The sequence below is a fragment of the Ammodytes marinus genome (genome assembly GCF_949987685.1).
Source record: "Ammodytes marinus genome assembly, chromosome: 14".
In the NCBI taxonomy this organism is placed as follows: Eukaryota; Metazoa; Chordata; class Actinopteri; order Uranoscopiformes; family Ammodytidae; genus Ammodytes; species Ammodytes marinus.
In genome coordinates, this window is record NC_137218.1 from 22,737,655 (window position 1) to 22,808,972 (window position 71,318).

General features: G+C 38.9%; 5 protein-coding genes across 12 annotated transcripts; 4 read left to right on the forward strand and 1 right to left on the reverse strand.

The window, feature by feature from the left end:
- The first annotated feature begins 675 nt into the window (after window positions 1-675).
- dmpk (DM1 protein kinase) lies at window positions 676-15,727 on the forward strand. Its single transcript, XM_080040548.1, has 15 exons — window positions 676-989; window positions 5,711-5,802; window positions 6,365-6,448; window positions 7,409-7,504; window positions 7,629-7,777; window positions 8,406-8,499; window positions 8,682-8,879; window positions 9,121-9,369; window positions 9,532-9,611; window positions 9,701-9,797; window positions 11,300-11,457; window positions 11,731-11,828; window positions 13,140-13,201; window positions 13,494-13,568; window positions 13,953-15,727. The coding sequence occupies exons 1-15, from the start codon at window positions 824-826 to the stop codon at window positions 14,052-14,054; spliced, it is 1,800 nt and encodes a 599-aa protein (XP_079896674.1). The 5' UTR covers window positions 676-823; the 3' UTR covers window positions 14,055-15,727.
- Window positions 15,728-16,245: 518 nt separating this feature from the next.
- On the reverse strand, window positions 16,246-18,327 carry LOC307260972 (transcription factor Ovo-like 2; the record flags this gene model as incomplete). Its single annotated transcript, XM_080041386.1, has 4 exons — window positions 16,246-16,571; window positions 17,203-17,392; window positions 17,826-18,058; window positions 18,228-18,327. 4 exons carry the CDS (start codon window positions 18,325-18,327, stop codon window positions 16,246-16,248), a joined length of 849 nt encoding a protein of 282 aa, XP_079897512.1.
- A 5,972-nt stretch (window positions 18,328-24,299) lies between these two features.
- Window positions 24,300-30,684, forward strand: LOC307261083 (uncharacterized protein). The gene is made up of 13 exons (XM_080041524.1): window positions 24,300-24,508; window positions 25,831-26,002; window positions 26,736-26,916; window positions 27,143-27,191; window positions 27,504-27,834; window positions 27,939-28,045; window positions 28,159-28,192; window positions 28,332-28,368; window positions 28,673-28,715; window positions 28,867-28,941; window positions 29,470-29,524; window positions 29,956-30,013; window positions 30,131-30,684. The coding sequence occupies exons 1-13, from the start codon at window positions 24,504-24,506 to the stop codon at window positions 30,178-30,180; spliced, it is 1,197 nt and encodes a 398-aa protein (XP_079897650.1). The 5' UTR covers window positions 24,300-24,503; the 3' UTR covers window positions 30,181-30,684.
- A 946-nt stretch (window positions 30,685-31,630) lies between these two features.
- On the forward strand, window positions 31,631-41,944 carry LOC307261111 (RAC-beta serine/threonine-protein kinase-like). 6 transcript variants are annotated; one of them, XM_080041567.1, is made up of 14 exons: window positions 31,631-31,741; window positions 33,019-33,178; window positions 33,388-33,516; window positions 34,099-34,210; window positions 34,417-34,567; window positions 35,232-35,363; window positions 35,765-35,830; window positions 36,367-36,435; window positions 36,575-36,697; window positions 37,385-37,513; window positions 37,888-38,102; window positions 38,197-38,284; window positions 39,079-39,181; window positions 39,582-41,944. In XM_080041567.1, the coding sequence occupies exons 2-14, from the start codon at window positions 33,133-33,135 to the stop codon at window positions 39,659-39,661; spliced, it is 1,443 nt and encodes a 480-aa protein (XP_079897693.1). In that variant the 5' UTR covers window positions 31,631-31,741; window positions 33,019-33,132; the 3' UTR covers window positions 39,662-41,944. The 6 variants fall into 6 exon arrangements, with proteins under 6 accessions (XP_079897693.1, XP_079897690.1, XP_079897688.1 ...); XM_080041564.1 differs by having other exon boundaries at window positions 31,662-31,762; window positions 33,016-33,178; XM_080041562.1 differs by having other exon boundaries at window positions 31,663-31,741; window positions 33,016-33,178.
- A 2,838-nt stretch (window positions 41,945-44,782) lies between these two features.
- Window positions 44,783-51,183, forward strand: LOC307260423 (uncharacterized protein). Of its 3 annotated transcripts, none has more exons than XM_080040660.1 (5): window positions 44,783-44,844; window positions 45,046-45,153; window positions 47,195-47,403; window positions 48,136-48,317; window positions 49,106-51,183. In XM_080040660.1, the coding sequence occupies exons 3-5, from the start codon at window positions 47,202-47,204 to the stop codon at window positions 50,435-50,437; spliced, it is 1,716 nt and encodes a 571-aa protein (XP_079896786.1). In that variant the 5' UTR covers window positions 44,783-44,844; window positions 45,046-45,153; window positions 47,195-47,201; the 3' UTR covers window positions 50,438-51,183. The 3 variants fall into 3 exon arrangements, with proteins under 3 accessions (XP_079896786.1, XP_079896787.1, XP_079896785.1); XM_080040661.1 differs by having other exon boundaries at window positions 47,201-47,403; XM_080040659.1 differs by having other exon boundaries at window positions 44,829-44,854.
- The last annotated feature ends 20,135 nt before the right edge of the window (window positions 51,184-71,318 follow it).

Here is a 71,318-nt window from a genome sequence, read left to right on the forward strand (position 1 = left end):
AGAGATAGAAAGTTAACGGACAGTGAACCGAAAAAAATCCTTGGGTGGTTGAATTGATAGTTACAGGAACAGCTTTAGTGCTGAATCAGGGCAGTGGTTCCTGTCAGAGAGGGGAAGGAAATGGGAGGAAACGCAAAACAAGGACAGGTAATAAAAAATAATGAAGTGACTGATAGAAAAGGAAATAGAGGAATAATTTCAGCACATACTTCTGTTAGGGTTTGACTGTTGTTGTTAGAAAATGAGTTGGAGGAGGGAGTGTGAAGAGAGACAGGGGGGGGGACAGGGAGACTCCAACACCAAAAAAGGGCCTGGAGTCAGAGCTGTACAAATTGCAGGCTTGACAGATGCTGCATGTGCACACTCACTGGGGAGAGAAGAATAAGCAAACAGAGAGAGAGAGAGAGAGGGAGGGACAGAGACAGAGAGAGTGAGAAGTGACAGTAACTTAATTACAGGGAAAAAGAGGGAAGAGGAAGAGTTAAAAGAGGATGTTTGCGTAGAAAAAAGACGCTCCTGTACTGTGATCAAGCAGGGGAGGCAGAACATATAAAAGGCAGGTCAGGAGGGGGCAGGGGGGTGGAGTTAGGTGGTGATCCAAAGAGTGTGTGTGTAAGTGTGTGTGTGTGCCGGTGAGGAGGTTCAGTTGAGTCCAAGAAGGGTGGTAAAAGTTAATGTATTTGGGATTTCTTCTCAAGAGACCAATTAGAAGCAATTGTAACCTCAGAGGGAGAAGATCTAGCTTGTCAAACTGTATAATCCAACACACAATGGAGACCAGGGTTTCAGTGCAACTTTAAACCTGAACGGAACACTCACAACCATGTCGACGGGCCCTGGCCTTGGTGCACCAGACCTGGCTGAGGGCCCCCAGACCACAGGACCTGTTGGGCTCCAGACCTTGTTGGATCTACTGGTGGGTGTCTACCAGGAGTTCCACTCCTCGATCTTCGCAAGGGAGAAGTTTGTCTCTGGTTTCCTGCAATGGGGTGAGTGTCTTCCTCATTTTTCTGCTAGGTGTGTGTGTGTGTGTGTGTGTGTGTGTGTGTGTGTGTGTGTGTGTGTGTGTGTGTGTTTTCTTTTATATAGCAAGTCTTTCTACTTCTGCCTGACACTTTAAGCCCCAGAGAAAGTCCTGACAATCACACCTTTTTTAACATTTTATTCATGTGTTAACATGCTGGCCTAAATTACTCTCTGTACTCTGACTGTACAAGATGCTTGGCAACCACTTTGTTTGGCTCCGACTAATATCAACTGATCCATTCCAAGCGTCCAGACACAGAGGCAAACACTGTTCAAGAGATGCATTCCTGTGCCGTAAATAAAAACAAGTTCACGATGACAAGTTGTCCGCTACTGGCAATATTGTGTGTCTTAGCAACTACTTTGTTTAGGCTGTTCAAGAACCGAACTCCTGAGCAGGGAAGCAGTCAGGCTGTGCAGTTGAATAGGACCACTATCCTTCAAATTGCACTCACATTAGATGATTCAACTGCTCACCATTTACATCCAGTGACAACATGTCTTTTTAATGAGCTGATGCCCCTATTAGCTTCCATTTTTTCCATTTTTGATCCGACAAGGCTATGGGTGAGGTTTTGTTAAGTTTGGGCGGATAAAACAAAAATAAAAAAATACACTGAGTTCCAAATAACAAACTTTATTTTATACTACATTCTGCAGCTGTCCATAACAAGCATGCATGCATACAATTCGAACATACTATTTTGACGTTATATTGCACCTTGAACTTTAATCTTTTGATGTACTGTAGATCCGTCTCATATCTTGTTATTCTCTCTCCACGGCTCAGTTGATGTGATGTAACTTCCACTGCACAGAGAATTGTGGTTCAGAATAGCCGTAAAAGACTTCTGTTTTACATACAGTAATATACAACTGGATTGTGTTGGTACATCCTAAATGTTTTAAGCATGGACTTACTGTATGGGTATTGGAACGCAGGGACTGTCTTAGTAAGATCAAGGTTTGGGTATGAATAACTTCTTGGTTAAGTTTGAATAAAGATCATAGTCATGGTTTAAAAAACAAAGTCGGATGTTGGTATGAAAACGAGGAACACACAGCCCTGAGAGTCTGTGTATTCATCACCCTCACTAACCAATCTTACATATTCAAACAAATGTTGTTATGAGGATTTGTCCTGTTTTGTGATAACTGTGATCCCTATCTTTCCCTGAGCTTATCCAAGAGTATTTGTTTTATTTATTTTCATTTAAAAGCATGTTTATATCAAGGAGCAAAAGTAGATGGACACAAAGGAAGGGCTCTTTCCTAATCAGTTGACATTCTACATTCTCTAGCAAGAAAGCATTTTCAAAAATAAACCTTCTCAATGACGATGATGAGTGGGGCAAAAGTGATCATTGAGAGGGAATTATTTTTGGATAACTCTATACTTTGATTTTGCATTCAGGAAAACGCTAGTAGACCTTAAACTGAAGGAGGTGTTGCTATCATGGCCTCAGGACATGCTGTTCCTCTCACTGCCACTTTCCAAGCTGGCACCCTTCACACACCTGTTCTGCACATGTTAATTGATAGGTATATCTCAACCTTCCCTCAACCCAAATGTTTGTCCAGGTTTATGTACTTGGGCTTGTGGGTTCACCAGAAGGGTTCTTGGTTTGATCAGAAGGGAAGGCCACAATACTCTTATTTTACTGCTAATACAAACTCAAGTTGCTTATAGCTTCAGATGTCATCGGAGGTTCATCCGTACGATTAGATATGACCTATAATACATTATTACACACAACCAAATGGTTACTGTTTATAAACAAATATGAATGTAACATACCTAACCAGTGAAATATACAAACTATATATCAAATTGCATTGACCTGATTAATCTATATTAATTTAAACCCCCACTGGATTCCATTTAAAGGCCGACAGGCAAGGTGAACATTCTCCGGGGATTTAAAATGCCACGAAAGTACAGGCCAACACTGCTCTAAAATGAGCCTTACAGTTGTGAGTACAGTATGTGAAGTGAATTTCAAAGCTCTGCTGACAAACTTATCCCAGTAACCTTTGTGTTATGATCAGAATAGATTGTACTTAATTGTGGAGATGACTCCAAGGTCATGAAAGACAACACTGCTCTGCTGACTTTCATCTCTCATGAACCCCCAGAGACGTTTTCAACTGGTAGCGCATGTCACTAAGACCACCATGACATAGCAAAATACAGGATTTTTTGGTTATTACAGATGAATTCTTCTTATTTTGCTTAACTTTTTTCTCAGTTGTAGATATTATTACACTCACATTTACAGTACATACTGAATAGCTCATAAATGCATTGCAACATGACTAGCTGCATGCCACGGCTCTGAGTACATCTGTTGACATGTCATCACTTCGTAACTTTAATCCCATCTGTCCTCACTCCTCACTCCTTCCTCTTTTTTAAACTTGTATTATTGACAGAATCTGTCCATGCATGTACAACAGTGTGTTAGGGCCACAGCGGAAAAAATAAATAAAAAAAGGGCCAGGTTAAAAAAAATATTTTTCAGTCTAGGAACCCATCTGTTCATTTTTAAAAGGCTTGACCAACTTCGTAATGTATCCAAGTAATCTGTGATCAAGATACCAATCTCCTGACACATTATTTTCCACGTCACCCACACCAATGCTTGATGAAGTGATAACTTTGTGCATCAGGAACGTCCAGTAATCCAATGTCAAAGTACAATTTAATTAGGTCATCCATGGCAGGCATACTCCAAGTCTGGACTTTGATCAAATCAACAGATAGTTCCTCTACTAAAAAACACTATTTTACGAGTTGTATTCAGAAAATATCGAACTTCAACGAATGAGGAACTTGTCCTTGAATTTGAATGGGTTTTCTCTTATAAAAGAAAACCTCTGTCACCCGGCTTCTTTTTTTCTTCTTCACAGTGGCCCTTACACACCGTCATATGCATGTGACTGTGTATCTATTGTATCGTCTAGTAGCCGGGGGACAGGACAACTATCATGTGTCCCGACCCCATCACACATGATAGCAAAACCAATAACGGGTTTGTGTATATTCTTTGTTCAAGACTTCAAGTACTTGCTGCAGCTTAAACTAGATACACTACGTCGGCTAAAGCATGATGGCAATCAATAGGCTATTGGAACTGATAAAACGAAGGAGGTTAATAGGTTTAGTTAAATCTGTAAATGCCCAACAAGCACTAACTATGTCAAACTCAAACATATACAACATGGCTAACTAATGAGCTAATAAACAACAGCCTTAGTATTATGCTACAGTTTGCATGTCTCACGTGTTGGTGGAGAAATTCTGCGGTAGTGCTGTGATTCTAGCCTCCAGTCAGACCGGGCCCCCCCCCCCACTTTGATTGGTTCATGTACAGTCATTGACATCAACATGGATCGGCGAACAAGCTTGTGAGATCTGGCTGGTCTTATGATGCTAGATTGAAGACTACATGAACCAATCAGAAGCTGCTTTCCACTATAAGGGACGAATGTTAGGTCAGAATGCGGGTCCTGACTGTCCAAGTAATTTTTTGACCGGGCCCCTCCCCACCGAGATTGTATTGGATTTGAACGTGTGTAAGGGTGTGGACCTTCTTGCTACAAACCTGAACCAACTTTGTAACAGTGCAATATAGTGACAATAGGATTTTATAATCAATATGTTTCATCAAGTCAAACTAGTATGGCACATACCACGATGTCCATGAAGGACAACACATGACAACATTACAGAACACTAAACAACATTCCCAAAGCCCAAGGGCCTCTGGTATCAAACAACATACTCCCCCAAACTCTCTACTTCACAGCTCTGTTTTCACATAGCTTTCCCTCTAACTCCTCTGTGTCTGGATTGCTTGGTCACCCAGTAATGGGCCCAGAGCCAGAGTCAACGTTTATACTAACTCATTGATTCATTATTTCATCCTGTTGGCAAAGAAATACAATTTTAAAGCTATCATATAAGACTAAATTATTTTTACAGTACTGTAATTGTACTTCTGTCAAGTGATCTTCATGACATGTTAAAATGAATACTGTCTTTTCATTGGTCTGTTTTATTTTAAAAGTGTGACGCAGCATGGCTGTCCTGGTCTACTGACCCCCTGGCAGTATATATAAATCTGCATGTTTGTATTGTTGCTTCAGGAAACGTTCAGCTCTGAGGTGACAGCATGCTGTGTGTGTGGCTGTTGCTATTTTCTCTCCTAATCGAAAACAGTTGAGACTGTACACGTGTGTTACTCTCACTTAATAAGGAGGTGGAAAATGAAAATAAAAAAGGACTGGAAAACTTGTCGCGATTCAGAAATGATAGCTTCTATTCTTAGCATAGAGAACCAAGCAAACACAGATAGTTTACCCAGTTGAATAGGAACTCCCTTTATGGCAAAAACAATCTTATATGTAGCTGGCTGCTAGGACACAGGCTCAATGTATACATGTACACAGTTTATAGAAGACTGCTGTTCGTTGAGAGCCGAAGGGAATTGTACAAATCAGAAAAAAAGGAGAGCAGCAGAATTCAAAAAACATTTAATTTAAATAGAATGATGAGTACAAGTACATCCTGACTTATACATTTGTGTATATTTTTCCTCATAATTAATGGTATTCAGTTATTGAAGTCCTGACATTATAAAATCAACTCAACATAACAACATTACTTTGCTCCTTCAACCAGCTGAGCCCCTGGTGAGGCAGGTGAAGAGGGACCGCATCAAAAGAGAAGACTTTCACATCCTGAAGGTGATAGGCCGAGGCACATTCAGTGAGGTGAGCAAGTTAGGGGCAGAGACTGTATTAGATATTAAATATAATAATAATAGTAAAAGTAATTTAAATCTGCATGATCCGACTAAGTATTGATTTGAATAGTTTTTTAGAAGAATTTGAATTATTTACTCAGTTGTTGTGTTGGTAAAAATTTGCAATTGTACCATTGGAGATGCACATAAATTCACCATTCATTATTTTCTTCCCTTATTATAATAATCATCTTTATCCTACATATCACCAGACTCCATTTTACCAGAATTTAGTGGACATTTTAGTTTTCAAGCTTTTTGGAAATAGATGTAGATGTGATTGCCACTTTACACCTGTTGAGTTGAATGCAATCCAATACAATGGCCCTACAATACATATTACCTTATAGAAGTTAGAACTGAGTCATTTATCTTTTGTATATACAGTACTCTCTGATAGGATTGTGAAAACACTACCAACTCATTCTATCAACATTTGGTGACTGAAGATTACTGCGGCTAAAGCATACTGTACATCCAAATTGTGCGTGGATGTTTCATGCGGTTGTTCTGTTTCACCAATGTTGCAGGTTGCAGTTGCGAAGATGCGAAGCACACAACAAGTGTATGCTCTGAAGATTATGAATAAGTGGGACATGCTGAGGCGAGGAGAGGTACACACACAAACATTTATCTGCAGGACATTAACAAGAAATTTATAACAGCCAGTTTTATTCATCTGGGCTGAGATGGAAGAAAACCAGAAGGGAAGTCTGTTGAGACAATTTTGTATGCCCTTGAGAAATGAACAAATAAATAATGCATATAATCTTTTGTTATATTTAATTAATACATTATGAGTACAACCAAAATCTCTCACCATGAATGGCTAAGGAATCTGAAAAAGTCATGGAATGTATGTCAGTCTACAAACCAGTCAGATGACAGTGGTATTTTGTCATCAACCCCCTCTAGTTTGCTTTTACTTTTCCCCTTGAGCATCAGCTGTCCTATCAGTTCATTCCTTCCAGCTTTTATTATCCCTCATGACTTGCAGATTTCCTATTTCCCCCAACAAACAGCTATTTATTACTCCTTCTGCAACACACTTTCTCTGATAGATCCTCAAGCATTACAAATAAATTTTAGAGCTGAATATAAGATGAATATCTAAATACACATTGTTGTGGCCGATTAAGCTCACAGGCCACTGACTTTGCGAGGTCTGTTGCTTCGACGCTTGATCCACTTACTGATGCTACAATATCTTGTAAAAACCCAATTTAATTACGAGGAGATATAGCTATCCAAAAATAGCGAAACAACAGGTGGTTCAAAACATATATCTCCGGTCCATTACTGAGTTAAAAAGAATATAACTGCATCTGTTACCTTACATAATGGTACCTTAAACCCATTGCCATAAAATAAGCATTTTACCAAATAAGTGCCAAAGTGGCTCTTACACACATAGTTACATTGCCATCACAAAGTCAAACTAAGACATAGTCTCTTTGCTTTATGTTGGATGTCCTACAGTTGTTTCTAGCTTTAAAAAGAGTGAAAGTATCTGTCCATCTATCTCTCTGCTTGTGGCTTTTGTCCAGCTCCCTTTTTGTTTGTGTCTCATACAGACAGCGTGTTACCAGGAGGAGAGGGAGGTCTTGGTGAGGGGTGACAGACGCTGGATCACACAGTTGCACTATGCCTTTCAGGATGACAACTATCTGGTACGTATAAAAAACGGACAACTTATGTCCTTCAAATGTTTCGCACAATTATGTCCAGATGGCATACAGTATATCCCATATCTGTATTTAACTTAAATCCCTTAAAGCCATTTGCTCCCCTCAGTACCTGGTGATGGATTACTACGTAGGGGGCGACCTGCTCACTCTGCTCAGTAAGTTTGGAGACCGGATCCCTGAGGACATGGCTCAGTTCTACCTCGCTGAGATGGTCATGGCCATTGACTCTGTCCACAGACTTGGTTATGTTCACAGGTAGATTTTCTTTATTGACTTTAATTTTTTTTTAATGTTTCGGACGGCAGCCATGTACAGTATCCAGATAAATTATAACTTTAAAGCTATAGTGCGTAACTTCTAAGTAATTACAACAACACTGTGGACGCATCTACATGAGGTACAGCCTTCGGTGATCACGCATGGATTGTATTCCTTCTGCTGTACATCCAGGTTTTTTTCTTAGCAGTAGAACAACTGAAACAGCTTAAGCATTTCTTGGGTCCTTCTTGGGATTTTTCTAAACTCATTTGACAGTGAAAGGGGGTGACACCAGTTTGTAAACGCTGCCATACCGAGAAAAACAGAGAGTTTTGTGGGGCTGAAAGGCTTAAACAACTTTGTGTCAACTCTTTTGGCGATGGCTTGAATATAACCGACATTCGTTTTGTATATGAGAAAGTTGCACACTATAGTATTAACTATAAGTATTAAAAACTGTTTTTCACATGGTTCAAATATTTCTTTTTCTGAGCAGCCCCACATAGCTCAGATCCGAAACATGTATGAAATCTCTCTGGGACTATGATAAACATTTGATACAAATATTGCAAACAAGCTTTTGTATTGGATTAAGGAAGTCTTATCTATTCTGTTTCTTACACAGAGACATCAAACCTGACAACATCCTGCTGACAGCAGATGGACACATCAGACTGGGAGACTTTGGTTCCTGTCTGAGGCTCCTACATGATGGAATGGTGAGAGCTTACACTTAATTTACACGGTTCATGGAAGAGATACTCTTCAAGAAGAAATAACTCATAGGCAAATCATAGTTAAAAAAAAAAGATTCAAGTCAGTAACATAAGAGAAATCCAGGTCATGATGTTAAACAGTTTCTTGTTTTTGAAAAGGATTCAGCCTACTGATTTGATTGCAGGTCCAATCGTCTCTAGCAGTCGGGACCCCAGACTATTTGTCCCCAGAGATTTTGAGGGCAGTGGAGGGAGGTGGAGGTTATGGTCCTGAATGTGACTGGTGGGCACTGGGCATCTGTGCCTATGAGATGCTGCTGGGGACCACACCCTTCTACGCAGAGTCTATCTCTGAAACATATTCCAAGATCATCCGCTTTCAGGTACAAAGCATTCAACTTTAGTTTGTTTACTGCAATATGCAAATTCAAAGAGCCACCGAACCACTTTTATCCTACAATTCTGAACCAGACACACGCATATTAGACCTCAACTTTATTCTGTATTTGTGTGGTGGTGGTTTTAGCTGTACGAACACTCAAAGTGGTACAGTTTGCAGCAGTAATAGCATTATTGGTATCATCAATAGTAAGAATTTAAATATTATTTTTTTTGAATCCACAGGAGTATTTTGAATTTCCCCTTTCTGGACCTGAGATTTCAGACAAGGCCCGTTCCTTCATCACTGGGCTCATCTGTGAGAAGGAGGTCCGTCTGGGGCGGAAAGGCTTCAGTGACTTCAGGAGTCACGAGGTCTTTTGTGGACTAGACTGGGCTTCCCTGCATACACACCCTGCCCCCTTCATGCCTGAAGTATCTAATCCAACTGACACGTCCAACTTTGACATAATGGACGACTGTCTCAGTGAAATGGTAGGCTACCGTTTTCCCAGATTTCTTATTCTCATTGTCATGCACTAATGTTGGCACTTGGGTTGAATCTGAAAGAACAATCCATACTAATGCACACTTTGAGCAACTTGATTAATTTACGCAACTTCTAAAAATATTACAATAATCTCTTGTGTTCGGCAGGAGACACTGTCTGATGTAATGGACAGAGCTCCTATAGGAGTACACTTGGCCTTTGTTGGATTCTCATACACCGCTACCAGGTTATCATTAATGTTTTATGTGTATCAAATGACTAAGTTGTCTTAATATGGAGGCTAGGGGTATGTTCTAATTGGTCTCTGTTTTATAGTCAGACGGGTGCCATCGACCACAGTGGAGACATCATGATGCAGATGGACCACTCAAGACTCAGGGAGTGTGAGAGTCTTTTCCCACTAGAGAAACTGGTGAGACATAAGCACTCTTTAGACTTGGGTTGGGAAGATACAAGTTTCTCACGATAGGATACCGTGTCCTTATTTGGCCCTCAATAACGATAATATCACGATAAACGGTATTTGCGATGATCGATATTTTGCAAAACTGTTTCTTCTGCGATACATCACGATATCTGTGAAACTGAAAAATAAATAATACTCATGAAAAGCCAAAATGAAATAATAAAGTATTTATTCAGAGAACCGACATTAAAAAGCTTATCAGATTTGTGCATCTTTGCCGGATAATCGCACATAATACAATGTCAACCAATTGCATCATGCACCTTCAAATAATGACTTTCGTTAATGGCAAAAGGAGAAATCTGTTTTACAGAACACCTGCATGTTGTCAGAAAATATCGATATGTGGCGCTAGTGTATAAATAAGGTGTCCCAGGAGAAATTACGACAATATTTCGCGATATCGCTTTTCTACTTAACACTAGAACCGCCACGGGGTCAATTTGACCCGTGGCGGTTTTTCAACTGCCCATAACTATACTTTTACGAAATATTGAAGCCCCCAACTCTTTGACTTTTCCTAAAATTGTGTTGTGATGCTCTCCCTATGGTTAAATAAAGTCACAATTAAACTGGATTAAAAAAACAGGCATTTATACCTAGAACCGCCACACTGGGTCAATTTGACCCGCACAGGAAAATGAAATATTTTCGAGCAGGTTGCTAGGCAACGACATTGTTTGGGGTCCGCGATCTGACAACTGTAGCCTACGTACAATCATTCATAAACACTTACAATAAATTAGAGATGAAGATAAATACCTAACAACATTATAGTTACTAAGTGAAATGAGTGATACGAGTCTGATAGCGAGAGATCAGAACTGAGCGCTGTCTTCTATGCACCGCTGCTCGCAGCTCAACTGACAGACAGCTGAGTTCTGTCTGTGAGCCGGAGAGAGAGCGTCGGAGGGATCCTCCGCCTCAAAACATGTCAACGTGGGGAAAAATTAATGAATAATCAATTAGAGCTTACCTAAAAATAAGTTTGCCATGTTACTGTTTATTGTATTTATGATTTTAGCTCATTTGGACGCTGTTTTGACCTTCTGTTTTCATTACTATACTTGCGATATTATATCTACTTTCAGTTTCATTACTGAGTCGCCACGAAACGTGATTTGTGTTCTTAAAGATACTTAGATTATAAAACAAGAGGTCCAAAACACAGATGATTATTAAACAAACTAATTTATGACTTTATACCACACTAGAAATGCATGGGTCAATTTGACCCGCCTGGCGGTTCTAGGTATAAATAGAATGCTGGCGGTTCTAGTGTTAAGACTGTCAGATCTTTAACATTTTAATTTGTCAGGTGGTATGACTTTATTCATAACTTCCTATGCAGCAAACAGACAGTTATTAATTTTCAAGTAATTATTTAAAAACATCTTGTGTGTTTTCCTCGTTATGCTGGGCCTGATTTACCTATGGATTGAATTTAGAGCAAGCTGTGGCAGCTCCCAGACACTCTACCAGACAACCTGCCTGCACTGCTGGAGCTTCCCTTCACTCTGGAGCATGGTCCTAGTGGATCCACCCACACAGTCACAGAGGAGGAGGAGACTGAACAAATGTCAGGACTTGATGAAGCTTTGCAGAGGTATAAATAATCACTAAAACAATTTTAAACCATACATTCCTATATATTCATATATTATGGTAATTCTTTCAACTGGGATACTCTTTACATTGGGTGGATCTTTCTACATGAGAAATGATGTATTTGACACATTAACCGAAACTGCTTCATATAGTATTTTGGAATGGACATGCCCTTCAAATAAAGTAAAGCATCCTTTGCAGTGATATTACGTCGTTAAATAAAAATAAGAACATGTTTTGAGAACTCAGTCTCTTGTTCTTTATCCACCAGACGGTTACAAGAAGCAGAGCGGAGATATAGTGATCTGGAGAAAGAAATGGAACGATTGAAGGAGGAAATGCAAGACTGGAGAGCGCCCAAGGAAACAGGCAAGGGATCAACACCCTTGCTTCTTCATCACACCTTCATCTTCATCATCTGTCTATACAGTCTTCTGTACCCCTCTGTTTCACTTTAATTATATGCAGTTATGTCATGCACCATAAGAAACAATATCATTTTGAGAGTAAATATCTCATTCATTATATGTTAGTTGTAAGGACCTACTGGTTAAAGTACATTATAATATATGATTTAATACAATAAGAGGAAGAAGAGGGTTTGAACTTACTTTCGGCTCTAGATATAAGAAAAAGAATGAGAAATGACAAAGTTTAACTGAAATTACAATAAAAACGGGGCACCACCCTTTAGGGAACATTGAAAACCAGTTAACCAATTTAGTAAACTAAAATATAACCAACCATTAATCTGGAACTCTGTTTAATAATTAAATTAATAACTATAACCACATTACAATATAAAGAGCTGGTGAAGGGCTAAGGAGTTCTACATAGAAGACGTTGAAAATGCTCGCTCTCATACAAAATTAAAAAAAGACTTCAGGTCCGAAAATATATAAATTTTCAGACATTTAAATCCACAGGAGAACATTAAAAGCCAAGGCCATATGGAGGAAGAGATGTGGATTTTGTTTTCTTATTTTCTATTTTAATCCAGTGTGTTAAAGAAAATATCTATTTCGGGTGTTTTCAGAATGCCAGGTATTTGATCAGCATTACCGTATCACACAGACATCCACACACACCGAGTTCTACTTTACAGCTCCGAGTCTCTAAAGAACAACATAAATGTCGGGTGGAATGAATTCCAGACAATGTGAGCCACTCAGGATAAACAAAGTGCTGCACAGTCCCAGCAGTATCTGCTTATATTGGAGGCCTTAGTCAGAACACGGTGGTAAATACCCACCCTAAGAATAGCCCTGGTATGTAGGACCTTGGATACCGCTTTCCATAAATCAATACAGAGTCATGAGCTAAAAGAGGCCGTATTGAGGGTCTTCCTGCTTTTGGACTGATGACAGAAGGTGTTGGCCACGACTCTTGTTGCTGCAACAGCATGTGGGCAAAAAAAACAAATACCTCAATTCATGTTTAATGATAAAAAAACAATCCATGTCCTGTTTCACTGCCACCTCTTTCTCCATCACCTCTTTTCTCTCATCTTTCACACTCACTTCATCCCTTTCATCACGCAAATATGTACTGTTTTTTGTTCTGTTTCTTTGTGTTGTTACAAATCTGGCTGGCCGGCAGTGCACCCCAAAGGCTGAATGCCTGTAACAGCGCCGCCACACATCATGGGCTCTGATGTTCCTCTCTCTCCTCCAATCACAGAGCTGACTATCTGCCCAGCATCTCTTGCTCTGCCTGCCCACTGTGTGGACACATCAGGGGATGTAAGCCTATCTTTTATCCTCTTTGGCATTCTCTGTCCCTGCCTGACATGGAAAACAGAAAAACACTTTTATAACAGCATGAAACGTGGTTGATAACGTAATTCATTTGTAGTTATTTTTTTTGTGTCCAAGTAACTAAGAGCAGGCTTGCTAAAGGAGAAAAACAGAGATTTTTTTTTCAGTATGACATGAATGTGCCCAGCCGACCGAGCTCTTATTCAATAGGTCAAACTCTATTTATGTTTCTACAAAGCGGCTGTCTGTTCACTGCTCTGACCTGCATGTGTTACAGTGGGAGAGAGCGGCCCCAGCCTGCCACTACCCGCTGGTGATTCCTCTGCACCGCCACCTGCTCCTGTTCAACAGGGTACGGACAAAAACAGTCATCTCTCATTTAGGATTCATCCATTGTGGGGCTTTGAATGCAATACTGACAGTTTTATACCATTACACAATTTTTTCAAAAAAACATTGAATATCTCCTCACGATCCACTACCTGTGTGCATTGAATCCAGTGTTAATCCACAGCCTAGGCTCTGTAAACGGACATGTTGCTAGCTACGATAGGCCGGTCTGAGCCTTTGTTTACATACCCTTTGTTAACATACTTGTTTACAGAGCCTAGGCTGTGTATTAACATTGGATTCTTTGAGAAAAACAAGCTTCTTAAATGTAAAGACCCATATCAACATTGTATTTATAAATATAATTTTAATCTAATCTAAATATACTCTTTTTTGGGTCATCCAGGTCCGCCTGCCACAGGTGAGGAATGAGTCGTACCTGCTGGTGTGTGCAGAAGGGGGGGAGCTCCTAGCCTGGGAGAGACGCTGTTATACGGAGCTGTCCTGAATGGCCTCAGGGTTGAACATGCTGACTCCCAACTATAGCAGGACAAAGGACTGAGGGCCTGCTCTCACTCACTCACTGCCACCGCTCCTCTGACTCCTAAATCTAAACCAAGACCAAGGAAAGACAGGACTTTCTAATGAGAGCTGCTGAGGAGGACATTTCTGTACAGGGTTTTTTTAGAAAGGCGGATCAGCCTGTAGGGAGCTAAGAGGAAGAAATGATGAGGACATCCTCTGACCTACCTTGCCAGCTTACCAGACTGAAAGTTACGAAATAAATTAAATGTGCATGACAATGACAGAAAAATACATGTCCATTTCTATGCACTGTAGACCATATGGGTTGTTACGGTGAACATGATATCTCTTGCGCATCATGTATCTGCACCTTGGGTGTTTTTTTTAAGTGTGTGCACTATATGTACACTTTTTTGCTGCTTTCCTGTTTCAGTTTCCAAAAGGTCTTACAGTGTGGAAGGTTTCCTGCATTAATTAAGAAAGTAGTAGGAAAGCAGGGGCGAAAGATGTTTAAATTCAAGTATGAAAGATGAGACAATTCAGGCAGAACACGTCACGCTTGTATAGGCTGTATGACATCAGCTTTTCAATCGTGCATCACAATGATGCATTCCCATTTATTTTACAATTTTTTATATTCAGCTGTACGGCCTGACTTCTGTCGCCCCCATGAGGAATTCTGAGTAATTACAACAACACTGACGGCGCATCTACATGAGGTGAGCTTTCGATGATTGTGTATGGATTTAATTCCTTCTGCTGTACGTCCAGGTTTTTATCTTAGCAGTAGAATCAGCAACTGAAACATTTCGTGGGCCCTTCTTGAGCTCCTGCGCCAGTGTCTGGGGGTGACACCAGTTTGTAAGCGCTGCCATACTGAGAAATACAGAGAGCATTTTGTGGAGCTGATAGGCTTAATCATTTTTGTGTCAACTTATTTGGCAATGGCTTGAATGTAACCGACATTCATTTACAGTATATGAAAAAGTTACGCACTTTGGCACTTATTTAACAACTAGAGATATATCAACTCTTCAGTTAGTTTAAGATTTTTGACTTTTAATTAATAACAAAACGTTATTAATCTTAATGAGGCATAGAAACTCATCATTTGCAATTGGTGTGTATAATGTAAACTCTTCCTCAGGTAAGACAGTTACTTATTCCCTAAAACTATACTCAGGATATTACATTTGTTTCCTCAATGGTATACGGCACTGATTGGATTGTGCACTAAACACTTTTGACTTTATTGATTCTCTTTAGCCAAAAAAAGTGTGACAACCCATAAGATTTTGGGCTCAAAGATTTAGATGAAAATATTTTGTTGAAAGCAGGCATTGCACTGATGTGTTGCACTCAAGGTAGCATTTGCACTCTCTCCTGTATAATCAATCAGTTGTTGTTTTTCCTCTTTGTATTATAATGCTCTCTATAAAACTCATGATCATGGTCAGAAGTACTGAAGAACAGCATGGGTTAAGTCCCAATGTGGTCTCAGTCATGTTTATTGCTTTTTCAAGATATACGTTCTCAATTTTTTTTAATTTAATTGTATAAAATAAATAAAAGAAAAGTATTTATCAATTGCTGAAAGATTTGATGCACACTCAGAAGGTAAGAGACGGTATGAAGGGGTAAAGAATGGTTGATATTGGAACCTGTAGATTGTAACTCATGCTGAATAAAAAATTAAAAAAATCTATTATGCCTGGCCTTACTATTTGAAACGAAGAATGTGTTTAATTTCTTGACAACAGAAAGAAGACATGCTGTCAATGTGCAGGCCCCAGTCACACACACTTCAGTCACTCATTAATCTATTTACTTATTTTTTTATATATTTATGATACTTATTTCTTATATAAAAAAGTGTCCCCTGAGACTTGGTCAGTTGATTTCTCAAAATGCATATCATTTGCAGTCCTTCATCTTTATTTCAACAGTAAACTTAGAGCAAGAAAAAACAAAAACACTACAATTAATAAAAACAGGGTTATATGAATGAACGATAATTAATAACAAAAAATATGGAATGAGCACAGAAGTAGTACATACATCGTTAGTCTAAGTGTTACACAGTTGAATACTTCATTGAAAAGATCAAACATTTTCATTCATAAAAGGTGTGTGGAACAAAAATAATATAATGCATTTAAGGATTAGAATCAACACTACATGTAGTATGCAGGGTTTGAGTACAGCATATAGGGGTTGAGTTTACGGTCGGGCGATGCAAAATTGCTGCTGTTGTCGTGGGCCTGTCTGCGGTAATAACGGCGCAGGACTGGACTCCCGGGATGGCACTGTCTGACATGGAGGAAGTATTCATCGGGCCGGTTGGAGGTGAAGCCACAGTCCTCACACACAAAGATCTTGGAGCGTCTCTGACGGTAGGCGTACTGTTGGTGCACACTGTGGATCTTCCTCATGTGGGACTCCAGAGAGCAGCGCTGGGTGAAGGCTTTCTCACACAGCTCACACTTGTAGGGACGGATACCTGCAGCAGGGGGGGGGGGAGACCATTTCTCTTCTTTATAAACTAATATAAGCTTAATACAGATTGATGATTGATTGTTGATGATGAATAGATATACAGATGGAAACAAAATATTTAACAGGTATAACAAAGATTGTGAAGGTGTCATTGTAAATCATAAAAAAAAAGATTCATTTTAAGATTTGCTGACTTTTGCAACATGCGGTAGAACGTTACCTTGACTTAATATAGATTTTCACTATTCTATTTTTTACAGCTATAGTTCAAGTTAATTTGTAGATTTTGAAAACGCATAATGGGGTTATACAATACAATGCATTCCCTTCATTGGGAGGCACCCCAGTAGCTCAACTGGCTAAGTGACCATTAAGGCCCAGTCCTTGTCCAGACCAAGGCCCTCTTTCACTATTTACAATCTATCTCTGTACTACCAAATAAAGCATAACAATGGCCAAAGAAAATCAAGCTATATAATAAAAAAGCTGTAAACACAATAATTTAACACTTATGAGGAACATTTGAGATGCTTTAAACTAAACAATTTTTTTAAGGGAACCTAAAGGATGCCGCAGACTTTTTTTTTTTTTTTTTTTTTTACTGTTCATGCATCTTAGCAAAGTACATTCCTTACCGGTGTGTGTTCGCATGTGCCTCTTGAGGTCAAAGGTATCGTTGAATCCTTTGCCACAAAATCGACAGGGATGCCTCTTCACCATGCTGTGGCACTTGAGGTGGCGAGTCAACATGCGCTGCAGAGGGAAGATCTTGTGGCACACGGAGCACACAAAGTCACCTGAATCGGTAGAAGAATGGGGACGGGGCTGGAACGGAGATAATAGAGATTTTTTTAAGTTCAAAAACTTGCTTAATAATAATTATTGACATTATGATAACACTGATCAGTAGCACACTTCTTCTTTGGCTATCCTTATCTTACAGAAGGAACAATTGAAATTGTCTACACAGTTATGAATACGCTATATAAAGTGCCAAGTAGTCATTTTAAGGCAAGACACTGCAGGTATAATATAGTTTTTTTCAAGCCCTGGTCAGTTTTGAAATTTGGTCTATTTTTATTCCATGTCTTTCTTTCAAACTAGTATGAATAAAAGGTCCAAAATATATATTTAGGTGTTTAATTAACATATTGGTCTTTCCGTTGTGCCCAGCTGCCCTATTCACAGCAGTTACTGTGATGCCACTTCATATAATATAGGAGTGATAATATTTTTGACAAGAAAAGTCTGACCTTACCTTCACTCTGCTGACAAGTGCCAGTGTACTGCTATGGTAGAGGGACCTGCGGAGCATCAGTGTGGACCAGTCAGGCCTGGCGTCGGCCCCTGGTCCTCTTGGTGCTACCAAAGGAACCGGCACTCTTATTCCTGCTACTGCCCCACATCGTAAGCTGGCTACTGGCTCAGGCGCATGAGCATTCTGTTGGCTGTCAGAACTGCAGGATATCTGCTCCTTTGCATTTTCACTCTCTAAATGGGATGACAGGAAACAACGGTTCACCTTCTAAGTAAAATAACAAGGTCATATTAATAACTACATAGAAATGATACAGCTTAACACATATATAAACCAACTTGTATGATACTGCTTACTTTTGAAAGCTGAAAAATCATCTTTAGAGATACTTGAAATTCTTACCTGCCATATCAACTTCTTTCCACTCAAGCGGTTCTGGCTCTTTCCATTGCCATGCTCCACATGCCCCAGGCTTCTTTTTCACAAGGAAAGACCTTGGCATCCTTCCAATTAGATATTTCTTGTAACTGACCCTCAATCTCTTAACCCTTGCACTCAAATGCAACACTGCTTTCAGTTTACGATCTGTTCAGGACCAAACTAGATATGAATTTGCTTCCAACACGTTAATGCAACCCTTACTCTGTGACAAGCTGCAGGTAAGTAACCCAGCAAAATCACAGCCCTCATTTCCATAACTCTAGGAGGAGGTAGGAGGATCAGTGTTTTTGACTGAAGTAAACCTGTGTTGATTGTGCGCGTGCGCCGTTTTAACTGGTCCTCCACAGGTTTTGCATGTCAGGTAGTGAGAATCCTAGGAGCTTCGCATTCAAGTGGCCCTTTGCATGCAAATTCTGTCCCCTACCAAGCCCTGGCCCCAGAAAAAGGGCACGGTCTGAGTAACAGGAGCAAGCACGGAGGAGCCACAGCCTTAACTGCTAGGTAAATCAGCCCTTTCTCTTTTTTTGCCCTCTTTTTGTTGGAATTGTTTGGTGGGATTACAGAGCTTCTAAAAATGCACACAAAGGCCTTTTCACTCACTCGGTACATAATTTCACATACATAATGGTACTTTTTAAACTGTTTTTGTTTTCCTCCTGCCACTTGCCCTGTGCATGATGGGATAGGCAGCAGCCCCTGGTTACGGAGAACCATAGAAAATGGATGGATGAATAGTTTTAAGTGATAGAATCTGTCAAATCGCTCAGCATGTTTATCCATACTGCAGGTGCATCTCAAACAATTAGAATATCATGGAAAAGTTCATTTTTTAGGTAATTTAAATTAAAAGTTGAAACGTTCATATACTATAGATCCATTACAATGCAGCTGGGCATTCATAACACCTCAGCAGTGACAAAGGCTGATCGCCTAAAAGTGCAAAATTTTCAGAAGGTTTCCATTTTTTGTATTATAAATCCTTTTGCAATGCTGGATTTTCAATTTTTGTAAGCCCTAACAGCAAACATTTAACAAAAAAAGGCCTGATATATTTCACTTCAAGTGTAAGGAATCTAGAATATATGAAAGTTTCACTTTTTAAATTAAATCATCAATCAAATGAACTTTTCCATGATATTCTAATGGTTTTGAGATGCACCTGTATTTTGCACCACAAACTGTACAACCTTCTTACTTCCTGCACAGTCATCGTATGTCTAAGAGGAAAATTAACTGTGTGCATCTTATTTCACTAGACTCTGCATTGCAAATACAAGTGCAGCCCGAAACTAAACCCCACCATGCAAATGGCAATGGAGGTCACTGCAAGAACATCAGGAGGATCATGTACTTTCTAGTAGTATAAACACACTTCAGCCATGCCTTTCAACTATTAAGTCATTTATATTGTGTATGCCCCTTAATTCAACAGCGTTTTACATACACAATAGAAACTGAAGTAGAATGTACAGGGATGTCACTCTTTCATGTTAAATTTGACCAGCTACACACTTAATTGTCGACCGTTTGTGGTTATCTGTTACATGTATGAGAAGTGTAAAGAACATATTTGTTGAGTTACTGAGAGGATTTATATAATATTCATTGATTTAAGTGGTAATGTGCCATGATATGGGTTGATATACAGCGTCAGTGTTTCCTGAAAGGCCTGCAAGAGACTGTTGACTGTACTGTGCGTCATTGCCTTCCGGAGCTGCGCTCTAACTGTATGCAAAGCACCAGGCTGTGTGCTTCAGCATGGAAATTAAATGGTAAAAGCTAGCTCCGCTCAAGTACCAGACAAAAACTGACCATTTATATGAGTCCTTGATGATCAAAGAGAGAAATACTGCGTTTATTGAAAGGACAGATTTAATTGTTGACTATATTGAATGTTATAGTTTTCCAAAAATGTGATGTTTCTGACAAATGACAAGAAGAAAAGGAACTCCCAATGGAGTTACCACTGTAAGTGTTGGCAAATGCTGATTGAATTGTATTCAACACATTTTTTCAATTCAAAAATATGTTTCCTTCAACATCTGTATTGACCTGGCCATAAGGAGACATTTTTAATTTGTTTTACTTCAGGTAAATGACCAGTCTGGACAGGAACACACAGGACGCCATGTTTTACCGTTGATGTGTTCCTGAATGACCACACCCTTGTTACCTCTTTCACTTCAGACAAAGGCCTGTGTCTGTGTTTCTAACTGCTGCTCTTCTTTAGCTATTGAAAATGAACCTTTTTTTTTTCTTTGAGTAGGCTATTGTGTGACAGCTGTCCTTGTCCAGCCATTTCATTGCTTAGCTTGAACTGTTATTGACTGCATCATGGTGTTCCCTATCAAATACACCCTGAGGGTATTAATAGAGGGCATCGAGTTACAGAAATGGATTCCCTTGGTAAGACAGTTAAACTGTTGAAAAGGTACCTTTCAAACGAATTCCTATATACACCAAAATATGACAAAATACTGTTTTCATTGCTCACTGTTTAACCTTTCTAGGCTGGTTGTGTGTGTAGGTCAAGGATTCAAATATTACTTTTGTCACATACACAAGCAATATGTGTAGTGAAATACAATGTGGTGTGGTTCTGCTAAAAGAAAAATAAGAATTTAAAAAGAAGAATATGAAAAGCGCAGTAGGCCTACTACATTTCAGACTTGTTTTCTGGTAATTTTGTTAACGATTGGCTGCCATGTCCGCTTATAGAAAATAGTAATAGTCTATTTGTATCCATATCCCTCACCATGTGACAATGTACGTGTTGATTTTGATAGCTCTAGAATGGGCATCTGCCATTTTAGAAAAAACAACGTAGGCACCGAATGGTTAAATAAATAAATAGTAACTTAGGCACAGTATACAAATTAGTTTTTGCCGGCATTCTGCTCTCGTCTTATTTGCAGCAACATTGTAATCATAATTGTTTTAAGTCTTCGTGTTGTTCATTATGATAAACTAATCCTCTTGACTGACATAGGTGAAACCTGATTGTTCCATTTCATTGGTCCTGATTGCTCCATCCCCCATGTGCAGAAGAAGATGCAAATCAAATGGCACTGGACGTGACAGGTCAAGCCTCTGTTGTGGCTAAAAACCACATCCATTGCTATACTGTACACCAACAGACTGTGTAAACGTCACACCATTGTCAGGTCAGTTGTCTACGCCCCTCTCATACCAATAGATGGCAGCAGACTCCCTGTCACCCAAGCTGCTAGGAATAGAGCATGCCCATGACAACAATAGAACACGCCCCTATGTAATGTAGCACCGCCCATGTGATGATTACAGAACATGCTTCTCATATTGCTCAGGCCATGCTTCGTTTGTGGTTCTATCACCACTTCCTCCTGTTGAACTGGCTAAATGTCCTTGGGAAAGGCACTGACTCTCAATGGTCAGGCCAAGTGAAAGGGTGAATGAGAAGAAAAAAAACGCTTCGGATAAAAGCCCTTCATAAATAAAGTTGTTACCGTTTATTTAAATATGTAAGCCTACCATCTTTGTGGTTTCTTCATGACAACAGGACCCAATGTTGTTAAAGGTGGAGTGAGCGATATATTTAGGTTAATATATGTATTAAATCACTCTATATTCATACAGTGATCACTTATATAGTGTGCGCGTTTCATACCTCCGATCTCTCCGTCACCCGCTCTGCATGTAATCGGCAAATTAAATTGTTCGGGGATCCCGAAAGTAGTATCCAATCAGAAGAAAGAACGCTGCAAACCGGCACCCGTCTCACTGCCCGGTGCACCCGCAGAGCAACAGATGGGTGAATGTTTATTCGCCTACAATGGCGGAGCAGGTAAAAAATCCTTCCCAATGTCTGTTTTGATGGTTTTTATCATGTTTTATCACACTTATGGATCTGAGATGATGCTAGATAACCCGGTGCTTGAAGACCGCAGTGTATTAATGTGGTGACGTAGGGACGAGCGAGGGGACTGCTAACTGCAGTAACTGACAGGAAGTTAGCTAAAAGAACCATTCCACTTACAGCACCTTTAATGTTTTTTTTATTAATAAGACAGTAGTTCTTAGTCTATAGTAAAGTAAGGTGAGCTGCCCAGGGTCAGAAAAAGTTTTTCTCTTATAAGCATAACCAGATGAGGACTCCTGCTGGTAGGATTAATCAGTGATGAAATATTCATCACCATCATCTTTTTTCGACCGACTGACTGACTGTCCTAATGCCCTGCCATAGCAGTCACAATGTGGACTGGCTTGCAGATCTCAACCTTTTCTCTCTTTCATATCTTTCTGTTGCATAATATAGTCAGAGAATTGCACTGAACATACACATTACATTGTATCTTGTCATTGAATGACAATGTGTTACTAAAATCTAAGGCCCACATTTTTCAACAGTGGATATGTGGATGCAATTCTAGATGAAAATACTGATAGAATATGTATTAATACAATTCTATGGTGTATAATGTGTTATAATGTGTTACTACTGTAGTACTGCTGTATACTGTGTTTAACCTAGTTTAGAGACTAAAAGAGGAACTGCAGAGTGATCGTGAGAGGTAAGAGGAAACTAACAACACTTAGATGTGGCTATACATGGCTACCCAAACAAGGTGTCTGTCAATTTCACACGTACACGCAGAGGCACTCAAGGTTTCACGTTAACCACACACACTATAAATACAACATGTATGCACCAAACAGCAAAGTGACAGTTCATATTTTTGTATATGATAGTTCAAAGGTATTTGAACTTTTCTGCTGATATATTTGAATCAACACACAATGACCCCTCAAAAGAATTGTGCTTAAAACTTGGCAATACAAAGTACTTAAAAAGTGTGTGTTTCCATAAAATGTCAAACAGCATATCCTAACTGCCTACACAATTTTTTAATGCACTAGCCAAAGAGGCCATGTGTCTATGCAATCATTCAAGCCAAGCTGAAAGTCTGCATAGTTCACAAACACTGTATGGGTTCCTCGTTCTAACAAATTAATTAGTGTGTTCACTCTCTTAGACATTTGCAGTTCTTCTTTCATTGCTACTGCAGCCGTAGGAGGAAGTGCCAGTTAGCAATGCTATGACAGATACTGGGGGATAACACATTACACTTTGGTGTTGATCGTAGAGATATAAGAACCCTGCCAACAGTCGATTTGACAAGATAAACGCCACCACATCTGTGATTTCCCATTGAATATAACTAGGCAAAACACAACAACTTGATGACTGATTACATTTTCTGCATGATGCATCCATAAGAATCATCAAACGTAAGCTATTTTAATATTTGGTACTTCCCTCTATTTGGGATGACTTAGAACATTTTGACATGGCTTCCGTTAACCTCACTATCCCTTTCATACTTCAAATGCACATTTACTATGTACAGTATGACTACTAACTGCACCGATTGTTACTACTTCTATACAATTTTAACATGTTTAGAATGACTTAATATTCTGCTGCATAATACAGCCGATAAAGTTATTAAAACAGAACAGTTATAACTGCTTGCTTTGAACCATGAAATACATTAACACCTGGTAACCAGCTAGTCTACCGTGCAAAACTGTATTTTGTAGATAAGCACCGCAGTGATGCTGCCAGGCCAGCACTTTATCTGAAGTAGTCAAAATACTACAAGTGTTGTGATTCTCCCAACACACACACACACACACACACACACACACACACACACACACACACACACACACACACACACACACACACACACACACACACACACACACACACACACACACACACACACACACACAGACATAGACATAGACATAGATAGACAGACAGACAGACTTGCATGCAGTCTGGCACCCCTCGTTCGAAAAACTATCACCCCTCCCCAAATAAACAGAAGAGTATGACGGTATAAGCAGTAAGCAGACAGAAATCATTGCTATGCCACAGAGGGACAGAAAAAGAGATGAGGGGCGATCTGAAAATGACTATTTAAAAGAAGGAGTGAACGAGACGACAACAGGAAGAGAGAGAAAAAACCTGTCTAGGAAATGAGAATACAAAGGCAGAAGTGCAAGTGGTTAGTGTGTTAAACAATGTCATGGGAGAGATCGACGAAGGTGTGTAGGCTAGAATGACAGCAGGCTTGATTAAATAGACAACAAGTATACTTAGGAGGGAGGAGGAAAGGATTCAAGTTGATAAGAAGTGGGTGATTGTTACAAAGGGAGTGACACTTTTGATAGTGCCACTACAACTGAACTATGGGGTAAGTCGTTTTCTGATTTCTCTAAACAGTTATAATGTTACAGTAATCCACTTAAAAGTAATTTTTTTTCTTCATCATTTTCAATGTCACATACATATGAATAACTTAAACAAGTAGAATGGTACAACTCTGCACTTGACTTAGCGGTCCAAATCTGACTACATTTCCTGCTAAAGTTCACAGCAGGTGTTGCATTATAGTTCTCACGCATAAAATGTAAATTTCAGAACTGGAGTTTCTGTATTTGCTGTGGACTGAAGATACACTTAAATCTAAGAAAAGGGTTAATGATTTTGATAAGTTAGTATGTATTACTGGTGAATTAAGGCAAACCATATTAGGCAGCACTGAACTGAACACAGGAAGTGGTCAAAACATGAACCTTTTTGACAGGAAGTATAGATTTCCCACAGACCACAGACTGTGAAACAAGTAGACTGACAATAACTCGGTGTCACAATGCCTCAGAGAGCTCTAGAGTATAGAGCATAGAAATAGATTTCTGCAGTACTATTGAAATTCTTAATCTATTTACTATTTACTTACTTTTACCTGAAAACATTCATGCCGTTGCTAATGTAAATACAACCCCAGTGATAGTACGATTAAGTTATCCACAAAATGTACTGTAAATTCTTTTATAAATGCACTTTTCATTTTGCTGGTTCAGATTTGACATACAAAACACATTACCATCATACAGGACCTAAATGAAATACAGCCAAAATATGACTAAATCAGGAATTATCTGAAAGTAAGAATTCCCCGCAATGGGGCTAAATATAAAAATTCGACTTCCTCTTTCTTCTGTTTCAGTTTTTTTTATTTATTTGCATTTGTATAGCCCAAAATCACAAATACATTTGTCTCAGTGGGCTTTACATTTCATATAATATGATACAATATGATACAATATGATACAATATGACACCCTGCCCTTACACCCTTAGCTCGGCTGATAAAAATGTCCCAGTAAAAAACTGTTTTCTGGTGATAGAGTGCTGTAGATCAGGCCATTCATCCATCTCAACATGCTTTTCCCGAGTTTATCCCAGCAGCACGCTTGAGTGGAAGGCAGAGTCCACCATGGAAGAGTGACCAAAAACCTTTTGTTGGATGCTGTGCAGGAACACAATTGACAAAAAAAACTTGGCTCTTAATATGAATACTTAGGGGTTGCCGCTTTAAAACCAGATGTCCATATCTAAACTACCACTACACTACATCTCACACAACATATTCATTGTGCTGCTCTGCTCTTCATTTCAACCTTATGGTCTTCTATGGTCTTATGCATGTTGTCCTCTTTCCTATACCAACAGTGAGTCCAGTATCTGCCAGGTGAGGGCGACAGTCATGCTGTATGATGACGCAAACAAGCGCTGGGTGCCGGCTGGATCTGAAACTCCTTCATTAAGTCGTGTTCAGATCTATCACAACCCTGCAGCTAAAACCTTCAGAGTGGTGGGCCGCAAACTGCAGGCCGACCAGCAGGTACACACACACACACACACACACACACACACACGCACACACGCACGCACACACACACACACGCACACACACACACACACACACACACACACACACACACACACACATACAGACAAACGCGTGTTCTGCTTTAACATACAGCACCGTCTCTCTGGTTAGAGAGCACACACCAAAATGTGTGAATATCTAATATCTGTCTGTAGTTCACTTCCTCTGAAACACTATAGAATGATTAACCCAACAATGGTGTTTGGAAGTATTCACTGAACAGATTTCCAGTCTGCTAACCCTATTCTTACCAGCAGAGGTTTGCTTCATAATGTTGTGCAGTTAAAATTCCAAGAACAGTTGGAATTTTACAATAGAAGATTATTCTCACTTCATTTCTGCTTTTCACGAGCATTGTATGCTGTTCAAACTACACCGATATATACAGATGTGAATGATAACCACCCATACACCATATATTACATACACCTTACAATCTGATGCATGAATACAGGCAAAATATGACCTCCTAAATGATCAAATTTTCGATTATAACTCACAGAATTGCACTGAATTGTAAAGGTGTTCATGACATTATATGACATCACCCTAGCCTGGCACTACCTTGGCACCGCCCACCTACCTACTTCCGCTCAATTTTCATTTCCCTTCAGTAGTCACATCTCCCCTCAGGTCTCTCAAATCCTCAATACAGTCACTAACATGTTCCTCCTGTCCATGCCAGTTGGTGATCAACTGTCCCATTATCAAAGGGATGAAGTATAATCAAGCCACGCCAAACTTCCACCAATGGCGGGATCCAAAACAGGTTTGGGGGCTGAACTTTGGCAGTAAAGACGATGCTGCTCTTTTCGCCACCTCCATGACACATGCATTAGAGACTCTCAATGCACCGGCAGGCGCAGGTAAACACAGCTATGAAACAGAACTCATTTGATCCAGTTCAGACAGTGTAGCTGCTTCTGTGGTACTCATTATGTGATCCTTTAATGGTGCCATCTTCAGTAAAAGTCTGTATCAGTTATGTCTTTCAAAAGTTAACAGCATTACAACTGATCTCAATTTTTAAATAGTCTTGATTTTGAAGAGCACACACTTGCCATTTTCACCCCAGAACAATGTTTTACTCAGGCCCAGCTCAGAGTGGACCCAATGCACAGGAGCTGGAACGGCAGAAAATGTACGGCTATTTATTTTCATTGTTGAATGCTGCCTTGATTTTCTTTATTCTTTATTTAATTTTAATTTTAAAAAAAACTTAAATGTAAATGGGAAACAACTTTCAAATTTGAAATTTGGGTTCTTGCTAGAAACTGTTTCCATGGTATTGTATTTTATCACAGGTGGAGGCATAGTTCTATATAGCGTTGGTTATGAGGGGGCGTAAATCTGCCTGGGGTTTTTGAACTAAGGTTTTCAGACTTTGATAGTTTTAGGGTTGTCACAGCCACAATATCCAAAAACTATGAATAATGTGTTGTTCTGTGTTTAGACTGGAGCGTCAGAAGTCGGAACAGGAGAAGGAGCGTCTGGAGAGAGAGAGGCAGGCCTCCACACCTGCCCCTCAGCCTCCTGCTGCTCCTCCTGCCCCTCCTGCCCCTCCTGCCCCTCCTGCCCCACCAGCTCCACCACCACCTCCAGGCCCCCCTCCTCCTTCCTCTGGCCCGTGCCCCCCTGGACCCCCTCCTCCTGGGGGCATACCACCTCCGCCACCCCCTCCGCCCTCTGGAGGAGGAGGAGGTGGTGGTGGAGGAGGACAGTCAGCGGGAAACGATCTGGCTGCAGCTCTGGCAGGGGCTAAACTACGTAAAAGAGCCCCGCAGGTATGGTGCAGCATGTGTCCGCATGTTCTTCTTTGTGTGCTCCTCCAAACCAATACCCCTGATTCCTTTAAACATAGTGACTCAAGGTGTTTTTGTGTATCTAGGATGAGGGAGCAGCAGCCCCAGCCGCCAAACCAGCATCCTCATCAGATGGAGGGGGAGGTGGAGGAGCTGGTCTAATGGGAGAAATGAGTGCCATCCTTGCTAGAAGGTAAATTATAAATTAATAAGTAATGTTACTTAAGAGACATATGAGACAGATATCTACAGCATATTGATGTGATAAGGACTTCTTAATGTCTATTATATGACTATGTTTAATAGGAGGAAAGCTTCTGACCTCCCTGCTGCGAAAAAGGTATGTAAGTCTCCTGTCAGATATTATTACTATATGTTTGGATGATCCTCGTCCTTATTCTGTAATATCTGTAGAATGAGCAGCAGATTTTAAGATATGAAAAGGATGATAACTCTAGAATGTCTTTACATGACTTCAGGAGGACACTGACAACTCAACGTCCTCAGGGCCAGGAGGTGAGTTATGTCACTTTCACTGGGTTAGCCTCTTCTCATTGGATAAAGAAACAAGGTTTTGATAATAACAAGGAAACGGAAATGTGCTACTTAACTGTTTGACAACAACCAAAACATAAGCTTAATGTTAGAATAATATATGCCTCACACTATATATTACCATAACTTATTTAGTTACATCACGGCATATCATTGTATATGATGATTTGAAATAAATGTAATGCCATAATGTTATGTAAACAAATAAGTATTTATCTTACTGTATTTATGTACTGTAATAATACATAAACTCATATTTCACCAGAAATCAATGGAAGGCCCAAGGAAAAAGCTGCCACTATGCCAAGGTAAACGCCTGATCCATCAAGCCTTCACTATCCATATGCATGATCATTACAAACATTACATTCCTTACATGCATCTATTTACTGCTGAATTCAAATCTCCCATTTTAACCATTCATACAAATTTCATAAACACATCATGTTTTTGCCACAGGCCCAAGCCCTCAAACAACCATCAAGGGGGCTGCAGCCCAAGTCCCACCACTTCTACATCCTCCCCGCTGTCCAGGTATCAGTCTTCCCTTTGTCCACACCTGCCACCAAGACCTTTCACCTATTCCAAGATTTTGCTTCTTAGTTCTCTCTGCTATGAGATGTGTGGCAGTTGGTCATATGATTTGTGAGTCAGTCTGAAATAAACTTAAAAAACTCTGTATGCTGCGCTGCCCACAGTTTGAGCCAGTGAGATGAGCTGAACTGCTGTTTGTTGGTAGTGGTGTGCTGCTTGCAAACAACAAGCGACATCAAATAAAGCACTTTGCGTGTTGGTGGTTTCTGTCTGAGGTCATAACTATAATAATAGACAATACTTGTTCCGAAGCTGGTGACCTTCAGTCTTCTGTTTCACTGCAAAGTGTTAGCATGACAAAAACGCCACTAGATGAAAATCAGAGCATTATCTTTGGCCTACAAGTGCTTTTGTCATTGTAGTTTGAAACAAAGTGCTCATTCTCATGGCCAGCTCTCTTGGAAAATAATGAATTGATCTAAATGAGCCTGTGTTGGCTATGGGTTAACATGGATCTTTTTGACTTAGGTTGAAGATGGCGAAAAGGGGCTCAGAAGATATTGATATGGAACAATTCAAACAGGTTGGTTCTTTGATCTCTATTTGAATGTATACTGCAAATGTACTAATAACATAAAACTCTTAACTTTTACTTTTATCCATTGTAAAAAAGAAAACGATAACTACACCATAACTATATTTAGAAAAAACTTAATTTCCTGGATGCTGCACAGGATATGTTGTAACTTTTGTTTATACTGAACAGAGATGCTAAAAACAATGTTATGATGTAAGATTCTGCATTTCTTTCCCAATCTATAGTGATATGCAAACACAAGGGAGTCATGTCAGTACAACATACTGCAGCCGCAAAGTCAAACTTTACTGTCTTGGAATTTAATATTGAGCCAAGTTATAACAATGGAGCTTTAAGGCTGACATGCTGAGTTATTTTAACTATATTTAGGATTTGTCAAGTAGAACTTATCGTATTGTATCTGTGTGTGTTCGAAGGACATTCTTGAGGAAGTGAAAAAAGAACTTCAAAAAGTAAAGGACGAGATTATCAAAGGTGAGTTCTAACTTGAATAATGCCTGTTGTCATTAAGCTTAATTTAAAAAGCTATACAGTGAATCTGTGCTCTGTACATATTAACAGTGGTTTCATACTTGTGTTTTTCTCCTCCAGCAATGATCCAGGAGCTCCACACCGCTCAGCCACAGGGTGAAGACTCCTGAAAGCCTGAACGAGGATGAAAGAATAGATCAAGAGAATAATGAATGGATGTGAATGTTTTATTGTGCAAGTCTCAGGAAATTTTCATATTTTTAGCCAAAAGAACTTGTGTTATTTTTCAAAAGTCAAAATATCCATTGCCAAATGTATTTGTCTGTTTTTTTTTTGTTTTATCATTGTGTCACATTACATTACATTACATGTCATTTAGCAGACGCTTTTATCCAAAGCGACTTACAACTGGAGCACACATTCATACACCGATAGCAGCAGCTACCACGCAGGGTGCTGGCTAACTATCGGGAGCAATTTAGAGTTCAGTGTCTTTCCCAGGGACACTTTTGTGGCAGGGAGATGGGGGATCGAACCAACGACCCTAACATCTACAAAAAATGTTGATAAGTATGACTCGAATAGGCTTCTGTATCTGTTTGCAATGGAAACAGAGTGAAATAAATAATTTGAAAGGTTGGTGTTCATGCTGACATGATCAAATTCTGCTAATTAAACAACGCCTTTTGGAAAAAATTGCTTCTGCTTCCTGGTTTCCTCTTTCAAATGCAGTTAGTGAGATGTTGGAGAAAGGAATAATCCGTTGACATGAAGAAATAAGGTGAAACATTATTCCTCAAGCTGAAAAATGAGTCTGTGTCCAGTGATGTAAAGAGTAGGTCTGAAGTGAAAACCATACTTGTGTAAGAGTAGAGATACCTTACTCTAAACTATTTACGTATCAAGAGTATTTGTATAAGTATAATCAGGAAAATGTACTTAAAGTATTAAAATAATAAGTGACTGTTCCACTATTATACTATATATTAGCTATTAATTTAAAAGCAGTGTTTGTAACTGGAAATAAACAGTAAATACATGTTTTTTAATTGTTGATTTAAGTATTATTATTTATTAATTCATAGATTGATTATTTGCTGGTAAAAATCACAACGATTATAAGGAAGCAGCAGATTCTCAGTATGAGAAATTGGAACCATGACATGTTGGGCATATTTGCATTAAAACTTACTATTATCAAGATAGTCACTAGAAAATAATGAATCGATTTATCGACTAGTTTCATGTGTGCTTGAAGGCCTTGTTGGAAAAATATGCAATATTTCATAATTAAACTCTTCATATGTTTTGTTTGCAGAAATCTTAATTTCATAAAGTAGGCTAACTAACCAAAAACATCAGATAGGCCTAAATGTAGTTGAATAAAAAGTAAAATATTTCCCACTAAAAGTAGTAGTAAGTAGTAAAAGTAGGCTATAGTAGTATGAAAATAAAATGCTCAAGTAAAGTAAAAGAGACTCAAACTTCGACTGCACAGTTAGTTACATTTCACCACTGACCGTGACTGTGTGCCGTAAACCAGTTATGTAAGTAGGCCTACACCATGGACCTACACAGATGGGTCCTCGCTTCGTTGCCTGCAGGCGGCAGTATGGGTCCAGAGAAGTAGCGGCCATATAATACCAAGAAGAAGAGAGTCCATGGTGTTTTCCTGGGTGGATGGCCTGCACTGGATCTAGCCTGTCAAAACTGCTTTGAAACGAGAGCAACGTATGTGAAAGTCAGTGAAATGTGCGTTAAATCTTGTCGGTACATAATCAAACGTAAAATAAATGTATTTATGAGATACATTTAGGGAGTTTGTAACTCAAAGCTAACAATAACAATTACTTCACTACCTCGCTATTAGCAAGGCTACATTAGTAGCCTACAAGCTAAAGTAAAACAGTGTTTACTAATAATAAACAAACATTTCCAACTTGTGCTGGACAAGCCTTTGTTAGTAACATAACGGTAGACTGGCAAACTGTCTTGAAAGTATTCTAGGAAATGCGTAAGTGCTATTCTTTTTGTTTGTTTTTTGTCTGTAAATTACTAACTTAAAATGTGACATTAAGCTGTAGCGTTCATTAGCAAAGTTACTGTGTAGCTAACTAAGACATGTAGCTAAGTTGTTTGAAATTCTAAAGTATTTAAATGGGGTTGCTTTGGGTCAGGCGTATAGTAAATAAAGGTTAGATTGATTGTCAGATGTTGGTTGGGAAATCAACAAGATTAGCATTTCCCAATCGAATCTCCCGTGAACGGTTCGTTGAAATTTAACTTATCACAGTTAGCACACAGCTAACTACTGCTAACTGCAACAACAACAACTACAATAGTTAAGTTAACAATTGTTTTATCAATACTGTAATTTCATTGGTTAGTGTTAATTTTGGTGTGATCTTATATTCCTTATCTATATTTTTCTTATCTTCTGCAAGCGGCATACCGAATGATCTGTAATATCAATAATAGCTCATATTGAAGTTATAAGCCGATGCGTTAAATTTATACCGACACGAAATGTGAGCCATGATACCTATCGAGAAGTGAGTTATTTATTACACGTGCATCTGATTTATGATGATAATAATGTGCAGAATTGTATTATTATGTGTATGAACCGCTTATGATTAGATTATTGACGTGATCATAAGTCCATAGGAGTGGACAGCAGAGGAGCGAGATAACTAAAACTAAAAGAACATTACAATATTTCAAATATCTTCAATGTGACGATTTGCCGTCTGTATGTGTAAGTAAGAACAGCCATTAATATATCTGATCTTGTGTTTTTATTACATCAGCTTTTAAATTATTTTTGAAACTTTTCTTACGAGTTAAATTCAAACTTTACTAACAACTATTGACTGTTGGGTTAGAAATAATATAGCGAAAGTAGCTACTGGTGACAGTCTTAACTACTTTGTTATTATTATTATTATTATTATTACATTTTTTTTTAATGGTCCTATTTTCTTTGTGCTACTTGTTTCATACAGCAGGTCCTGTTCAGATTTGATAACTACAGCTGAGAGTTGAGCGGGCCTACGGAGAAATCCAATTTTCCCCTCCCCAACCTCCTGTTCCTGACCCTCTCTGAAATCAAATCTTTCACCATGAATGAAGTTAATGTGGTCAGAGAGGGCTGGCTCCACAAAAGAGGTAAGGAGCATGAGGACCAGTCTGGTGTTGTAATTTTGAATCAGTGCAAGAACACTTTGGCATTACTACAAGTTTTATAAGTGGAAACCCATTGCCCTCAATTTGACCAAGATCTGAAATACAAAAAAAACTCTCTATGTGAATCAGATTGATCCACAGGTGACAGCTGCTCCTCTTGATTGAGTTTATACTCTTCTTTCTGATTTCAGGTGAATATATAAAGACGTGGAGGCCCAGGTATTTCATCCTGAAGAGTGACGGTTCCTTTATTGGATACAAAGAGAAGCCCGATCTCAATGACCAGACCTCACCACCACTCAACAACTTCTCAGTGGCAGGTCAGTTCCCCAACATGGTGAAACAGTCTTTGAACCATGGCCTTTTCCGGATAACCGTTGCCTTCTAATTCTTAACTACACTTTTTTTTTAAACTTTGTTTTATTTGACATGTACTGCGTGCATATGAATGACTTTTTAATGAAATGGAAACATGTGAAATATGTTGTTCTGTGGGCAGAACGCAATCATTAAACGCATTGAAAATACAATCCACAATAAAAGCATTACAGATGCAGATAGACAGACAGCCTCTGCACTACACAGAGAAGAAACACAAAATATTACTCTTAGGACACATAAAATCAACAATAGCATGACAACAATACACTATTTTTATTATTAAGCTTAGTAAAGTGTGGTTATTATGTACAGAGCATGACGAGCAGGGGCAGCTCTCACACTAACGAAGCATAATATAAACAAAACAATGACCAATAAGAGAACAAAAAACTTTAAAACACCTACTTCTTCTAGTGTTCTAAAACTATCAGTTGGATGTTTATCATTTTAGAAAACACGTCCCCATTATTTAAACCTTCAGGACCTTCCTGTAAAAACAAAACTTTCTGCGTTTTTCACAGAATGCCAGTTGATGAAGACTGAAAGACCCAAGCCCAACACATTTGTCATCCGTTGCCTCCAGTGGACCACCGTCATTGAACGCACGTTCCACGTGGAAAACAATGAGGAGAGGTAAGAACAGGGTTAAATATTATGCCAAGCACGCTGCCATTTTGACACTAGCCTTCTCATGTTGTCAAAACTATTCAGCAAACGTGTGTAAAGTATTTTTTGTAAAATGGCGTGCAGTGGCCTTTGTGTGTAACTGACTCTCCAAAATTTGGTGTATTTTGTTTTGATGGAGCGCCTGACAAGTAATGTCATTTTTTGCTTCTTAGAGAGGAGTGGATGCGGGCAATCCAGTCCGTGGCAAATAGTTTGAAGATGAGGGAACATGAGGATGAGGAACCCATGGATGTGTTCAGCTCCCCGAGTGAAAGCAGTTTGGAGGAGATGGAAGTGGCCATGTCCAAGAACGTCCCCAAAGTGGTGAGAGGATCGGTTGTTGGCTTTCACACAGGGTTTGAAGTCCCTCTGATAGACTTCAGTAGACATGATATATTTATCGGTGTCAGTAGTAGTAGTAGAGGACCCAGAGAAATGTATTACTATATGATATACTACCACAAATGTATTAAAGTCATCGCAGCAGGTTAATGGAATGAGTTTTAAAGTACATTAGATGCCAAATACATGTCTTTCTACTGCAAAGAAGAAGAAGAAGACATACTTTATTAATTCCCTGGGGAAAATGTTTCACTCTGTTATTAAACACATTATACACACACAGGCCCTAAATACAGACATGCCACTACCAGTCCACATTCCAAGTTTGGTCCTTACTGGACTAGAACCATCAACCTTCCAGTCTCTCTAACCCAAGTCCCAACAGTCCTGAGTTAATTTTGTTTTTTATTAGCAATGACAACTTGTTAAAGTCCAATTTAACAAAACACTTATTGCTAAGACTTGGAGGCGGTATCAGTGAACTTTGCAAACAACTCAATCATACACATTTAATTTTCCTAAAAGGTGTTCTTAATACATTAGAAAGCATCTATATTAAATGAGTTATATAAATGAGCTGATTTTCATTTTAGATGAGTCGACTTCCTAATGAATTCTCACACTTTGGTCTTTGTACATGTTACAGAATATGAGTGACTTTGAGTACCTGAAGCTGCTTGGGAAGGGGACGTTTGGGAAGGTGATTCTGGTCAAAGAGAAGTCCACTGGAGTACATTATGCCATGAAAATACTGCGCAAAGAGGTCATCATAGCCAAGGTAAGTACAGTGTGTATGGGTGTACTCTGTTCTAGCTATTGTAGTCCCACAGCTTAGAGAGGGACTTCATAACTTCATATCATGAGAGAAGGGGGGCCACTAGAGTGCAGCAGACCCTAAGCATAGTACAAACTGCCTCTTTACAATATGGCAATTGATTGTCACAACCACATTCTTTTTGTATTTTTGTTCAAATGTATTAACCATTTAGGAAGATGTTTAGATTGTTTTAGGGTTTTTTAATTAAAAGAAAGATCAATCAAGAAGTCAATCAATCCGTTTTGTTTATAGTTTCCCCATGCAGCATGGTCCCAGTACACTTTATAATTGAAAATAATTAAGGCTCTACATTTGGTATTGCATGTGTTCAATGTCTCTGACAATAATATGCTTGTTTGCAGGATGAGGTGGCCCACACGGTTACAGAGAGCCGAGTGTTACAAAACACACGGCATCCCTTCCTCACGGTGAGAACATTTACAAATGACCTACTTTATGGCACAGATTAACAGGAGCTCTGTTAGTAAATGTAGCACAGTCTAAGATACAGCAACCAGCACAGTTGTTTATGAACCAAATATCCCTCAGGTAAGTCTGAAAGCTTTTAGAGCTGAGCCCCTATCAATCACGAATGACAGACCTTGCCAGCATGGATGGTGCACTGTTTGCACCCGGTGTCTTTTCGCCACACTTGTTTATACTGTGGCTTTAGCGCTGTCAGTTCACCACTTTAAATATCACAACAACTATTGGATGGACTGCCAGGAAATTTGGCAAACACATTCATGTCACAGACAGGATGAATTGTTATAACTTTATTGAAAACCTGCTAAACTAATGACAGAATTAGGCTGAGGAGATTGTCATTGTCTTGTTTCATAACTGTATCTGTGGTCCTTGCCTTTTATGTTTCGAATTTCTTTCATTTAACATTATTGAATAATTTTTTATCAATACACTTGTGTGAAAGCTTTTTTCTAATGTGATCATTTTCTTCCTGCAGACACTGAAATATGCCTTCCAAACCCACGATCGACTCTGTTTTGTAATGGAATATGCCAACGGAGGCGAGGTGAGACCTCACATAGACATGCCACAGTCACATGGACACACTGTCACTTTTTGTCAACAGCTTTGCCGTGCACATGCCAACAGATCTTTCCAACACGTGTTGTGATGTGTTTGACTCCATCTGTTCTCCCCTCTCTCAGCTCTTCTTCCATCTCTCAAGAGAACGAGTGTTCACAGAAGACCGGGCGCGATTCTACGGTGCCGAAATTGTATCAGCGCTGGAGTATCTGCATTCAAATGACGTTGTGTACCGCGATCTTAAGGTGATAACTCTCAATATCCATTAGTTCTGAAATAAACATAATCTATACAGTATATATCATGACTTCAGAGAAGATGATGTGATGCTTTTTTTTTTTTTTTACCATGACATGTTTTATTTGAATAAAGTAGATGTCTTCAGTTCAATAGAATATAGTTTTTCATTTCAGTCTTTATTGATATCAAATCAAGCTGAATTTCCACTTGCAATTTTATTGTTACTCTCTTATCTTTGAATCTGGAATATGGTCAGTATTCAAGTTGAACGTAGTTAAAAAGTAATTTTCAGGATTTAAAAATCAATTAATGTCCCTAATAAAAGCCAGCCTTTTTTCAAAAATATTTTTAAATATGCATTCCATACAATGGCATGACACAATTAATCCTTTGTACATTGTATTGGCCAGATTTGGTTCTTTCCCTGATCAACCCTTGACTATGAGCAGCCACACAATGCATAATGCTCCTTTGTTGCCCCATATAGTAGATAATAACTCAACAAGCAACCCAAAATAACTCACTGTTGAGATTACGACGTTCAAACTTTACTAAGCTGATTATGTTTTCATTCACATGGAATATCACATACATTCCTGTCTTTTTTCTGACCTTATTAACTCTTAAGCACAGAATGTTATCCATGATTGTAAAGCTCAGATCTCATGTGTATGTTATCGTACTCTTTTCAGCTGGAGAATCTGATGCTGGACAAAGACGGCCACGTCAAAATCACCGATTTTGGCCTTTGTAAGGAGGGCATTACTCCTGACGCTACAATGAAAACCTTCTGTGGAACACCTGAATATCTGGCACCTGAGGTAAGGCAATGCAACAGGGACATAGGTTTAAAGGGTTTTGACATCTACACAAGAAATGAGCCAAAATCCATTTCCCCACACACTAAGTTTGTTGGAAAGTCTGCTCATTCACTTGCATTTATTCTTATTTAAAAATGAGAGAGAAATTATGTCATGCTTAGACCAAAGTTGTACAGCTATATATACATATTTGGGCTCTGCTCGGACAAGGCTATTTCACTGCTCATTCAAAACTGAATGAAAAAACAGATATAGTTAGGCCAATGAACAGTGCAGTTAAGCGCGGTGTGCCAAATATAAATGCTCAGGGCTGCCAATTCAAAGTCACCTTTCCCTCTCAATATTGAAAAATCTTAATCATGTTTTTTCCTCAGGTCCTTGAAGACAATGACTACGGCCGGGCGGTGGACTGGTGGGGTCTGGGCGTGGTCATGTACGAGATGATGTGCGGCCGTCTGCCTTTCTACAACCAGGACCATGAGCGTTTGTTTGAGCTCATCCTAATGGAGGAGATCCGCTTCCCTAGGAACCTGTCGCCCGAAGCCAAGTCCCTGCTTGCTGGCCTGCTCAAGAAGGACCCCAAACAAAGGTATTTTAATGGGAACGTTCCTGTGTGTGTGTGTGTATTCCTGTTTTGGAAATACCTACTTTATTCTCACGAGATCTCGTTTGGAACTTAACAGGTTAGGTGGAGGTGCCGAAGATGCCAAAGAAGTAATGAGTCACAAATTTTTCGTCACCATCGACTGGCAGGATGTGGTATTGAGGAAGGTAAGGCATCGACAGGCTAGAGGAAGTGAAAAACTGAGCTTGTCTTAGTCACTGATACTGTACACAGGATGTTCTTCCTCGCGTTTGAGTCAATCTGTGATTTCAGACACGTTCATAAAACAATATAAACTATACGTTTTCTCTACCACATTGTATGATGTGTTTTTCAGACATGTTTCTCTATAGCTGAATGGACAAATATTGACCTCCAAAAACATTACGACTTTTCAATTCTTAATTCATAATTAGCAATTGGTTATTGTTGTCTTTGTGTAAACTGATGATGGCAATAATTCATTCTTTATGAAAACCTAATGAAAGAAAGGCACTACTACGCAGTTCCCACTCTGAGAGCTTGTACTTGCTTTTTGCAACATGTTAGCATGCGCATGTTGGCTACCCTGAGTATCCTTAATTCCAAAGCCTTGTTTGTGGCCAGAAGACAATAGTAGTGGAAAGTTTTCAAGAGATACTAATCGAGAATAGATTGTTCACTTTTGCCATCACTGATCTGCACTTTGACAACATAGTAATCTCACTGAGTGTAGCAATGCTAAAATATATTTGAAGTTGTGAAAAATTAAATGTTCTAAAGTTATCAGTAAGGAATGATCTGGTCCTGATCTGCCCCCTAGTGGATATATTTTTAATTGTTCAGTTCTGCACACAGTACATGGGTAGTATGTGAACAATGCCACTGATGACACAGACCCTTGTCTACATGAAGTACTGGTGTAAATACAGTGTGATCCCAATGTGTCCAGTTTACCAACCTTCTCCCCTTCCTGCTTCAGCTCACCCCACTCTTCAGACCGCAAGTGACATCAGAGACGGACACACGGTACTTTGATGAGGAGTTCACTGCGCAGACCATCACACTCACTCCTCCGGACAAGTGTAAGTATCCTCTGACATGTATAGCTTTCAGGTCCCCGTTACCCCTTTAACACTTGTCAGTTTTGGGGGCCAGTTAGGAGCCAATGCCCAAATCCTTTTGCTTTACCACTGTGAGGAAAAACTGCTGCCAGAGCGGAACCAACTCTTTGCTTGTCGGAACCTGGGAACCGCTTAAGTCAGAGGCCGGGTGCTGGATTATCGATACTATACCAACTAAAACATTGTGGCTGCCATATTTCAAAACACAGCGAGACGTAATCAATCAACAAGCATCGCAAATACGCTGAATAAGTCCTGTTTGACTAACAAAGAAAAGCCAGATGCAAAACCTGTCAAAATACCATGTAACCAAATTTCTATTTGTCCCGGCTGGATAATGACAACTGTCTTCTTCTTACAGATAACAATCTGGACTGCGACGACTCTGGCCAGCAAGCCCACTTCCCCCAGTTCTCCTACTCTGCTAGCATTAGAGAGTGAAATCATCTCTGCCACACACACAAACAAACAAACAAACAAACACACATGAGGCATGAACACCTTGGCCACAGCCCTTATTCAGCTATAGAATGACCACAACCTCCATCTTTAATGAGGTTTAGGTTCCGTCGGGATCTGAGTAGATCTATATAAAAGTCCACCGTACTACGGACAAAAGCCTGGCCACACTGGCTGTACTGTATCAAACTGGACTTCAGTACCTCACATAGTCATCAGCACAACTCAACAACACAATCAGGACTATGTCTGTAGCACCTTCAGATGGCCTACTATTGCTGCTTTATCATTTTTAACACTGTCCTTTTTTATGGTCTTATGAGAAGCCATACAGTTCCTTCATGAAGTTTCCAAGTGCTCTTCTTCAGAACCAGCTGTTACCTCTGGTGATAGGTAGGTTTCTATTTGAGGGAGGAAGAAGTGTGGCAATTTGTGAGCAGTTTTTTTTTTTCTGTAAGGTGTGTGTGTGGAATGCTTTTTTTTTCCTTTTTTTTTTTTTTTTAGAAAATGCGGTCATCAAATCCAAACTGTACGTCATCAGTTTAGTCAGTATGTCTGTAACAGCATGAGGTTTAGCGTGTCTTAATACAACGCTTTTTTCCCGTTATCTATCAACAGCTGAATTGATAACACATGATGATCAAAGTGTCTCCGTGGAGAAAAGCTTTGATACAAGTGAAACGTGGGGTTTCAGAGAGAGAAGCTGTCCTTTTTTAAACTGTATGCAATGAAAACAAATCAGTTGTAAATGAGCTTAATCTCACCTCAGAATGTGATCTTTGTAAACAGGTCTGTCAATTGCGAAGCAGCAATTAATGGGAATTGGGAAATACCTTAATGCACAAGGTGTATATGTTATTTTGGAAAACAAGGTGTTCTTTCTTGATCGTCAAAATATACATCAGCCATGTGATTTGAGAGGCTTCATAAGCACTTAGTGATTTAAAGCAGACCTCTTTTCTTTCTCTCTCAGATGGACATGTTCATAATGTAGGTGAAAGCCTCCTGGATTGGTGTGATTCTTGCTGGGTTTTTTAACACCAAAATGTGTCCATTAGACTAAGTATCAAAACCTCTGAGAATGTGATGCCAAATTTTGGCATGTAATGTCAAGTCAGTTTCTTAATTTTGCTCAATTATTGTGTGAGTTAGTTGTGACACATCAACATATGATAGTTTTAGACAGTTTCATTTTGACAAAATTATTGTATGGCTGCTCGTGTTTAGAAGACATTTAACTTCGTTTCTGTAATATTTTTGTTAAATAAGAAAAAAATGTAAATCCTCCCCAAGTATGAATCAAAAGGTATGGTATTGACATCCGTACTGACACTCAGATGTTGTATTGGCACTACTATTGAAAAAAGGATGACCAGGGCTAACACCGACCAGGGCTAACTGACTTTTTACGACTTTCAAGAAACTTGTTCATATTTAGTATCACCATTTCTTAATAGTTCCTATTCACGCAAACCTATATTATGTCTTTGTATAGGCTTTCTATGAAGGTAGTTTTCCCCCAAATCATAACTAGGCGGCTTATATTTTACCTGCTGGAGACTAAACAAGTTGTGGATGACCGTTAGCACATTGAATCGTTCTCATGGCCATTTTGTATCCGTTATTTTTTTTCTAAATCTTTCCGTTCTTCCAATGTTGCAGTGCATCTGAACTGCTGCTGCCTGTCAATGAATGTGACTGGTTTAATTTGACATGTCTTAGCTGGAGAGCTAAAACAATCATCCAGGGGGCTGCATACATCATGAATATGGTCCATTTTTAAGATTTTGTGTTTTGAGTGCAATGGTAACTTGCAAGGATGTCTTTTTATTATTTCTGATTCTTCCCATCTATTATTAATTGCTGCACAATATTAAATGGTAACCTGGAGAGGGGTGCACCATTAAGATTTGCAATACTGGTTGTTATACTGTACATGAAAATGCACCCAACATTGCATTGGTGCTACACTGTTGAGTGGCTGGTAGCAGCCTCACAGAGCCTTTTACCACATACGCTGTTTTCAACTCATTTCCGTTATGTTTGTTTTTGTTTTGTTTTCTTCTGGTTTTACTTCTTGACTTGCTGTTTTTTTTCCCTCGTCCTTCCTGTAGCCTGAACCTCTGTCACCAATTAAGGACAATTCAGAATGGTTGAAAGAAATGTATGTGTTTTCAGTTACATTATTCTATTCAAATGATTCATTTCTACTTGTCTGTGAATAATAATTCTGAAAGACAATGATCCAATACACGTTTTTAACTGTCTTAATACATCCTCGTGATTCTGTCTTGATTCTTTTCATCCCCCCAGTGGAAGGTGCTGAAGTGCAGTCTTTCTAGTAAGATACAGTATACCAAACACTTGTGAGCATAAAGCATATCAGAGCGGGTAAACAACTGTTTACCTTGCTATGATGTATATATTGTTAGTCCTGCCTTCCATTGCCTCAATTGGCCGGGTTTCCATCTCCAACATTTTAAAAATCACATCAGTTTATTTATGTATCCCAATATCACAAATATTTTAGTTAATGTAGTTTATTAAGATCCCCTTTAGCTTTTGCTTGTCTTAAAAAGTAGCTATCCCTATTATTTCATAACAATATAGCGTAAGATAGATGTCCATCAAAAGTACAGCAAAAACATAGAACATACTGTACATCATAGGTACAACAAAAACATAAACTTAAATACAGAGATTTATTCATACTCAAAACATACCAAAGGCAACACACAATACATCACATAACATTCAACACAAGCTCAAAACCTGTCTTATTACAAACAGTTAGCCATGAAATAATTTCTATTTTCAATAGTTGATAACAAAAAATACCTTAAAATTAATTTACTAAGTCACAAATAATGGATAGATCGCCCAAAGTTAATTTGCAAAGCCATTGCAAATCTTAAAGATCATGAAAAAATATGAATAATCTACTATTCACACTCACTATTTCATTTTCAACACACAGTAATTTGCTTCAGTGGGCTTCACATTCTAAACACAATATGACACCCTCTAGCCTTAGACCCTTAGCTCGACTGAGGAAAAACTCCCAGCAAAAAAACCTTCAACAGGAAAGATTTTTGAAAACTCAGAGAGATTGACATAGGAAGGGGACCACTCTCCCAGGACGGACAGAGATGAAATAGATGTCACGTGTACAATACAGTACAATTGCAAAATCACAAAGGAACACAACCAATGGCAAATACGATGACAGGCAGATAATAACAAATATGAATAATGCAGGAGGACTTCAGATGCTGACCCACGCGTCTCCTCCACCACAGTCCAATCATGATGTGAGGCAACAGAGTCGAGACTCAATGATCCAGCACAGAGATCCTTAGGAGAGAAAATCCTGGAAAATTTTAGAAATGACAGATGTACAATGTGATGGTTGTAACAGAGGGACTGTTTAAATACATTTAGAATCCTTTAAATTTTTCATTAAACCACTGAAGGGTGGAGTCAGCAATTCACAGTGAAGTATATAATAGCCTATTGCAAATTGGCTATAGTGGTGTAAAAGGTTCTTCATGTATTGGGAAAATTGCAAATGGTGTTACAACTGTCCCTTGTTAAGAGCCACATAGGATTGAAGTTTGCGTTTTTTTTTTTTTTGTGGCAGATGTCCAAATATTTATTGTAGTTTTTATTTTCTTCTCTCTCTACATCTCATACTGTGGAGCTGCTGTGTGCTCTGTCTGTCTAGGCCTATTATATACTATCTATGGTCTAGGCACACGGCAGCCTCACGGTGCTTTTGAACCCTGGTCCAGCAGGGAACATGTGCTGCGGGGAGCGACACGCCTCCAGCCGCCTGCCTCACATGTTTCCGCACACATCCGCTCTCTAGTACACTGCGTTCAGGTCCTATGGGGATACGGGAGAACAATGAGAGTCCGAAAACAAAGGACTGTAGTGTCTCTGAACACTGATCAGCTGTTCCTTTGATTATAACACACCGAAACCAGTGTGCTACGCGTTTGCTTGGATGGGGTGGCTACGTGACATTTTGCACTCAAATAAACAAAATGCCTGTTTTCCCTCTGTCCCTTGGATGCGACGTCAGATAACCTCCTGCAGCTTTGGACCCCATGTAGCTGCAACATCTGTAAATCACAGGCTGTGGGTCTATTGATTTGTAGCCTTCTCCACATTCACTAAACCAGTAGGCCTACAGTTATCCTGCAAACATTTTTTTTTTTGCCTGGAATTTGTAGCTGCATGCCTAGACATCGCATGATAAAAGTTGGAACTGTTATTTCAACTTTTACACAATTCGAAATGGGAGTGGGGATTTTCTGTTGTGATTACTGGTTCTGAAATGATTTCAGAGACGGAAATGCAGAATAGCTCGAGACAAAACAGGTGTCCTTATCTAATTTTGTACAACCCTGGCTGGCAGACAACATGTGCATTGTAATCACAGTGTAGAGGCGTTGATCTCACCTGCTACTCACCTGTAATGTCATCCCGTACCCACATGTGCCATTGTTGCCTTTAGTGTCCCTTTAGTTTGACAGTAGAAAATAAAGATGGCACAAGTTGAGGGAGAGTCAAGTAGATAAGCTGTGGAATGTTAAAATGTAAACTAAATAAAACATCTCGTGAAGGCCGATTGAAATTATTTTAAACAAAATGTTAACTTCTTTAAATCTCAAAAATCAATAAGGTTGACATTTTCGTGCGCGCGTGTGTGTTTGTATGGGGTCTACATTCCAGACATTTGTTGACAGAACGATTTTATGCATTTTGTGAAACTGTAGGCTATGTTCAGACTTGAGCTTTTGCACAGCTTATTCATCATAACTGCAGTCTAGTAGGCCTATTTATAAAACAGTTTGTCTGAAACTATGTTGCATTTGTATCTCAAAAACACCCTCTCATCCAGCTACGTTCTCTGCGTGCACACACAACGTACTAGATGCAGACTTCACGTGGACTTTCCTACGTCACCACCTAAACACGTGTCTCGGCACGGGATTGGACAAACCGCTTCGGTTACGTCACTACTGTGCTCATTAATATTTTGAGAGTAGGCGTGGTTACGCAAATGAACATCATGGACGCTTACAGTACAGTAGATGATCAGACTGGATGTGTCTCCAAGACCAGGGAGGACACTCCACGGAACAACAGCGTCAGAATTAGTAGGCCTATGTAACATGTTTTATATTTATATATATTTTAAACTTTTGTTAGATTTCTCCCTATTTCTTTGGATAATGTTTGTGTTTGTGTGTCTGTCTGTAGCCTATATATATATGTGTGTGTGTGTGTGTGTGTTTTTTCTGTTTGTGTGTGTTTTATATATATTTTTTAATACATGTATATATTATTATTTTGTACAGGATGGATTTCATCTCAACTGGAGGGATGTATTGTCTCTGATGTTGTGAAGATGTTTTCCTGTTTGCACTGAGCTGCTTTCACTTATCTCTGGACTAGAACACTGACAGGTGAGTTAACTGTTTGTCCTGCGAAGTGTCTAAACTTCTGACCAACAACCTAATGTCCAGCATGAGCATATTCTTCACACACATACTGTGTCCAGGCCAGCTGTTTTACTGCTATTATACTTTTACAATGTTTATTCTAATGTACATTGTGAATGTCATACAGGCAGTGAAAGGGGAGTTGCCAAGTGCCTTTTTCAGCAGGCTTATTTATTTGTTTTTTCCACCGAGTGAGCAGCAGCGTATTACATAACACTGCTGGGTGTGGGACTGTACACACTCTGCCAGGGACCATCTTATCAAGTATCCTTATGCTGCAGCCTCGTCCACATGTGCAAGCTGTAATGTTTACACCATGGTTTACACAGTAGAACACGTGTATCACTAGCACTCTCATGAATGGGCGGGCTGTCAGAGACCTAGATATATAGTAGGGGAGAACGGGGTAAATTGTCACACGGGTTGGTTGTCACAATCGTTATATCTCGGAACCAGAAGGCGCTGTCTGTGAAATTTTGGTATGTAAATATCCACAATTGGGGTCAGAGGTCAACTACATAGTCTTCCTTGGAGTTAGACTGCTGAATTTGAGGTGAGAGGACTGTTTGTGTTTTTCATGTCAAATTGAAAATATTTAGCTCCTCAGTATTTTTCTTCTAGGCTTTTACACAATGGGTTTATAACAAAACACTTGTTACCCATAAAAAGTGTGAAGGGTTAACTATAGTTTAGATTGTGGTTAGCAAGCTAATTAGTTGTCAGATGGTTGTTGGCCTTGATGCTAGCAAGAAATTCAAGTTGGGGTTGGTCGTCACATTTTTTGGGGGGTTGGTTGTCACATGTTATCCAAAGGCTGCAGCCAGAAAAGGAACACAATAACGAAAGAAATTGTCAAGCTGTGTCCTCACTGACACCCCAGAGAAGGAGCGAATAGAGCAGGAAAAGGCAGCTAGCATGCAAAAGAAAAAAGGGCAACAAAATCAAAACAACCCAGTGCATCCCAAACTAGACCAGCTGCCAAAGCTACGGTAAGTTATGTAGGCCTATTTGTCAACTTGACAATGCAATTACACGTTCAAATTTTGTTCTGCTTTCTCGTCTTCTTTTTAAGATTATTCCCATTAAGATGACATTGTGACAAACAACCCCATAGTGTTTGACAACCGACCCCTTGATGGGGTTGATTGTCACGATGTGTAAGGGTGTCTTTGACGATTAATTTCTTCTTTATTACAATAAGATAGAAAAAATGAGGGGTACACATTTCAAGCCAAGACCTTAAGCTTCAATTTAATGTAGGAATGACTATTGAAAGATGTTTAGGTGATGAGCAATTCTCACTAGAGTAAAAAGTGTGCCTACTTACCCCGTTCTCCCCTACACCTCAATTTCCTCAAAGTGTTTTTCTAGTTCAACTACTGTTAAGATACCTAGTTTACATATAAATGTACACTTTCATATTCCTCTGCCTACAATGGCTTATAAGTGCTATTAATAAGAATTCATAGTGACATTAATTAAAGTTGCATTGGTGTAATATAACATTAATATCACTATATACAGTGGAGTATGTTCATCGTTTATTTCTATGATCAGTTTTGAACAGCATACGAAATGGGCTTTAATTTTGTTTGGTCTAATTCAACTAAAGTGTACCTATTGTGTCTCATACCTCCTGGTCACATAGTTTAAGAATCTCATCCAGGTTTGTGAGATACTTACATGATTCATGAATTGATTATTGATAATTTCTAAAAGAAAAAAATAGCATTACAATAAACATGCTTCAAAGAGGACACATTTTAGGAATCATGGGGTTGAAGACACAGGCCTGCTCAAAACAGATTATATGCAGACTATATTTGTTCTCCATTTTATAAGGTCTTTCCAGGGTTATGATTCTGTAATATGCTAACCATTCTGCTATTGTGTAACCTGTTAGATAATAAAAAAATAAAATTAAAATAAATAATCTTCATATTTTTAATACGCAATGCAGTGTATCTCACAGTAAACATTTGATTCTTTGCTTAAATTATTTGAGGTGCAGAATGCCAACCGAACAGGGCCATTTTGGGGAGCGGGCCGCCCGCAACAGCTCCTCAAAGAATGCCAAGAATAGGAGTAACAGCGCCACCCTGCGGGCGTCCCAGTGTGGAACCCACAGGGAGCAATCTGGAATGGCTGAAATGAGAAACCGCATGCTGCGCTGTGGGTCAGAGAAGGACTCAGAGAAAGACTCGGGATACTCAGGTGAGAAAATGTCCATTTGAAGGTATAGATGTAGACTGCATGAATGCCTATATATTATTCACTTAAAAATAGTTTATAGAAAAAATACACATTTTTCATGATGTCTATGCTGATGAACTGTTCAATCACTATATCAGTTTTTAAAGGCTAATAGGAAAACTGATTATTCATCAAGTACCTTGAAAATAGTGCTTTCTTTACCCTTGGAAGCTGGTGCAGCTAAGCAGCTCCACTTGAGCATTTGGGAGTGGAGCGCCTTGCTCATGGGCACCTCGGTAATGATCAGTACCTCTCCATCATTGAGGAAGCTGCTCTTTTACTCTCCACACCCAGATTTATCGAGTCGGTCTGGGGGTAGAACCAGAGACAAAACATGTGAGAAATTCACACGCGTATTTCATACCCCCATACATGGAAGACAACCTCACTGTAGCCATGATGTTAGAAATGCCCTTACCGTGGAAAGTGTATATGTATCTGTATACACATTTTTATAATATGCACTATTTTGTCTCCATACAGATAACTCACCTATCTGTAACAGAAGAATGTATGTACAACCATTAAATTGGCAAATTGAAATAATAAACACGAAAATATTTAAAGAAAAAAGAAATTCTCTTCTCCATTTCATTTCTTAGATATTTATTTTTCCCTTTATGTATGTGGCATATTCTGTATTTCCCTTATTCTCTCTACCTCCTACTACACTGGTCTTCTTCTCCCCCTCAGAGGCTGGCTCTGAATCTGTCAACAACAACGATTTAGACGACCAGCGCAGCAGTGTGAGCGAACCTCACAGGGAACGCAGAAAAAACTCATGCAACAAGAGTGGGAATTCAGCAGGCTGCAACCTGCCTCCTTATGAAGAGCCCGCCCCCATTTACGTCATCAAAAACCTGGTGGTCAAGCCGGTAAGATATTTAGTTACGCAAAACAACCTGCTTTTTATAAAGGCATTTCTACTTTGCAGCACCACAAACAAAGACTCAAATACAATGTATCAAGGAATGCCACCATGGACAACATACAATACAAGACAGAAATACAAGAATACAAGCACATAAGACTATTGCATGGCCACAGAGGGAGCACAATGGTCCACCGCAACCGCAAAACAATAGAAGATTTCAAAGAGAACTGAAAACAAACAAATAAAAAACTATTTTTATACTTTTAGAAATGCAAATTTGCAGCAATGTGCACTGGGTAATTATTCATATAAAGTAAATTCAGTCACCAGTCAGGACTTAAAAAATAGATAAATAGATAGTCAGACAGACAGACAGACAGACAGACAGACAGACAGACAGACAGACAGACAGACAGACAGACAGACAGACAGACAGACAGACAGACAGACAGACAGACAGACAGACAGACAGACAGACAGACCGATAGATAGATAGATAGATAGATAGATAGATAGATAGATAGATAGATAGATAGATAGATAGATAGATAGATAGATAGATAGATAGATAGATAGATAGATAGATAACATAGCTGCTAAGTCACATAAAACCTAAACACACAAGCATCTACATTCAAGATCAGTGAATATATATATATTTTTTTACGTCTTACTGTTTGATCTCTTTGTGACATTAACCTTATCCTTATCTTTTGCTCCTTTTCCTTAATTATCTATCTCATTGCTGCTAACCTTAAAACCCTGATCGCAACCTTCTGGTGGGTACAGTCCAGACCAGAGCAGCTTCTGCATGGTCCCCTGGCATGGGGCGGAGGATGGCACAACCTTACCAATGCCAAAGCCGCATCCACCACCCAGCTCCTACTGATCCAACAGCCTTCCTCTAAGTCCTCCTCCTCTACCCCGACTACTGCGTCCAGTCTAGCTTCTCGACAAGGTCACGTTAAGAAAGGGGGCAGTCGAAACAGCAGCAATCTGAACCACGGCGGCAAGAACTCATACCTGCCCATCCTCAACTCCTACCCTCGCATCGCCCCGCACCCACGCAAGGAAAGCAACGAGGGCAAGGGAGCCAGCAAATGGGAGGAGGGGGTCAAAGAGAGTGGCGGCGGTGGTGGTGGTGGTGGTGAAGGTCACAGTCAGAGCAAGAGAGTGTGCATCGAGGAAGAGAACAGGGAGGCTGTATCTATTACCACCGCCAGACACCTCCAGAAAGTCCATTCCCACTCCCAGCATAAAGGCAAAGGGGGCCATAGCACGTCTCACTGCCCGCTACTCAGGCAGACCTCCTCCACCACCAACACCACCCAACACAGGTCCCATCAGTACCAGCCGAGCTCCGACAGCGTGGGTTCTCCGTCCATCTCAAGCTCCCTGGCCTTATCGCCACCTTCTTCGTCCTCCAACTCCAACTCCTCTTCTTCTTCTTCTTCTTCTTCATCCCCCTCTTCCTCGGCGGCTCACAGCCCTCGTCGCCTCATGCCGGACAGCTTGTCCACCAGCGACACACGCCACCGCCGCTTCCTCAACACGGCCGAGATCCTCAACCAGTCAGGCCTGCTGGCCATCACGCTGCGCACCAAGGAGCTCCTGAAGCAGAACGAAGCCGTGGACAGAGAGATCGCCCAGCTCCGGCAGCACACCCAACTCCTGTGCCAAATAGCCCAGGTCAACCAGACTGGCTGCAACGAAGGCTTAGGAGGCCTGGATAATCTCCTTCAGTCCATGACCGATTCGGACTCCTACCCCAATTTAGATGTAAATAGTCTGAAAGCACACACCAGCAGCAGTCACCAATTGAGCGAGACTAGAGAAGAGGAAGACAAAGAAAGGGACACAAAAACTACTACTAGCAACGCAACTGAGGTGGTGTCTTTACTCAACATAGACGATGGAGCGTCGCCGCCCTCTCCGCTGTTTGCCCCCTCGCCAGACACAGTTGCTGACCTTATTCTAGGCCCCATGTCCCCTTCCTTCAATGTTTCCTACCCCAGGTCTGTCCCTCCTGAACAGGGACATAGACAAGCAGTCATAGACCAGAACTTCAGTGATCTCACTACGTTGTCAGAGAGCCCGTTGCACACTAACTATCTCCTCTAGCTTCTGGGGAAATAGGGTTTTGGAGCCCACATGTCTGTTGGGGTAACATGGACCTATGGCAGCACACTGGAGCATGGGTTTTGTTTGAATTGTACAAAAGTATAAAAAGGGTTGAATGGGGATTTTGTTGATTTATATACATGATTTTAAGTCAGAAAACAGTAATATATTTTTCTACGTTTGATAATGTCAGGTCAGGAGTGCATTTTTCATCTGTACTTTTGCCTTTTTTTGGACAAGCCTGTCATTCAGGGGGTAACACTCACAGTCAGTGATGGATATCCAATAGGTGACAAGGAAAAATCAGCCAATGGAAACATTTACACCGAAATAGAAAAACACAAGTCATATTCATGAGTCATGTTGTCATCACCACTCAGATCTGTTGCAGAGATTACAAGCATTTATCAGCGGTAACCAGTATTTTTGCTTTAATGCGTTGCTTCTGAGAAAGAATAAAAGATCATTTCACAGAGAGGTTGACAGGCTTTCCATGATTTCAACAGAAGTATTTTATGTTTGCGTTGGCTTCAAATCGCCCCTTGAAACACAAAATGCTGTCCATTCATTCACTACAGCACGTGTTCAGAATACAGACACTTCATATCAGCACACGTTTCAGTGCTTATGGCTAAGAGCACAGATCACTGAATCAGTTCAACATGTGTTTGCAAACATTTCTGTTCTTTCCGGGTTATGTTATTATTACCCTGGTGAACCGCATTGCAAAGAGAGACTTTACCACTATTGGCACAGTGTTGGAAAAAGGAAAGAAAACACAATTTCTCTTAATTGTGTTATTGCCAATACGTTCTCAATGAGTGTGTTACCATGATGTAATATTTGGTTTGACTTAATCTATTTAAGATGATAACAGTAAATTCACTGGGAATGTAAACATTTAGGGTTTGATTTATTGAATAAAAACAATGTTGTGGACGATACACATCAGAGACTAAACTAAACTATCGAAGAACATTCAGCATCTTTATTCTCTATGAATGTACAGTATATTTACAATACAATCTGACTATTGCCTTTATGTATATTAACAGTAATATAGCATATTAAATAAATACAGTTAAGATTTACAAGTAATGCATACTCTGCATAATTTCATGATGCGAAACTTATGCTAAAAATAAAGTCAGTTTGAGATGTATGACACCATTTTGATACATACTGTATGTTTTGTCTGCATGTTGTGTCCAATGTTTGTCTGGAAATCCAGATCCACATCTAGAACAATATAGGTCTGGCCATGATCAATATACCTTCCCAACTCAAGGGGGGGCACCTACGCGTGCATTTCAAATATAATACCACTGCATGCAATTTTATAGCACTACAACCAATCAGAGCAATGAACAAGGTGACATATTAAGCCCCGTTCGTTGAGTGAACAGTGTGGTTAACTGTTGAATGAAACTTTTGACGTGGTCGGTCGGCGAAACAAAAATTTGTCTTTCCTGCCAGCGGCAGGTCTGGATTTCCAGGCTAGTTGAACGTGAGATTTTGAAGCCAATTTTCCAATCTAATTCCACATATAAGATTGTAGATTTATTATAAGATTTCATGTTTTTTTTTTTTACTGGGAATCAAAGGAACATGTTATTATTTAGATCTGATGTATTGTGTTGCTTTATATTCACAGGGTAGCTGTGCATACAGTTGTCAACTGGACCTCGTTAAGGTGGTTCTACTGCAAAGCCTGTGCTACCACCATAGACTGTACATAAAATAGATTACCACAGACAAATGTTTTTTGTCACATCTAAATGATGTTCTGTAGATGTATGCAGTATTCATAGAGGCATATGTCAAAGTGCTTATCTAAACGTGTATAGGATCACTTTACATTACATACATTTCCACTGATAATCATATTCAATTTATTCAAATACTTGGCATTGGATAGTGGATTATTTCTGTTTTTTTACGTCTGAATGTCACACACATACTGTAGGTGTGTGTGTGTGTGTGTTTCAATCTTTGATGTATCGGCTTGTATTTTACAATCATATTGATGTTATCTTCTCAACTGAAATCTTGTCTCTGAGCATCATATCATCCAAGGTTACTTTAACAGCATACTATCATCCATGTAGTAGCCTACATGGCAATCTTCATCATCAATAATCATATCTATCGATCATCTTGATGCAGTATAATTACTCGTTTGACTGTATTATATTTGATATATTTAGTATATATCTTTTTTTTATGACCCTATTTTTAAACTCTGCTTTGCCAACCTGAAAAAGAACAACTAAATCTTGTTTTTTTTCCTTTAAAAACGTTTTTTCTGCCATGTCATGGATACAAGTGAAAGCCTATCAGGCCTATTTTCAGAGAGCACTTTGAAGGCCCAATATGAAGAATGGAGCATTTTATTTGTTTGTTGTGGAAATAGTGAGCAGAATGATTCACCTTTAGAGATTATAACCCTACTGTACTGAATGCAATTCACAAATCCAGTTTGAGGAAATTTGGTATCCAGTGTTGGAATGTAACGAAGTAGAAGTAGGGCCTACTTCGTTACTGTAGGCCTACTACCCTAAGCCTAATGGCCTACTTTACTTAAGTAGCCTTCACTTATTTTCGGGTAGGCCTACTTTTGACTTTACTCCACTGTGCATTTTATAGCAAATAGCTTAGTTGTACTTTCTACTCCACTACATTTCTAAACTAAGTTGCGTTACTCGGTGTAGACCACAAGCGTATCACATTAGTTTTGTTCTCCCTTGTCCGTTAGTTACACAGTTTCTAAATAGCAGGCCTACAAAATTTCCGAGAGAACCTGAATGCACCCCGAATCCGCGCTACTGCAGGCAACAGTCACTCGCGGCTTGTAGGCTAGTTCTTCAACTTCCACCCCCGGGAGTGAGGATGTCCTCTGAGTACGAGCAGTGTCATGGATGAATATGACACAGGCTCCCACAGAGACGAGGCCACTAGCTAAACGATCAAAACACAATCGAAGAAAGCACAGCCCCCAGAATCAGAGCCAGCTCAGTTCACAGAGACCAGGGAAAGCACCGGTGACGCATGGTAAGGTTGATAATGAAAAGGTGTATTTGGCTAGCTTGACTTATATCTGTATCAGTCAAAAACAAGGTTGCTAACACAGAGTCAATTACACGTTAATATAATCACTCACTGTTTTCCCGTTTGATTATCTTATAGCCTAACCAGAAGTCTGATCTTTTAATGGGTTTAATTAAACAAAAACTAGCTATATATGACTGTTTATTTTAAATGTGTTACTTAAGTAAAGTGTTTGAGTACTCCATCACTGGGTATATCCTCTTAATACTGTCTTTATTAGTTATAAACAGTGTTAAACAGTATTCTACACTGTATTGCCATATGAACTTCATCGGAACACTGCATTTAGAATTCTCGGTATAATGTTGATTGTGATGTCATATTGAGAGTTCCAGCACTGAACAAGTAAAAGAGAACTCTACACTATTCTGAGGCATCATTCACCACACAGCTGCTGAGGAGAAGACACCTCAGTAGACCAACCGAGTACAGATAGAGCATTATTACTACGAACTAAGATAAACAAAACTTATTCTCTCATGGCTGAAATGGGGCTTGTGAAAGTCCTAATGAAACTGACCCCATAGGAGAGAGAGAGAGAGAGGTCAGGAGAAAAATGTATGCACAGCTCAAAGCAAAGGAGATGGAGCGCATACAAAGCGATGCTTGGGAGAGCATTGCAAAGTGCAATATGGAAAGGAGAGGAGGAGACAGGAGGCCAGGCAGACAGAGGAGGAGGAGAGCAGGGCAAAGTGACTTAATGCCCTGGAGAAAAGCAAACAAGACCAACTGAAGCTAGAAAAGTTTTGTTGGGAAAAGGTGATGAAGGTGGAGAATGAACTGGTCAAGCAGCAGAGGTCTACTCTGAGTCAGAAGAGGCTAGAGGAGGCCGAGCTCTGCCGTCTGCAAAAGGAGAGACCAAGCAAGCACTGAGCACCCCACCTCTGATCTGAAGGCAGAGGAGCAGGGCAAAAAGAAAACTCTGCACAATTGGGTCGAAGGCGAGGCAAGGCAAGTTTATTTATATAGCACAATTCAGACACAAGGTCATTAAAAGCGATTTACAGGCATAACCTACATCAAGATTAGACATTAGAAATTTAATTTAAGAGATAGTAAAAACAAAGAAAATACATCAAGATTCAAGATAAGACTTAAACATTTAGACAGCGATGCAGAATGGCTGCAATGAATATAACGTGACGTAACGTTTTCTATATAGCCTATTTAACTTATTTACACTTTCATAGTTTAAAACTCATTTAAAAAAATTGTAGAATCTGTATTCACAAAACCAAATACAATGTATTTTGAGGCAATCTTCGCCTCCATTAGACATCATGTTACCCGATCACATCCGTGTCTGTTCGGACTGAATTCTGTTTCCCCGAATTCGAAGAGCAAAATAAGGAAACGGAGAGTGAGCCTGTGGAGGAGAAGGTCCACCCCAACAGTGCCACCTCTCCTGTTTGCTGCAAAGCCAGGCCCCAAGTCTGAAGGTGTGTATGAAAGTATTTTATCCTACTTTATCACTAAACTTATGGAGCCCTAAAGTGTTCAATATTATACATAGTCGTTGGGTTGTGCTCAAAACCGGGCTGTGCACAGAAAAGTTGGGGGTCAGGGGCACAAGCAAAAAAAGGTACAATGTATTTTCATTTAAACAGGAACCCTTTTGACAAAGTCTTAATTGATGTGCCTTTCCTCTATCTGACTTGTATCTTCCACAAGTTTCCTTGCATGACAGGGAAAACATTGTAATGTAAATTAGACTAGCTTAATTGCTACAAAGTACAGACTAGAGAGGTTAAAAATGAGGTAATTACAACCAAATCATACTGACTCACATTACAAGTCAATATTGTTTGGCTGGTTTCATAATTAAAATAGTGCTAGCCTGCAATGGTGTATGTTTTGTTGCAACATTGGGGAGGACTCCTTGAGTTGGGGGTCTTGGGTTCCTCCCCAACAACATTTCAAGCGTCAAACACTTAATTTCCTGCTTTTTGGTGAAGTTGTATGCATCAATTTGTGCCTTTTCTGCATTCTGCAAGTCATGATGGAAATGTCTTAATTTATGCAAAGGAAAAGGCAACATTTATGTACCCGGTTATTTTATTATAAAGGGCACTTTTGATTCTGGGGGCACAAGGGCAGTGGCTCGAGCCCCCTTTGGGTCCTAGCTATGCACGTACCTGTCCCCAATGGTTGTTTTTATCATACTTACGGTTCTAAGGTGATGCTAGATGACTTGCTGCTCTCCATCACTGTGCTATCTGGCGAAGACCGCTGCATGTTCATGTGGTGATGTAGGGACAAAGGAGGAGACTGCTTACTGCAGTCCCTGACAGGAAGCTTACTCAAATAATACGACTGCTTACTTCTATTTTACGGGAGTATAGCATATTTGAAACTAAATAATAGCATACACATACATACATACATACAATAAAAACAGCCAAATGTAAATAATGGCGTGACAGTTTAAGAGAGAGTGATAGGATATGTTTTTGAGAATAATTGCTTGTGTAAGAGAGTTTGTTTCAAAAGGAGGCAGTAATAGAATCTTTTAAGATCTCATATTATGCTATTTCTCTGGTTCAGATGTTCATGTTGTGACTCTACTAGAAATTGTTTTCATGGTGTAGTGTCCAAAAATCCCTTTTTATTTCTCACTCACTGCGAAGATGTTCTGTTTAGAGCCTAAACAGAACTCTCTTTAAGACCCCCCGTCTGCCCTATGCCTAGAACCTGGGGCCAATTTTCTCACGCGTATTTGTTTTACTGAGGGCGGCAAGGATGACCAGCCTTGATTTTTGGAGGCACTCTTACATTTAGCATATCATAATGTCTTATTTCCAATGGCCTCAAATTTACATATACATTGTTAATGGAAAAAAATACATGAATACATGGCCTCCAGTGCACCTTAACTTTCTCAACACTCCTTTTAAACTGCTGGTTTATTGAAAGCAAATAAATTATCAGTGTGCATCAAGCTCTTTCCAAATTGATGCTTGATGTTTTGTCAAAATTTGTGAAAAAAATATGACCGTTATTATATATTAGTTAGTTAGTTAGTTAATTCTTTATTGTCCACGGTGTGGAGATTTGTCTTTGGTCTCATATAAAAAACAACAAGCAGGACAACACAACAACAACAACAACAACAACAACAACAACAGCAACAACAACAACATTTACACACAGACATCTTCAGGGCAAGAAGCAGGGCAGCAGTGGCAGTATACACATCAGCGGGACATGGTGTTCAGTACCCCAATCGCTTTAGGAGTGAAGGAATTTTTAAAAATGTTACGATTTGCCCTTGGCACTCTGTAACGTCTACCCGAGGGAAGAAGTTCAAACTCCCTATATGTGTGGCTCAGACAATAGTGTGCCAAAGTATGACAGGGCAGACACGTGCATGTTAAAGGAATAGAGTGTGTGAGAGAGCAAAGTTGTGTTTGTGTGGGATCTTAATAGAATGTGTGCAACAAAGAATTAATTCTGGCCTAAATAGTAGTCGATTAATAGCTATATGAATTTCCATAACAAGTAGCTTATAATAGAAGTAAATAAATACACCAACATTATAATGATGTGGATCATTTTATTTGACATGGTTTACAATGAATTATTTAATGCATAGATTCATATATTTAAATTTAAGCAAAAAAGTATAAAAGCTTTCCTTCCATAGGGCGTTCCAGCCTGTGCTTACTTCTGCATCCTTTTTGGATGTATATATATCCTATATATATATATATATATTTTTTTTTTTTTTTTTTTTTTCTTTTTTTACAATTTTAAATACATTTACATTACATTTTTAATACGTTTTCTAAATAATAAATAAATTAAAAGTTTAAAAGAGAGGAAGAAAAAGAGCAAACAAAAACAAACAACAACGTAACAATGCCAGTTCTTCCATTTTTACATAATCATGTGAAAGTGGATTCTTAAATTCAATACATTATGTTTAATATTGCAATATGGAAGACAGAGGGTTTAATGAGAAAATACAATGCCAAAATTAAGCACAAACTCTTACACTATTAAATCTTAATTTTAAAAATGTTTGAATAATAAAATGCTGTCAAATAGCCAATAAAGTTAAAGTAATATGCCAGACACACAAGCATGACACATTTTCCACTCATGTCAGCAAAAAAAATCCTTGATACATTGAATAAACTTAGACTTAAACAATACTCATAAATTAGGCATTATGTTGGTAATTTTCAATATTTCATGTATCAGGACAACCAAAACATGACCTTTCCCCAACAAAGTGATGCATAACTGATAAACTTAACAAATACAACTCTCTTAATATCCAGATGCTATTTCTTCTTTTAATTAAATGTGGTCAAATACTTCATATTTGGTAGTCACACATCTGAAATAGACTGATCTATGATTTTTCTTCTGGGCACCCTGGCTTACAGCATGCACAGCAAGGGCAGCAGCAGTTATAGCAGTAATTCCGTAGCTGACTTAGGAATCCACTAGTTCTCTCTGGGGCAGAATCAGTTTCTATTGCCTGTACCTGATACATTTTGGTAGAAGTTTGTTTTGCTGCATGTACTATTATATCATCAGACGATGTACCCATCTGGAATGTTTGATTAGCCTTGTTGCTAGTTGTCAGTGTCCTAGACACTTTTTCATTTATGTGGAGTTTCTCAATCTCCCTAAGCATTTGAACCTTAATTTGCTGGATCTCAGTGTATCTTTCGGTGAGTGTTTTGCGGTCTCTCTCACAGTCACCTTGAGATGCAGTATCTTTACTTTGAACTTGTTCCATCTTTGTCTTCTCCAATGGTTCCTTTTCCTTCTGTAACCAAGGTCTCCTAACAAACTGATTGATGACCTTAAGTCTTTTTGCCAAGTTGGTTCTCATCTCATGCCCCCTGGACTTCATTTGATCAATCTCCTTTCGTTCCATTTTAGTGTCCTTCCAGATGTGTCTCAAAAGATCTCTTTTTGACATTTCTTTATCTGTAAAACCATCTTCCTCTGATACTGTCTTTGACAGTGTTTCAAGCTTCTTTTTAGAGTTATTTTCTACTTCTTCAGCCTCTGCTGCAATCACCAGGCCTTCCGTCTCAGTTTTCGAGAATTTAACTTTTCTTTCAAGATCACTTTTATCATCCTGTATCTTCCACTGTTGTTCAAATTCTTCAATCTGGATTGTGACACCTGATTCTGAAACATCCTTCTCACACTCAAAGTCTTTAATTGTATCAAAATCCTGCTTCTCTAAATCTTGTTCAAGCACCCATTCTTTTTCAACCACTTCTGTCTGTACAGCCTTGTCAAATTTCTTTTTTAGATCTTGAATTTTGGTTTTCTCTCTGTTTATCTCATCAAACAGACGGTCTGCATTTCCTTCCTTCTTTTGCAGCTCAGCTTTTGTGGTTTCCAACTTGTCTCTTTCCTCTTGTATATCTCTTTTCTCTTTTTCTATTATGTCAGTTTGTTTCTGGTTGTCAGACCTCATCAACTCCAACTCCAGTTTTTCGTTGTTCATCATCTGCTTCAATCTATCCAGATCTTCTCTGTCACGCTTCAGCTCTTCCTTCAGTTTTTCCAAATCTTGTTTTTCCAAGAGCAGATCTTGCTTCCACTGATTGTCAATGCTTTCTCTTTGTGAAACCATATCTGATGGTGTACTTGTGAGACCCATAACTGGTGGTGCATCTTCCAGAACACCCTTTTCTCTCTGTATCAGCTCACTGTAGACAGACATCTGGTCCCTCATTTGATCTCTTTCTGTCTCAACCTGAATTGTCAGATCTTGAATTTTGGTTTTGTCTCTGTTAATCTCATCAAGCAGACTGTCTGCATGTTCTTTCTTCTTTTGCAGCTCATCCCTTGTGGTTTCCAACTTGTCCCTCTCCTCATTTATATCTTGTTTCTCTTGCTCTAATATGTCAGTTTGTTTCTGGTTGTCGGACCTCATCAACTCCAACTCCAGTTTTCCGTTGCTCATCATCTCCTTCAATCTATCCAGATCTTCTCTCTCTTGCTTCAGCTCTTCCTTCTGTTTTTCCAGATCTTGTTTTTCCAAGAGCAGATTTTGCTTCCACTGATTGTCGATGCTTTCTCTTTGTGAAACCATATCTGATGGTGTACTTGAGAGAGCCATAACTGGTGGTGCATCTTTCAGAACACCCTTTTCTCTCTGTATCAGCTCATTGTAGGCCGACATCTGGTCCCTCACTTGATCTCTTTCTGTCTCAACCTGAATGGTCAGATCTTGAATTTTGGTTTTGTCTCTGTTAATCTCATCAAGCAGAGTGTCTGCATGTTCTTTCTTCCTTTGCAGTTCATCCTTTGTGGTTTCCAACTTGTCTCTCTCCTCATTTATATCTTGTTTCTCTTGCTCTAATATGTCAGTTTGTTTCTGGTTGTCAGACCTCATCAACTCCAACTCCAGTTTTTCGTTGCTCATCATCTGCTTTACTCTATCCAGATCTTCTCTCTCTTGCTTCAGCTCTTCCTTCAGTTTTTCCAGATCTTGTTTTTCCAAGAGCAGATTTTGCTTCCACTGATCGTCCATGCTTTCTCTTTGTGAAACCATATCTGATAGTGTACTTGAGAGACCCATAACTGGTGCTGCATCTTTCAGAACACCCTTTTCTCTCTGTATCAGCTCATTGTAGACAGACATCTGGTCCCTCATTTGATCTCTTTCTGTCTCAACCTGAATGGTCAGATCTTGAATTTTGGTTTTGTCTCTGTTAATCTCATCAAGCAGAGTGTCTGCATGTTCTTTCTTCTTTTGCAGCTCAGCCTTTGTGGTTTCCAACATGTGTCTTTCCGCTTGTATATCTTGTTTCACTTGTTCCAATATGTCAGTTTGTTTCTGGTTGTCAGACCTCATCAACTCCAACTCTAGTTTTTCGTTGCTCATCATCTCCTTCAATTTATCCACATCTTCTCTCTCTTGCTTCAGCTCTTCCTTCAGTTTTTCCAGATCTTGTTTTTCCAAGAGCAGATTTAGCTTCCACTGATTTTCCATGCTTTCTCTTTGTGAAAAAATATCCGATGGTGTACCTGTGAGATCCATACCTGATGCTGTATCTTTCAGAACACCCTCTTCTCTCTGTATCAGCTCACTGTAGGCCGACATCTGGTCCCTCACATGATCTCTTTCTGTCTCAACCTGAATTGTCAGATCTTGAATTTTGGCTTTCTCTCTGTTTATCTCATCAAACAGACAGTCTGCATGTTCTTTCATCTTTTGCAGCTCAGCCTTCGCAGTTTCCAACTTGTCTCTTTCCTCTTTAATATATTGTTTCCCTTGTTCTAAAATGTCAGTTTGTTTCTGGTTGTCAGACTTCATCATCTTCTTCACTCTATCCAGTTCCTCTCTCTCTTTTTTCAGTTGTGCCTTCTGGTTTTCCATTTCTTGTTTTTCCATTTCAAACTTTTGCTGCCATTGATTTTCCCTGTATTCCCTCTGGATGACCATTTCTGACCGAATGCTTGTCAGGCCTTCCTTTTCCTTCTCAAACGACTCAGTATAACAAGCCATGTTTTCTTTGTGTTTACCAAGTTCTATGAGATTTTGTTTTAATTCGGTGTGCAGCATTAGAACATTTTCACTGTTTGATTTAATTCTGTCCATTTTGTTTTTCATGTCTTCACTAATCCTTTCATTCAACTGTTGAAGTTTTACTCTCAGTGGTTCCAGTGATTTCATTTTGTTCATGAATTGATCTTCTCTCATTATTAACTCAGAAATTTCTCCATCCATTTTCTCTTTTTCATTCTCAAGTACTTGCCTGTCGATATCAAAACTAATCTTAATCTGATTGAGTTGTTCTCTTTCCCCTATGATGCTTTTCCTGGTGGTTTCAAATTCATCTTTCTTATTGTTGAGTTCCTTCCTCAAAACTTCCAGTTCTTCTCTTTCTGCTAGTGCAAATCTGTTAGTGGTTTGTAGTTCTTGTGCTTGTCTTTTGAAATTCTCTTCTTTGAGTTCTTGTTCTTGTTGTTTTAAGGTAATCATGTTCATTGTATTTTCAAGTTTGTCTCTTTCTGTCTCAACCTGAATAGTCAGATCTTTGATTTTGGTTTTGTCTCTGTAAATCTCATCAAGTAGACTGTCTGCATGTTCTTTCTTCTTTTGCAGCTCAGCCTTTGTGGTTTCCAACATGTCTCTTTCCTCTTGTATATCTTGTTTCGCTTGTTCCAATATGTCAGTTTGTTTCTGGTTGTCAGACCTCATCAACTCCAACTCTAGTTTTCCGTTGCTCATCATCCGCTTCAATTTATCCACATCTTGTCTCTCTTGCTTCAGCTCTTCCTTCAGTTTTCCCAGATCTTGTTTTTCCAAGAGCAGATTTTGCTTCCACTGATTTTCCATGCTTTCTCTTTGTGAAAAAATATCCGATGGTGTACCTGTGAGATCCATACCTGATGCTGTATCTTTCAGAACACCCTTTTCTCTCTGTATCAGCTCACTGTAGGCCGACATCTGGTCCCTCACATGATCTCTTTCTGTCTCAACCTGAATTGTCAGATCTTGAATTTTGGCTTTCTCTCTGTTTATCTCATCAAACAGACAGTCTGCATGTTCTTTCATCTTTTGCAGCTCAGCCTTCGCAGTTTCCAACTTGTCTCTTTCCTCTTTAATATATTGTTTCCCTTGTTCTAAAATGTCAGTTTGTTTCTGGTTGTCAGACTTCATCATCTTCTTCACTCTATCCAGTTCCTCTCTCTCTTTTTTCAGTTGTGCCTTCTGGTTTTCCATTTCTTGTTTTTCCATTTCAAACTTTTGCTGCCATTGATTTTCCCTGTATTCCCTCTGGATGACCATTTCTGACCGAATGCTTGTCAGGCCTTCCTTTTCCTTCTCAAACGACTCAGTATAACAAGCCATGTTTTCTTTGTGTTTACCAAGTTCTATGAGATTTTGTTTTAATTCGGTGTGCAGCATTAGAACATTTTCACTGTTTGATTTAATTCTGTCCATTTTGTTTTTCATGTCTTCACTAATCCTTTCATTCAACTGTTGAAGTTTTACTCTCAGTGGTTCCAGTGATTTCATTTTGTTCATGAATTGATCTTCTCTCATTATTAACTCAGACATTTCTCCATCCATTTTCTCTTTTTCATTCTCAAGTACTTGCCTGTCGATATCAAAACTAATCCTAATCTGATTGAGTTGTTCTCTTTCTCCTATAATGCTTTTAATGGTGGTTTCAAATTCATCTTTTTTATTGTTGAGTTCCTTCCTCAAAACTTCCAGTTCTTCTCTTTCTGCTAGTGCAAATCTGTTACTAATTTGCAGTTCTTGCGCTTGTCTTTTCAAATCCTCCTCTTTAAGCTCTTGTTCTTTTTGTTTTAAATGAATCGTTTTCATTGCATTTTCAAGTTTGTTTCTTTCTGTCTCAAACTGAATGGTCAGATCTTTAATTTTGGTTCTCTCTCTGTTTATCTCATCAAACAGACTGTCTGCATGTTCGGTTTTCTTTTCCAGCTCAGTCTCTGTGGTTTTCAACTTTTCTCTTTCCTCTTTTATATATTGTTTCTCTTGTTCTAATATCTCAGTTTGTTTCTGGTTGTCAGACCTCATCATCTCCTTCACTCTATCCAGTTCCTCTCCTCTTTCTTGCTTCAGCTCTGCCTTCAGGTTCTCCAGATCTTGCTTTTCCCTTTCAAACTTTTGCTGCCATTGATTTTCCTTGTCTTCCCTCTGGGTGACCATTTCTGACGGAATACTTGTCAGGCCTTCCTTTTCCTTCTCAAACAGTTCAGTGTAACAAGCCATTTTTTCTTTCTGTTTATCAAGTTCTATGAGATTTTGTTTTAATTCAGTGTGCAGAATTTGTAAATTTTCACTTTTTAGTTTCACTCCATCCATTTTGTTTTTAATGTCTTCTCTAATTTTTCCATTCAACTGTCGAAGGTTTACTCTCAGGGGTTCCAGTGACTTCATTTTGTTGATGAACTGATTTTCTCTCATTTTCAACTCAGAAAGTTCTCCATCCATTTTCTCTTTGTCATTCTCAAGTACTTGTCTGTCCATATCAAAACTAATCTTCATCTGATTGAGTTGTTCTCCATCTCTAATGATGCTGTTCATAGTGGTTTCTAATTCATCTTTCTTTTTGTTTAGTTCCTTCCTCAAATCTTCCAGTTCTTCTCTTTCGGCTAGTGCAAAACTGTTACTTATTTGCATTTCTTGCGCTTGTCTTTTCAAATCCTCTTCTTTGAGCTCTTGTTGTTTTTGTTTAAAGTTAATTGTGGTCATTGCATTTTCAAGTTCCTTTCTTTCTGTCTCAACCTGATTTGTCAGATCTTGAATTTTGGTTCTCTCTCTGTTTATCTCATCAAACAGACTGTCCGCATGTTTGTTTTTCTTTTCCAGCTCAGTCTTTGTGGTTTCCAACTTTTCTCTTTCATCTTTTATATATTGTTTATCTTGTTCTAATATCTCAGTTTGTTTCTGGTTGTCAGACCTCATCATCTCCTTCACTCTATCCAGTTCCTCTCCTCTCTCTTGCTTCAGCTCTGCCTTCAGGTTCTCCAGATCTTGCTTTTCCATTGCAAACTCTTGTTGCCATTGATTTTCCTTGTCTTCCCTCTGGGTGACCATTTCTGTCAGAACACTTGTCAGGCCTTCCTTTTTCTTCTCAAACAGTTCAGTGTAACAAGCCATTTTTTCTTTCTGTTTATCAATTTCTATGAGATGTTGTTTTAATTCAGTGTACTTCATTAGCACGTTTTCACTGTTTAATTTCATACTATCCATTTTAATTTTCATGTCTTCACTAATCCTTTCATTCAACTGTCGAAGATTTACTCTCAGGGGTTCCAGGGACTTCATTTTGTTCATGAACTGATCTTCTCTGATTTTCAACTCAGAAAGTTCTCCATTCATTTTCTCTTTGTCATTCTCAAGTACTTGTCTGTCCATATCAAAACTAATCTTCATCTGATTGAGTCGTTCTCTATCCCCCTTGATGCTGTTCATGGTGGTTTCAAATGCATCTTTCTCTTTGTTGAGTTCCTTCCTCAAAACGTCCAGTTCTTCTCTTTCTGCTAGTGCAAATATGTTACTAGTTTGCAGTTCCTGCGCTTGTCTTTTCAAATCCTCTTCTTTGAGTTCTTGCTCTTTTTGTTTTGAGGTTATTGTGTTCATTGCATTTTCAAGTTTGTCCCTTTCTGTCTCAACCTGAATTGTCAGATCTTGAATTTTGGTTTTCTCCCTGTGTATCTCATCGAACAGACTGTCTGCATGTTTGTTCTTCTTTTCCAGCTCAGTCTTCGTGTTTTCCAACTTTTCTATTTCCTCTTTTATATATTGTTTCTCTTGTTCTAATAACTCAGTTTGTTTCTGGTCTTCAGACCTCATCATCTCATTCATTCTTTCCAGTTCCTCTCTCTCTTGCTTCAGCCCTGCTTTCAGGTTTTCCAGATCTTGGTCTTCCATTTCAAACTTTTGCTGCCATTGATTTTCCCTGTCTTCTCTCTGGATGACCATTTCTGACCGAATGCTTATCAGGCCTTCCTTTTCCTTCTCAAACAACTCAGTATAACAAGCCATGTTTTCTTTCTGTTTACCAAGTTCTATGAGATTTTGTTTTAATTCGGTGTGCAGCATTAGAACATTTTCACTGTTTGATTTAATTCTGTCCATTTTGTTTTTCATGTCTTCACTAATCCTTTCATTCAACTGTTGAAGTTTTACTCTCAGGGGTTCCAGTGATTTAATTTTGTTCATGAATTGATCTTCTCTCATTATTAACTCAGAAAGTTCTCCATCCATTTTCTCTTTGTCATTCTCAAGTACTTGTCTGTCCATATCAAAACTAATCTTCATCTGATTGAGTTGTTCTCCATCTCTAATGATGCTGTTCATAGTGGTTTCTAATTCATCTTTCTTTTTGTTTAGTTCCTTCCTCAAATCTTCCAGTTCTTCTCTTTCGGCTAGTGCAAAACTGTTACTTATTTGCATTTCTTGCGCTTGTCTTTTCAAATCCTCTTCTTTGAGCTCTTGTTGTTTTTGTTTAAAGTTAATTGTGGTCATTGCATTTTCAAGTTCCTTTCTTTCTGTCTCAACCTGATTTGTCAGATCTTGAATTTTGGTTCTCTCTCTGTTTATCTCATCAAACAGACTGTCCGCATGTTTGTTTTTCTGTTCCAGCTCAGTCTTTGTGGTTTCCAACTTTTCTCTTTCATCTTTTATATATTGTTTCTCTTGTTCTAATATCTCAGTTTGTTTCTGGTTGTCAGACCTCATCATCTCCTTCACTCTATCCAGTTCCTCTCCTCTCTCTTGCTTCAGCTCTGCCTTCAGGTTCTCCAGATCTTGCTTTTCCATTGCAAACTTTTGTTGCCATTGATTTTCCTTGTCTTCCCTTTGGGTGACCATTTCTGACAGAATACTTGTCAGGCCTTCCTTTTCCTTCTCAAACAGTTCAGTGTTACAAGCCATTTTTTCTTTCTGTTTATCAATTTCTATGAGATGTTGTTTTAATTCAGTGTATTGCATTAGCATGTTTTCACTGTTTAATTTCATACTATCCATTTTAATTTTAATGTCTTCACTAATCCTTTCATTCAACTGTCGAAGATTTACTCTCAGGGGTTCCAGGGACTTCATTTTGTTCATGAACTGATCTTCTCTCATTTTCAACTCAGAAAGTTTTCCATCCATTTTCTCTTTTTCATTCTCAAGTACTTGTCTGTCCATATCAAAACTAATCTTCATCTGATTGAGTTGTTCTCCATCTCTTATGATGCTGTTCATGTTGGTTTCTAATTTATCTTTCTTTTTGTTGAGTTCCTTCCTCAAAACGTCCAGTTCTTCTCTTTCGGCTAGTGCAAAACTCTTACTTATTTGCATTTCCTGCGCTTGTCTTTTCAAATCCTCTTCTTTGAGCTCTTCTTGTTTTTGTTTAAAGTTAATTTTGGTCTTTGCATTTTCAAGTTCATCTCTTTCTGTCTCAACCTGGATCGTCAGATCTTTAATTTTGGTTTTCTCTCTGTTTATTTCATCAAACAGACTGTCTGCATGTTTGTTCTTCTTTTCCAGCTCAGTCTTTGTCGTTTCCAACTTTTCCATTTCTTCCATTATATATTTTGTCCCTTGTTCTAATATGTCAGTTTGTTTCTGTTTGTCAGACCTCATCATCTCCTTCACTCTATCCAATTCTTCTCTCTCTTGCTTCAGCTCTGCCTTCATGTTTTCCAGATCATGGTTTTCTATTTCAAACTTTCGCTGCCATTGATTTTCCCTGTCTTCCCTCTTGGTGATCATTTCTGACAGAATACTTGTCAGGCCTTCCTTTCCCTTCTCAAGTAGTTCACTGTAACAAGCCATGTTTTCTTTCTGTTTATCAAGTTCTTCGAGATTTTGTTTTAATTCAGAGTGTAGCATGAGCACATTTTCACTTTTCAATTTAATTCTGTCCATTTTGTTTTTCATGTCTTCACCAATCCTTTCATTCAACTGTTGAAGTTTTAGTCTCATGGGTTCCAGTGATTTCATTTTGTTGATGAACTGATCTTCTCTTATTTTCAACTCAGAAAGTTCTCCATCCATTTTCTCTTTATCCTTCTCAAGTAATTGTCTGTCGATATCAAAACTAATCTTTATCTGATTGAGTTGTTCTCTTTCTCCTATGATGCTTTTCATGTTGGTTTCAAATTCATCTTTCTTTGTGTTGAGTTCCTTCCTCAAAACGTCCAGTTCTTCTCTTTCTGCTAGCGCAAATCTGTTACTGGTTTGCAGTTCTTGTGCTTGTCTTTTGAAATCCTCTTCTTTGAGCTCTTGTTCTTGCTGTTTTAAGGTAATCGTGTTCATTGCATTTTCAAGTTTCTCTCTTTCTGTCTCAACCTGAATTGTCAGATCTTTGATTTTGGTTTTGTCTCTGTTAATCTCAGCAAGCAGATTGTCTGCATGTTCTTTCTTCTTTTGCAGGTCAGCCTTCGTAGTTTCCAACATGTCTCTTTCCTCTTGTATATCTTGTTTCTCTTGTTCTAATATCTCAGTTTGTTTCTGGTTGTCAGACCTCATCATCTCCTTCACTGTTTCCAGTTCTTCTCTCTCTTGCTTCAGCCCTGCTTTCAGGTTTTCCAGATCTTGGTTTTCCATTTCAAACTTTCGCTGCCATTGATTTTCCCTGTCTTCTCTCTGGATGACCATTTCTGACAGATTAGTTGTCAGGCCTTCCTTTTCCTTATCAAACAACTCAGTGTAACAAGCCATGTTTTCTTTCTGCTTATCAAGTTCTATGAGATTTTGTTTCAATTCAGTGTGCAGAATTAGTACATTTTCACTGTTTAATTTCACTCTATCTATTTTGTTTTTAATGTCTTCACTAATTCTACCATTCAACTGTTGAAGTTTTACTGTCATGGGTTCCAGTGATTTAATTTTGTTTATGAACTGATTTTCTCTCATTTTCAACTTAGAAAGTTCTCCGTCATTTTTCTTTTTCTCATGTTCAAGAACTTGTCTCTCCATATCCAAACAAATCTTCATCTGATGGAGTTGTTCTCTATCCCCCTTGATGCTGTTCATGGTGGTTTCAAATGCATCTTTCTCTTTGTTGAGTTCCTTCCTCAAAACGTCCAGTTCTTTTCTTTCTGCTAGCACAAATCTGTTACTGGTTTGCAGTTCTTGTGCTTGTCTTTTGAAATCCTCTTCTTTGAGCTCTTGTTCTTGCTGTTTTAAGGTAATCGTGTTCATTGCATTTTCAAGTTTGTCTCTTTCTGTCTCAACCTGAATTGTCAGATCTTTGATTTTGGTTTTGTCTCTGTTAATCTCAGCAAGCAGATTGTCTGCATGTTCTTTCTTCTTTTGCAGGTCAGCCTTCGTAGTTTCCAACATGTCTCTTTCCTCTTGTATATCTTGTTTCTCTTGTTCTAATATCTCAGTTTGTTTCTGGTTGTCAGACCTTATCACCTCCTTCACTCTTTCCAGTTCTTCTCTCTCTTGCTTCAGCCCTGCTTTCAGGTTTTCCAGATCTTGGTTTTCCATTTCAAACTTTCGCTGCCATTGATTTTCCCTGTCTTCTCTCTGGATGACCATTTCTGACAGATTAGTTGTCAGGCCTGCCTTTTCCTTATCAAACAACTCAGTGTAACAAGCCATGTTTTCTTTCTGCTTATCAAGTTCTATGAGATTTTGTTTCAATTCAGTGTGCAGAATTAGTACATTTTCACTGTTTAATTTCACTTTATCTATTTTGTTTTTAATGTCTTCACTAATTCTACCATTCAACTGTTGAAGTTTTACTGTCATGGGTTCCAGTGATTTAATTTTGTTTATGAACTGATCTTCTCTCATTTTCAGCTTAGAAAGTTCTCCGTCACTTTTCTTTTTCTCATGTTCAAGAACTTGTCTCTCCATATCAAAACTAATCTTCATCTGATTGAGTTGTTCTCTATCCCCCTTGATGCTGTTCATGGTGGTTTCAAATGCATCTTTCTCTTTGTTGAGTTCCTTCCTCAAAACGTCCAGTTCTTCTCTTTCTGCTAGTGCAAATATGTTACTAGTTTGCAGTTCCTGCGCTTGTCTTTTCAAATCCTCTTCTTTGAGTTCTTGCTCTTTTTGTTTTGAGGTTATTGTGTTCATTGCATTTTCAAGTTTGTCCCTTTCTGTCTCAACCTGAATTGTTAGATCTTGAATTTTGGTTTTCTCCCTGTGTATCTCATCGAACAGACTGTCTGCATGTTTGTTCTTCTTTTCCAGCTCAGTCTTCATGTTTTCCAACTTTTCTATTTCCTCTTTTACATATTGTTTCTCTTGTTCTAATAACTCAGTTTGTTTCTGGTCTTCAGACCTCATCATCTCCTTCACTCTATCATGTTCCTTTCTCTCTTGCTTCAGCTCTGCCTTCTGGATTTCCAGATCTTTGTTTTCCATTTCAAACTTTTGCTGCCATTGTTTTTCCTTGTCTTGCCTTTGTGTGAACATTTCTAACAGAATACTTGTCAGGCCTTCCTTTTCCTTCTCAAACAGTTCACTGTAACAAGCCATGTTTTCTTTCTCTTTATCAAGTTCTTTGAGATTTTGTTTTAATTCAGAGTGTAGCATGAGCACATTTTCACTTTTAAATTTAATTCTGTCCATTTTGTTATTAATGTCTTCACCAATCCTTTCATTCAACTGTTGAAGTTTTAGTCTCATGGGTTCCAGTGATTTCATTTTGTTAATGAACTGATCTTCTCTCATTTTCAACTCAGAAAGTTCTCCATCCATTTTCTCTTTATACTTCTCAAGTAATTGTCTGTCGATATCAAAACTAATCTTTATCTGATTGAGTTGTTCTCTTTCTCCTATGATGCTTTTCATGTTGGTTTCAAATTCATCTTTCTTTGTGTTAAGTTCCTTCCTCAAAACGTCCAGTTCTTCTCTTTCTGCTAGCGCAAATCTGTTACTGGTTTGCAGTTCCTGTGCTTGTCTTTTGAAATCCTCTTCTTTGAGCTCTTGTTCTTGCTGTTTTAAGGTAATCGTGTTCATTGCATTTTCAAGTTTGTCTCTTTCTGTCTCAACCTGAATAGTCAGATCTTTGATTTTGGTTTTGTCTCTATTAATCTCAGCAAGCAGATTGTCTGCATGTTCTTTCTTCTTTTGCAGGTCAGCCTTCGTAGTTTCCAACATGTCTCTTTCCTCTTGTATATCTTGTTTCTCTTGTTCTAATATCTCAGTTTGTTTCTGGTTGTCAGACCTCATCATCTCCTTCACTCTTTCCAGTTCTTCTCTCTCTTGCTTCAGCCCTGCTTTCAGGTTTTCCAGATCTTGGTTTTCCATTTCAAACTTTTGCTGCCATTGATTTTCCCTGTCTTCTCTCTGGATGACCATTTCTGACAGAATAGTTGTCAGGCCTTCCTTTTCCTTATCAAACAACTCAGTGTAACAAGCCATGTTTTCTTTCTGCTTATCAAGTTCTATGAGATTTTGTTTCAATTCAGTGTGCAGCATTAGTACATTTTCACTGTTTAATTTCACTTTATCTATTTTGTTTTTAATGTCTTCACTAATTCTACCATTCAACTGTTGAAGTTTTACTGTCATGGGTTCCAGTGATTTAATTTTGTTTATGAACTGATCTTCTCTCATTTTCAGCTTAGAAAGTTCTCCGTCACTTTTCTTTTTCTCATGTTCAAGAACTTGTCTCTCCATATCAAAACTAATCTTCATCTGATTGAGTTGTTCTCTATCCCCCTTGATGCTGTTCATGGTGGTTTCAAATGCATCTTTCTCTTTGTTGAGTTCCTTCCTCAAAACGTCCAGTTCTTCTCTTTCTGCTAGTGCAAATATTTTACTAGTTTGCAGTTCCTGCGCTTGTCTTTTCAAATCCTCTTCTTTGAGTTCTTGCTCTTTTTGTTTTGAGGTTATTGTGTTCATTGCATTTTCAAGTGTGTCCCTTTCTGTCTCAACCTGAATTGTCAGATCTTGAATTTTGGTTTTCTCCCTGTGTATCTCATCGAACAGACTGTCTGCATGTTTGTTCTTCTTTTCCAGCTCAGTCTTCGTGTTTTCCAACTTTTCTATTTCCTCTTTTACATATTGTTTCTCTTGTTCTAATAACTCAGTTTGTTTCTGGTCTTCAGACCTCATCATCTCCTTCACTCTATCATGTTCCTTTCTCTCTTGCTTCAGCTCTGCCTTCAGGATTTCCAGATCTTTGTTTTCCATTTCAAACTTTTGCTGCCATTGTTTTTCCTTGTCTTGCCTTTGAGTGACCATTTCTAACAGAATACTTGTCAGGCCTTCCTTTTCCTTCTCAAACAGTTCACTGTAACAAGCCATGTTTTCTTTCTCTTTATCAAGTTCTTTGAGATTTTGTTTTAATTCAGA

Bases quoted from the DNA above. Each gene is read 5' to 3' on its own strand.
- dmpk (XM_080040548.1), top strand. From the start codon at position 824: ATGTCGACGGGCCCTGGCCTTGGTGCACCAGACCTGGCTGAGGGCCCC. The intron at 990-5,710 runs GTGAGTGTCTTC...TCCTTCAACCAG, and splicing joins CTCTGGTTTCCTGCAATGGG to CTGAGCCCCTGGTGAGGCAG. The intron at 8,880-9,120 runs GTACAAAGCATT...TTGAATCCACAG, and splicing joins CCAAGATCATCCGCTTTCAG to GAGTATTTTGAATTTCCCCT.
- LOC307261083 (XM_080041524.1), top strand. The intron at 28,046-28,158 runs GTAAATTATAAA...TATGTTTAATAG, and splicing joins AGTGCCATCCTTGCTAGAAG to GAGGAAAGCTTCTGACCTCC. The intron at 30,014-30,130 runs GTGAGTTCTAAC...TTTCTCCTCCAG, and splicing joins AAAGGACGAGATTATCAAAG to CAATGATCCAGGAGCTCCAC.
- LOC307261111 (XM_080041567.1), top strand. From the start codon at position 33,133: ATGAATGAAGTTAATGTGGTCAGAGAGGGCTGGCTCCACAAAAGAG. The intron at 34,568-35,231 runs GTGAGAGGATCG...TACATGTTACAG, and splicing joins CCAAGAACGTCCCCAAAGTG to AATATGAGTGACTTTGAGTA. The intron at 35,831-36,366 runs GTGAGAACATTT...TTCTTCCTGCAG, and splicing joins CACGGCATCCCTTCCTCACG to ACACTGAAATATGCCTTCCA.
- LOC307260423 (XM_080040660.1), top strand. From the start codon at position 47,202: ATGCCAACCGAACAGGGCCATTTTGGGGAGCGGGCCGCCCGCAACAGC. The intron at 47,404-48,135 runs GTGAGAAAATGT...TCTCCCCCTCAG, and splicing joins GAAAGACTCGGGATACTCAG to AGGCTGGCTCTGAATCTGTC. The intron at 48,318-49,105 runs GTAAGATATTTA...TGGTGGGTACAG, and splicing joins AAAACCTGGTGGTCAAGCCG to TCCAGACCAGAGCAGCTTCT.